This window comes from Pygocentrus nattereri, chromosome 9 (assembly GCF_015220715.1).
Source record: "Pygocentrus nattereri isolate fPygNat1 chromosome 9, fPygNat1.pri, whole genome shotgun sequence".
Lineage (NCBI taxonomy): Eukaryota > Metazoa > Chordata > Actinopteri > Characiformes > Serrasalmidae > Pygocentrus > Pygocentrus nattereri.
In genome coordinates this window covers 23,113,515-23,185,603 of record NC_051219.1, presented here as the reverse complement: position 1 = coordinate 23,185,603, position 72,089 = coordinate 23,113,515, and the positions used below count along the sequence as shown (strand labels likewise).

Genomic DNA, 72,089 nt, shown 5'->3' with positions numbered 1-72,089 from the left:
TAGCATTACTGCTCCTGAGTGCTGATTGGTTAGCAATTCTGCCAATGAGTGCTGATTGGTTAGCATTTCTGCTGCTGAGTGCTGATTGGCCAACATTTGCACTCACTTATGTACATAAGACACTGTTATACAGTCCTATATTTTAGTACAAAAACACTAAAAGTTGTGGGAGCAGTATTGAAATATTTTATACACTACATTGTTGTTTTGTACATAAAAATGATTAAGCATTTTCTATCCATCCATCCATCCATCCATCCATTATCTTCCACTTGTCCGGGGTTCGGGTTGCATGAGCAGCATCCTAAGCAATGAGGCCCAGACCTCCCTTTCCCCAGCCACTTCCACTAGCTCCCCGGGGGGATTCCGAGGAGCTCCCAGGCCAGCTGGGCAATATAGTCACACCAGCGTGTCCTGGGTCTTCCCCGGGGTCTCCTGCCAGGTGGATTTGTCTGTGACACCTCCCAAGGGAGGCGTCCAGGAGGCATCCTAACCAGATGCCCAACCACCTCAGCTGGCTCCTCTCGACGTGGAGAAGCAGCGGCTCTACTCCGAGTCCTTCACGGGTGACTGAACTTCTCACCCTATCTCTAAGGGAGAGTCCAGACATCCTGCGGAGGAAACTCATTTTGGCTGCTTGTATTCGCGATCTCATTCTTTTGGTCATTACCCAAAGTTCATGACCATAGGTGAAGGTGGGAATGTAGATCGACTGGTAAATCGTGAGCCTTGCCTTATGGCTCAGCTCTTTCTTTGCCACAACGGACCGGTAAAGAGCACACATCACTGCTGACCCAACACCAATACGCCTGTCAATCTGCCGCTCCCTTTTACCATCACTTGTGAACAAGACCCCGAGATACTTAAACCCCTCCGCTTGAGGCAAGAGCTTATCCCCAACCCAGAGAGGGCTCTCCACCCTTTTCCACCTGAGAACCATGGCCTCGGATTTAGAGGTACTGATTCTCATCCCAGCCGCTTTACACTCGGCTGCAAAACCAAGTTCACAGCCCAGTGGTCCCCAGTGGTCACAGGTCCCCAGGACCACATCATCTGCAAACAGCCGCAATGTGACCTTGAGGTCACCAAACCGGACTCCCTCCATCCCCTGACTGCGCCTAGAAATTCTATCCATGAAAAATATGAATAGAATCGGTGAGAAAGGGCAGCCCAGACGGAGTCCAACTGTCACTGGGAACGAGTCTGACTTACTGCTGGCCATGCAAACCAAACTCCTGCTTTGTTTGTACAGGGCCTGAATGGCTTGTAGCAAAGAGCCATGTACCATGTAGGCGGCACGGTGGTGTGGTGGGTAGCGCTGTCGCCTCACAGCAAGGAGGCCTGGGTTCGATTCCCCAGTCGGGCGACCGGGGTCCTCTCTGTGTGGAGTTTGCATGTTCTCCCCGTGTCTGCGTGGGTTTCCTCTGGGTTCTCCGGTTTCCTCCCACAGTCCAAAAGACATGCAGTTAGGCCATTTGTGTAAAATGATCAAATTGTAAGTCGCTCAGGATAAGAGCGTCAGCCAAATGCCTGTAATGTAATGTAATGTAATGTAATGTATGTACTCCTGAAGCACCTCCCACAGAATACCCTGGAGAACACAGTCGAATGCCTTCTCCAAATCCACAAAGCACATGTGGACTGGTTGGGCAAACCCCATGAACCCTCCAGAATCTTGGAGAGGATGAAGAGTTGGTCCAGTGTTCCATGACCAGGGCGGAACCCGCACTGCTCCTCCTGAATCTGAGGTTCGACAATAAGCCAGACTCTCTTCTCCAGTACCCCTACATACACCTTACCAGGGAGGCTGAGGAGTGTGATTCCCCTGTAGTTGGAACACACCCTCCGGTCCCCCTTTTCCAGTCTGCCATTCCAGTGGCACTGCCCCCAATGTCTACGCAATGTTGAAAAGGCGTGTCAGCCAAGACAGCCCTGAACTCTGACAGATCTCATCCACCCCTGGAGCCTTGCCACCAAGGAGCTTTTTATCTACCTTAGCGACTTTGGCCTCAGTAATGAACAAGCCTATTCCCGTGTCCCCAGACTCTGCCTCCTCACTGGAGAATGTGTCAGTGGGATTGAGAAGGTCCTCAAAGTATTCCTTCCACCACCCAATGACGTCTTCAGTCGAAGTCAACAGCACACTCCACTATATACAGTGCTAGTGGTACACTGCTTTCCCCTTCTGAGTCGCCTGATGGTTTGCAGGCACCAACTTCCTTGCGGCCACAGCTACAGTCAGCCACTTCAACAATGGAGGAGCGGAAGATGGTCCATTCTGAGTCAATGTACCTCACCTCCCCAGATATCTGGTCAAAGTTCTGACGGAGGTGTGAGTTGAAGATCAATCTGACAGGTTCTTCTGCCAGACGTTCCCAGCAAACCCTCACTATACGTTTGGGTTTGCCTGGTCTGACCGGCATCTTCCCCCACCACCTGATCCAACTCACCACCAGGTGGTGATCAGTTGACAGCTCAGCTCCTCTCTTTACCCGAGTGTCCAAAACACATGGCTGCAAGTCCGATGACACAACTACAAAGTCAATCATTGAACTGCGTCCTAGGGTATCCTGGTGATTAAGCATAGAGGGCACTCCTTAGTCCAGAATTAATGTGCTCCTAAGGGGCCTTTCTACAAAATCATAGTTTGAAAATTAGGAGCACATTAATTCTGGACTTACTAAAGAGTGCCCTCTAATGTTTGATAACTCAGAATACACTATTGAGTGGCAGTTCTCTTCACTGCAAATTACTAGGTAGTACCTACTTGGTCCAGCTAATGTTTTCCCTGTGACTGCAGCAGTGTTGTTTCTGAACTTTTATCTGAAACTTGACCCACTCACATTTCTCCACTGCTAACACCAGACTCCCTAACACCAGACTGCTGAGATTCAATCAGGCTCTGCTAATTCATTATGCTCTGCATGTTCTCAGTACTCTGAGATCCAGTCAGCCAAATCCTTTTCATGTTTTACAGAGCAGAAACAGCTCACTTTCTCATATCCAGCACAGGGGTATCATTCTTAAATTTTAACTCTAATAAATAATTTACAAAGTCCACTGCAACATGAATGAAAGCTTAATAGTGCAACAGAGTTAAAACATTAGTTTTCATGTTTTTATTATATGAAGGATGGTCTATAAGTGGATTGCATCTATACCATAAAAGGGAATTGCAAAGATTTTCTAAAATTCCTCCATTAGAGTGGAGGTGGAAGTGGAAGTGGAATGGTTCAGATTTCTTAACAATGGTGGTGATAGGAACCAGGGGTCACTATGAGTACACTATAAAGACATTTTATTTACCACCCAAAACCAACTGTGAACCTACACATGTGTTCTGAGTTTATATGGAAAGTTGATGATGGGAAAATAGTGGTAAATCTCAGGTTTTCTTTTGAATTGAATTGAATTGAAAAAAAAATTCAAAACCACAGTAGCCCTGATCTAGCTTCATGTGTACTTTCATAATTTTCACACTTTTGCAAACTGTTTACAAACATATAATTAAAACTTGGATTTTTATCTTTTTTTTTTTTTTATAAAAATGTTTAAGGTAATATGTAAACACTGTCTCTTTATGGTCTCTCCCCAATCTGTACAGTCCATGTATGTAAAATCAGGTTGTTTTTGGACTCGTCATGGCTGTGCTCTGATCACAAAACTTTGAACTTTTCACCAGTTTTGATATGACCTTGACTGTTTGTTTCATGTTTCAGGTTTGGCTATTTTCTGAATAAGGCAGCCAGTCAGAACATTGCTCATTTACATACCTCAGTCTTTAAGACACAATAACATAAACAGTCTGTTTAACTGTACTGGAGATAAAGAGAGGCTGGACGGTGGTCATGTATAAATGAATCACTAAAACAATCACTATTAGAGGATTTTATGTGGAAAAAATACCAGAAATGCCTTTAATGGCATAATATATCAGCTCCACAGTTGTATGTCAAACACTGTGCTATGTTATTCACAGTGGTGAGTTAGACTTCTCTACTTTAGTCCACTCTGCTCTTAGTTTCATTCAGCCAGCTTCTCTTCAGCTGGCCTTAAATGCATATTAGTGCTAGAGTGGACGCTGTGGTGTTGGAGTGACCATTAGCACTCCACAACACTCCAATCTGGAAAATTCCACTCAAGGTGCTTTTGTTTCTGACAGAGCTTTATTTAGGTTGTTTATAGACTAACATATCCTATTGTAGTGCATAGGAGTGTTTATTGAGGTCGTTTATGAACTAATATCTCCTATTCCAGCATATAGGAGTGTTTATTGAGGTCGTTTATGAACTAATATCTCCTATTCCAGCATATAGGAGTGTTTATTAAGGTTGTTTACAGACTACTATTTCCTATTCTAGTTTATAGGAGTGCTTTTTGAGGTTGGTTGTAGACTAATATATCCTATTCTAGTATATAGGAATGTTTGTTGAGGTCGTTTGTGGACTAATATCTCATATTCTAGTGTATAGAAGTGTTTATTGAGGTACTTTATGATTAATACCACTTTTTCTAGTATATAGGAATGTATTGAGGTTGTTTATGGACTAATACCTCTCATTTTAGCATATATGACCATTTATTTGGGTCGTTTGTGCACTGATATCTCCCATTCTCATGTATTGAAGCATTTATTAAGATTGCTTATGGACTAATATCGCCTATCCTAGTGTATAGGAGTGTTTATTGAGGTAGTTCATGAACTAATATTACCTATTTTAGCATATGGGGCATTAATTGAGGCCTTTTAGACAAATATTTAGCTTTTAGGACCATTTATTGAGGTCTTTTGTAGATTAATAGCTTCTATTCTACTGTATATGTTTTCTGAGGTTGTTTATAGACTAATATCTCCTACTGTACTTTTTAGGAGTGTTGATTAATGTCAGTTATGGACTAATGTCTCCTTTTATAGTGTCTAGGCCCATTTATCAAGGTTGTTTATGAAGTAATTTCTCCTATGTTAGCACAAAGGGGTATTAATTGAACTGATTTATGGTCTATAGTAGTATAGGTTGAAATAGACTAGCATTTTTTTACATTTGGCTGTTTAATCACTCAGGAAATCTCCGAAGAGTCTGATGTGCTCTGACTTTTCCAGAAAAGTCAGGCTGTGTTTCTATGTGCAGCGCTGTGTATTCATCCAGACACTCCACAGCCCTGCACACTCCAGCACTTCCCTGCCCCACTTTTCTACCAGTACTTACAGAACAGCAGCCACTAAGCACACAAAAACATGGCCCAGCAGGTTTAGGATGAACCAGGCCATCACAGCTGTTATTAACACTACACACTATTTACATTTTACACAGCATCCCAACGTTTCTGGAATTTCTGGTTGTATACTGTATGTCGTTCTATATAGCACCAAAAAGTTTTCTTCTATTGTTCTGTGAAGCTTGTAACAATAGAAGAAGCCTTTTGGGTGCTATGAAGAGCCCTTGTCAACAATGTTCTATGCAAACCCATATACAGCACATTCTCCATCAATCTGAAAAATTATTACAATTTAATTGAGCTTTTTATACACACACACACACACACACACACACACACACACACATATATATATATATATATATATATATATATATAGATAGATAGATAGATAGATAGATATAAAGCTCAATTAAATGTATTTAATATTTTAATATATGAGTGAAAGGCAGAAAGATGTTCCAGAAGATGTTGGTCTCTAACCCGCAGCCTCATCATTTATGATGTTTCTCCTGTAGATGTGAATGAAACGGCCCCAGAGGGTCCATCAGTCCCCGGGGAAATCACAAAGACTGACACTCAGGAGACAGAACAACAACAGTGAAAGAGCCTGAACAGCCAGGAAAGAAGGTCAAAGTCCAAATTAATCAAACCATAGCACTAACAACATGCCTATTCAAGCTACACACACCAGTGTGTTCTTTTGTAGCTGCTGTTGCAACTTATTCAATCAAACTATAGAACAGACTCAGTTTATATCACAATTCCTACATTTAGAGCCAGATATTAATTTGTTACATGTTATAATACATCCTTCTGCTCTGCTCGGACATTCTGTAAGTCACTCTGGATAAGGGCGCCTGCTGAATGAACACATGAATAAATGTAAATGTAAATGTGCTTCACTACTGTAAATTCACTCCGACTCTCAGGCTGCTCTCTTTGAGATACAATCTCTGGATCAATACCCATCAGCACCCAGAAACCACATCCACTCTGCACTATCAGCATCTGTCAACATTGGCTATTTCCCACAAACACACAGAACCTTCAGATTTTTTCAGTTAAAGCGATAGTTTGCTGAAGAATCTAATTACCCAGAATGCCAAATTCTCTCCCTCCATATGCTAAATGTAGCCAATTGTTTGGTGTCTGTAGTTTGATTCTTTAGTTTTAGCCCTGGAGCTATGGGGCAAATGTAGCTAACAAGTAATGGAAGCTTATACCCACCAATTAGCATCATCAAGTTAAGCCATCTTCACAGCACTTTTTACACTTGGCATTAACTTCCGATCACCATCATCCAATCACAATGATCGGATCCAATCAGGAGACAGGAGACAGCTTCTGCATCTGAATATTGATCGTATCCCACGCACAACATTTTACATATTTGAATCATAGTACAGCAGTGGGCAGAGTCTACTGCTTTGTTTAATGCTTCACAAAACATTTTATGACTGTGGCAACTGTGAGAAAATCTAAACAGCTGTTTTGATTCACAGTGGGAATTTCACTAGCAGCACAGTGGAAAACATAACATTTAAAATTCAATATTTTGGCCCATCAGAATGCTAATGTTCTCTCAACCTTCTTCAACATCTGCTTCATTTTCTCCTCCAATCACTTAGCTTAGCAACCACTAAGCTACCTGTTATTACTTTGATCAAGTTTTCAGGTTTTTAGCAGTAAGCTAATGTACTATGAATTTCAAGCTTCAGAGTGTCAGGAGGAGAATCTGTAAAAGCAGGATATTTGATAGTATGATAGTATTACAGAATAGAAGATGGCCATTACTAAAGCCTAATCAAAAATGTCATCCACCCAAGCAGCTAGCATTGTCTCTGTCAGTAGTGATCCGTAAACTGTCTCTTTCTGTGCATAAAGTCATCAGAGGAAAGGTATAAATAGAACAAAAAACATTTTCATGCCTGCTGTGGTGGTATGCTTTAGCTTAGGATGCTTGACGTTAATTCTTCATTGCTGTGAATGTTTTGCTTGTGAATTGCAAACACATGGTTTATACACTGTGTGCACAATTATTAGGCAAGTGAGTATTTTGACCATATTATCATTTTTAGGCATATTTTTTAACTCCAAGCTGGATAAACTTGAATGCTTAATGGATTTAAGCATAGCAGGTGATGTGTATCTGTGTAATGAGGGAGGGTGTGGCCTGAGAAGGTCAACACCCTATATCAAGGTGTGCATAATTATCAGGCAGCTTTTTTCTTTAGGCAAAATGGGCCAAAAAAGAGATTGAACTGAATCTGAAAAGTTAAAAATTACCAAAAGTCTCTCAGAGGGATGCAGAACTCTTGAAATTGCTAAGATATTGGGGCGTGATCACAGAACAATCAAACATTTTGTTGCAAATAGTCAACAGCCAACAACTTTTCGGGTTGAAGATGGGCTCAAAATCAACTCCCAAGCCTACTGCCAGTTTTTAGAAGACACTTTCTTTAAGCAGTGGTACAGGAAGAATCTGCATCTTTCAAAAAGACAATGATTTTTATGCAGGAAAATGCTCCATCACATGCATCCAAGTACTCCTCTGCATGGCTCGCGAGTAAAGGCATTAAAGATGAAAAACTTATGACATGGCCCCCTTCCTCACCTGACCTGAACCCAGTTGAGAACTTGTGGGCAATTCTTAAACGGGAGATTTACAGTGAAGGAAAACAGTACACCTCTCTGAACAGGGTCTGAGAGGCTGCGGTTGCTGCTGCACAAAAAGTTGATCGTCAACAGATCAAGAAACTGACAGACTCCATGAATGGAAGGCTTATCACTGTTACTGAAAAGAAGGGTGGCTATATTGGTCACAATTTTTTTTTTTATTTCTCAGAAATGTTCATTGGAAAGCTTTGAGTTGTTTGTTTATAATTCTCACTTGAACAGATGAAAATAAAAAAAGTGAGATGGGAAAATGTGTGTTTTTCATTTAGCTGCGTAATAATTCTGCACCATTATAGTTGCCCGTGCTCTCGTAAAAATACTCGCTTATAGCAGTAACCCAATGCTGTGGTTAGTGATGCTGCATAGCCCTCATGTAACCTGATGTGATATCAAAAACATTAATGCCCAGTGGCTGAAAACTTCATAATAAAGGCCTGGCCAGGAACAGTGAGCCTGATGTTATCTCGGGACATAATGTGCTTTGAAATTGATCCTATCAAGTTGGCCTGCATATTTTTTACAGGCCTGTCCAAAAATACATTTCAGCTTACACCAGTGCTTCACACACTGGGTTAAGCTTAACCCTCTGGGGTTGGCAAATGTGCTGGCAGGTCAATTCAAATTTCTCAGTGTTTCTGTCATTATAATCCAGTAAAAATGCAGTTCAAACATTTCCTGAATCTGTAGAGTTGCCCTTTCCATTCCATCTTATCATGAGATCATAGGAGACTCAGATCCAGAGTTATGAGGCTGTGAAGAGGGGCTGAGATACACCGTCATCTGCCTCTCACCGTGTGAAACTGATGCATTTGTGCGTCTGTCCACATTTTGTGTGAAACCAATGGACACTCAGGAAATCACTAAGGACTGACCCATCACACCGGAAACCCTTAATTTTTCATTCAGTTGAATCGGACACAGACATGAGTGGTGTGCAGTAGTTTGGGAAAATAGTGATGAGAGGAACATTTATATATTTATGCATATTTTATTCATACACTTCACTAATTTTGTGAACCTGAAACTTTGGTAAACACGTTTTAGGCTCCAGAACAAATCATCCATATAAGTAAAGTTGTGCTTTTATAAGAGACATTAAGAATTTAACAAAAAACAGATTTCCTATTATCTCTGTAGACAGTGTTCCAGATCAAGGACCTCATTACAGAGAGAGCTGAGATTGTTCTGAACATTTTGATATATGATATGTGGGTATCAGGTTGTATGCAAGAGCCTTTAAGATTAAGATTAAGTGATACTTTTTTGATCCCACAACCGGGCAAATGCCACCTCCGCATTTAACCCATCCGTGAAGTGAAACACCACATACACACTAGTGAATACACACACACTAGGGGGCAGTGAGCACACTTGCCCAGAGCGGTGGGCAGCCCTATCCACGACGCCTGGGGAGCAGTTGGGGGTTAGGTGTCTTGCTCAAGGACACCTCAGTCATGTACTGTCAGCCCTGGGATCGAACCGGCAACCTTCCGGTCACAGGGCCAGCTCCCTAACCTCCAGCCCACGACTGCCCTTATAGGCGCGTTTAAAAACATATGCAAAAATCAAGAAAATGTCAGAGGGTCATTCTACAGAAATGCCCTCGTTTTATCAATCCATAGGAGTCACTGGTGTTACTGATCATCATTGGGGTTACATATAAGAAAGGTAACACCAGAGACATTAACACCAGTGACTTTTTAAGGAAAATGCATTTTACAAAATCACTGCTGCAGAGCATCAAACCACGTTATGAATCATGGAATATCCACTAAAATATGTAATTTAATCCATTAGTATTCTAATTCAAAATATATACAATTTATACAAATAATATATTCTTTACTTTGATCTTTGCATTTGATCATCAGTCAGACGCAATTGGCACTACTTCTTAAACTGTGATTTGGTGCCTCAGACAGTGAATGTAGCTGCATTGGCTCAGTCATACAGATCACATCGCATCTCATGCTATCTTAGCATCAGGAAGACTAGACTAAACACATTCGAATCGCAATTGTGGTTACACTGGTCTTTTAAATACACATATGGACAGCATCCAGGCCTAAGTAAGCTTAAATAGACGTGATTATGTGGTTTCTGACAATGGTTTATAAGCATATGTAAAAACAGCATGACATATGACTTTCGTCTTTACTTCTTCAAAGGTTCTTTAAAAAATCTTCTAAATAGAACCATGACCATTCAAAAAACATTTTCATGCCTAAATGGTTTTTAGCATGGTGAAACTGTTCTTCAGATTGATAAAGCACCAAAAAGTGATTTGCAATTGTTACAAAGTCAAGCACATAACAATAAAAGAACCCTTTTTCTTGCTATTGAGAACCATATACAACATATTCTCCATCGATTTGAAGAACCATTTCATCATGCAGAGAACCAATTAAGCATGTAAAAGGTCTTGAAGAACCATCACATAATCCAGTCTATTAGAGATTACTTCATATGGTTTGAAGTCTGAATGTGATGGTTTAGGCCTGCAGTTAGCAGTATGCTAAGCAATGGGGCCTAATCTTACATTACTTGTTCGCTACATTAGCTTCATAGCTCCTGATATGAAACTACATTTGGGGTAAATGGGGGGAAAACTAGGTACATTTCATTGATCTCTTTAAAATCAGTGCACGTCTGCCTCTCCACAGTGACAGTGCATTTCGCTCTGCGGAGTCTCAGTCTTTAGCAGAGCTGAAGATGTTTTTGTTTTATTTTTAGACTGTAAATGTCTCTGTTATCCCACCGCCTGCAGTTATAAATAGACGCCTCAGCTTTTCTCACTACACAGCACACAGTGTTTTAGCCACTTCAGAGAAGAGTACACAGCGTCTGAACATCAAACTCTGTCTCTGTGCTGCTCTATGCAAATCTGCCCACAATACTGTCAGCAAAACAAGACTGCATTTGTGTCAGGAATGCAGGGAGAGGAGTGGGGGTCCAAGGGGGCTGCAGTATCTCCAGATTTCAGGACTTTTTAATTGTAATTTATCAAATAATCTGAGTGTAGACCTGTGTGTTCTTATTTTAGAGTGGGGTATTTTTATTCAGTTTTTTATTTAGATATTTTCCAACTCAGCAGTAGCTGCACTGTTTAAGTCACTGATGTATTTCCACTGAAATGAGTCAAATTGCTTTACTCACTCTAATTTGGGGGTGAATCGTTAAAACACATACAGGTTTAGGTGTCCAGATTAAAAGTGTAGGCTTTTAGGTCAGTTCTGAGTCCTGATGCAGCCTAAAAATTTTTAAGGTTGTACATTCACCATAATATAGCAGCAAACAATTATTTTCTATGTAAAGATACAGTGGAGTAATGGTGTCCTGAGCAGAGAATGTAGCCACGCCCCCTCTGTGTGCACTGCAACATGGTTCTCTGGTTTTGTTTTCAAGCCAAGATAGTTGCGCATGCATGTTAGGCCCGCCTTGTGAAAATGTCAGCCACCCCATGTTTTTGTTTTGCCCTACCCAAACAGTAACCTCCCACACAACATGGGGGCACAATTTAAGGTGGAAGAAGAAAATTCAGAAAATAACTTGGCAAAAAAAGAGGCTGACTTCGGCTTCATTGAGAGTTAAAATGAAAAGGGATAAAGGGATGAGGAAGTCGCTCCTGCTAGAGACTAACATAGGTAACATTAACTAATTTTTGCTATTTCACAGAACCAATAGGTCAGTACTGGTTTATCCTGCACGTGAGTGTTTATAATAGCAACTGATTAGCTGTAGCAACAGTTTGCTAACCCACTACTGAGCTGACGTTAGCTACACTGTGTCACTGTTCATTCTAATGTTATTCATGGTATTTGTGTATACAAGGTTTGCAAAGAGTTTTGTGGCCAAGTTATGCTGGGGCTGTATTACAGAACCTTCTGATTTTTATTCCTAAGTTAAGATCTGACAGGTCAAGATAAGATTCTTCACTAATTTGTATTACAGAAGCAAATCTCATCTTAATTTTATCTTATCTTACAGCATCTTGTCTCCAGTTAGGTCATGTCTGCAGTGTCTAAGATTTTTAAAATGCAGAGTTAGAAAAGAAAAATATCTCACAGTGAAAGCAGCATTTTACAGTATAAATAAATGTAGCTTCTTAAGCTATTAGTGAACTATGCTACCTAAAAACAACAGAAACAAATGCTTAAACAGAAGTTAGGACACTGTTAGGGTTTATCCTAAAGTTAGGACTGTATTTAGACAGTTTAGTCTAGTCAGGATGTTATAGTTAATAGTTTTCTCATTTGGAGTTAATGATGAGATTATGAAGTTAGAAACTGTTATTCTGAAAACGTTAAGAGTTAAGATGTTTCTGTAATACAACTACCAATGTTTAGGTTTGAACGACATTTCAGAACAACAATTGATGATGTATTTAATGGTTGCTGCACTAAGATATTAATTTATTAGTTTATTAATTGAATGCACTTGCAGCTTTACAAGAATAAGGAATATATTTCTCTGCAACGCTAATCTGGGTAGATTCAGTCCCATATTCTACATTTTATATTTGGCAGAATTGGCAGACATATACATGAAAAATACTAGCATACACTTTGTGCATCTCTAATCAAGTTTCTCTAGGGAACCGAGTGGTACTGCTCCAAAAAACACTTTCAGGACTTCTTACCCAACTGCAATGACCCTGTAAAGCAGATCAAAAAACAAAGCTGAAATTACTGAATTATACGAATCAAAAACAAATCAACAGACATAAACAGGAGAGCTGGTTACTCTTATGATGGTTTATATCATAGTCATTATTACCATAATCAGTATTGACACCATTATCATCGATATTACTCCTTATGGTTATAGTCATTTGGAAGGATAAGATGCATCTCAGGTGAAGTCTTTTTGTTTTTTTTAATGTTTTTTTCTTTTCTCTTGCCATAGATAAAGTCCAGTCTGTAAAGTCCAGTTCATCATCCAGTGGTCATTATAAAGTGCATGAGTTTATGACAGTTTCCAGAGAACGGATTGAGTCTTCCATTTCTTCATTCTCTTTTTTTCAGTTTTCTCTTTATCCTAGAAAAAAAGGCTTGATACATGAAATTAAAGATTCCCATCACCACAGTAACAGGACACACACACACATACACACTTCCACACAAAGTCCGAAATGTTGGCGATGTCAGACTAAACACCAAATAAAAAAACCCACATTTACGCTGCCTGTCAAAGTTTGGGGACACCTCATGCCCTACTGGGGTGACATTTTTTCACTGTTATTTTACTTTTACGAGAGAAAAAATCCCTGTAGAGGTTTAGTTTACCATAAAGCTGCTCTGTGGTTATGCTTTATTATATTGAAATTCATACCCCAAACTTAATACCATGACATCTGCCTTCACAAAACTGATACTGCGACTATGTAAACCAATCATGGAGTGTTCTACTGTGAGGCTTTGAAAAAATTCAGGCCAATCACAGGCCATCTGATGATTTGAGACAAACAAAAAGTCAAAACAAAATGGTTAAGATGTAAACAAAAAGATAAGAGTGATTTGCTCTGTTCTTAAGAAACATGGTGGTGATAGGAGCCAGATGTCCACCTCCAAAATCTCCCACATGAAAAGGTATTACATTAATATGCTGCCTGATGTCTGAGATTATTTTGAGGTTTTGGCCTAAAACATAAAAATATGCTCCAAATATTGAAACATGATGCACAAAGAGTTCTGAGTTTCCTTAGTAGCTGCTTTTGTAGTTACTAAGGTTACATTTGTTTGTTGCATTCAAACTATAATAGTTTAGCCCCGCCCATTCTGACTAGAGCAATATAGCCCTGCCATTTAGACTAGACCAGTTTGTTTTGGCCATCTTGCAGTTTCGCCCTAATCTCAGCCTAAAGATGTCAGCTCCTGAATTTTCTGCAGTTTAGCCCCAGCCATTCGGCCTACAGCAGTTTAGCCCCATTCATTTGTCCTACAGCAGATTAGCCCCACCCATTCATCCTATAGCAGTTTAGCTCCCCCCATTCAGCCTACAGCAGTTTGATATAATCAGGCTGAATTCAGTGTTATAAAACGAATATAGTGTTTCAGCCTGATCTGCTCTTTGACTGTGGCACAATACAGGACAGCCAATCAGAACAGAGCTCATTCACATATATCATATATCAGTCATAAAGGCACAGTAACGAAAACAGCCTGTTTGAATGTAAACGATTAAGAGGTCATATTCATGTTATAACCTCATAAATACAAAAATAATATAAAATAAGGTGGTAACCAGTCCTGTGTCATCACTCTAAAAATAAAGGAATCTGGCACATTACCTGATGTGACCCAAATTGTTATCTAAGACTGTAAACACAAATATTGATTTATCACTGTCCCCCTATCAATAGACCTCTTTATGCATTAATATGATCAATTTTTATAAAGAAAGGCTAGGTGTCCCCAAACTTCTGGCGTGCGGAGCAGATGTGCCATGGAGAGAGAAGAGGGTGAAGCCGGAGAGCGCTAAAGTCATTAAGCTGCATTTTTTTCTGCTTTAGATCAATAGCCTCTCTCTTCGTCTCCCTGCATTCATCTTCACACGACCCAGATACGAAACACTGCAGCGCAAACAGAAATAAACGCACCCAACATCAGCCTTCACCTACTCATCCACCTGCTCCTGTTCACTCTGTCCATCTCTCGGTCATTATTTCACGCACCCATGCATGCTTACTCATCATATGTCTGTTTTTTTTTTTTTCTTTCACTCTTAACAGTAAATGTGGACTAATCTATTTGTGTAAGAATTTTTTTTACTCTATGTTCTGCACAGTAGTGACATTCAGCAGGATATTAACTGGATTAGAAATAAAGGCTCCATCTGATCTGTACATTGCAGTAAGAGGCAAAGCTTCTATTATATCTTATAAATATTTCTTTTTTAAATATTATTTCCTCCAGTGTTTGTGCTTGGAGTACAGTATAATTATATTATTATATATGTCACAGTAAGACTACAATGCGTGTCGATTTGGATAAGCTTAAAATGATATAATTACAGTAACAATTTTCTGAAGAGGAGCGTTCATAAGGCTACGCAGGCCTTTCATGACATTTATGAAGGCTTATCTGGTAGTACTTCATGGGTGGGTAATAAAATGGTAATATAATGGTAAAAAACTGCGCTAACCTAAAAATCCAATGCTTGCTTTGTAAATGGTAATAAGTGATAAAATTATAAAATTATGGTAAATAAAATATACATTTTTCAGTTGATACAACATAATAAGTAGCTATTACAGTAAAAGTGAGTTATAATAAACAATCCGTCATCATTGTAGCCTTTTTTATATTTACAGTGTCCAGCTTGTATAGCATAATAGCTCAAAGGGGAATTCTGCCATTCTTTTAAAGATTTCTGAATAATTCAGTTCCATATTTCGAGGGCCTTGGTGCGATATGGTTCAGATTTCTTTACAGTGGTGGTGATAGGAACCAGGGGTCTACATAGAACCAAAATAGGTTCCTCTGTTGTAAGGGGATATCAAGCTTGAATGCAATAGAAGATCCCTTTTTGATGCTATATAGAACCATTTTCAAAAAGACTATGTAGAACCATAAACGCTCTTAATAAAGATGGTTCCTCAAAGGTTCTTTGGTGAAGACAATGGTTCTATATAGAACTATGAACACTCAAAAAAACCCTTTGTATGATTCAAGGGTTATTTTCAGATTCTTCAGATGGAGAAGGTGTTATATATGGTTCTATACATAACCATTTTCTTTACTATAGTTTCTAAGAAACCTTGAAGAACCATCTTTTTTAAGGGTGTACAACATAGTCTCCATCAGCCTGAAGAACAATTTCACCATACAGAGAACCATTTCATCATGCAAACTGTTCTTTGATTGTTCATGGTTCCATACAAAATCCTTTGCCTTTACTGAAGAACCCCTAAAGAACCATCTTTTTAAAAGGTGTATACAATAGAAGGATCCTTTCTGGTGCTATACAGAACCAAGAACTATTTTAACTATTTAAGCATGAAATGGGTTAAACTAGATCTCACAGTCCTAGACAGAACAATTACCTTTACTAAAGAACCATCTTTTTAAATAGTGTCTAATATTAGCATGTTATTTTTAGATAAGTACACTTTGTTACCATGACATCACCACATCATTACCCAATCATTCCTGATCTGTACAGTAAAGAGTACCAACTTTTTCCAATAAGTGAATCTGTTCTAATGTGGAACTGACAGAAACAGCCTTTATAAGGAATGATAAAAGCCTTTATAAATGTTCAAACAGGAGTCAAGAATGTTGGCCTTCAGTAGTGCTACTATTGCAACTGTGAATTCCTGTCTATTAAGGACGTGTAGCATAGCGAAGGCAATTTTAAGCTAAAGCTTGCATTTAAGACATGAATAAAAGCATTTGACAACACCGTCACATGGCTGTATATAGAAGTAGCTTATATGCACTGAAAAAAGTGATGCATTTTGCAAGTCCACATGAATAAAATACATCAACACAATTTAGTTAGTGTTTGGTAAGACCTGTGTTGATGCACTTTACATTATGCATGTAGACATGTCTGAATTAAAGCAATGTACTTTTTTACAGTGTGCTAAAATTCTTGGGTTTTGCAGGTGTCATATAGTAGGAATATACTCCAATATAGGGAGGCAGCTATGGAGATACTACATCTGAACAAGAGCTATGGTACTTGTTAAGTGATGTTATGGACTACATCTCTATAAACCTTGACCGGCGTCCTTTTCTCCAGCCTTGCTAGGCCGGACTCTGAGACTTTCAGTCCACTAAATAAATAAATAAATAAATAAAAATATTGCATGCAGTCACATACATACAGGCTGTTACCCTGAAGCTACATTCTGCAAACTCAGAGCGAGTGGAGTGTAATGGCACAGTGGAGGAATAGATGGAGTGGAACAAGAGTGAGCATGGAAAGAAAAGAAAAACTCTTAAACACTAGTTCTGAACTATCACAGTTCCCCTGGAAACCATAGGCTCCACTAGCTGATATCTCCTCAGTTTTCTATTTTCATTATTTATTTTATTTAAAAAAGGCTTGTTAGTGCTACAAAGCAACCTGGAATGAACATGTTTCACAAGAAGGTTGTCTTTTCACAACACAAAGTCCATGCAAGTCATCTACTAGTTTTGTGCGAGAGCAAGTCTGTTCTGGACTGCAAAATAAACTATGAAAAACAATGTGAAACACAAAGCTACATGACATTCAGCTGCAGAGAGTGGAGTTCAGGCAAACTGTCTGTGATAGAGGCCACTTTAAGCAAGACCACAGATCAGCTGAGTCTTCTGGATAACACTTTATTTGGATGGTACACTGTAGATGCTTAACTTGTCTTTAACTCACTTTCAGCATCTCAAACTTTGCCTACTGAAAATTCATGATGCTTGCCAACTAAAATTCTTTTACTGACATATAAAGCTCTAAACGGACTCACCCCTCAGTACCTGAGAGAACTTCTCTCATACTATGAACCATCACATCTACTTAGATCATGAGGTGCTGCTCACTATTAGTGCCTAGAATTAATAAAGTTACATCAGGGGCAGAGCCTTCTAATAAAGCCCCCCAGCTTTGGAATAATCCTCCAGTCAGTGTTCGGGACTCAGACACAGCCTCCATCTAGGCTGAAAACTTGTTTAGTCAAGCTTTTGGTAATTAGTTTTCCCTGTTAGATAAAAGGTGCAGATCTGGGGGTTCATGGACATACAGTATTATGGTAAACTGGGAGCATTGGTGCTGTAGTCCCGCTCCTCTCACACGTCCACTAAAGTTTGCTGATTTTGGAGTGGAGGAACGCTGACGTCTCAGGGAGCCTTCATGTCAGGCTGCCTTTCTGGTTTCTCCCTTTAAGAGTATTATCTAGACCTGCTGGAGTCTCTGCTGCTCTGTTAATACTGTAATCTGTGATCAGTCACTCTTTACAGAACTAACTCTCTGTGTGTTTCCTTTTCTTTGCTGAGTTTAACAGCTGCCCATCCTGTGGGTCTGATACTGTTGCTTTTTCTGCCTTGATTGGGTGCCGACCACTCGCCAGCCGTCTGGAACGATTTGACCACCACTGAGTTTCATGCTGTACTATGCTGTACAAACCTCACCCTCATGAAGTGACCCTCCTGATGATGCTGCTGCTGCATAAACCAAAACTAACCTAATTAACCATTTCTCTGCCTGTTTTCCCTATTTTGTGCTAACTGCTAATTGAAAATATTTAATGTTAGCCAACTCTGGTAACAGAGAAAAGCAAATGCCATCTTTGCTAACTGAAAACACCTAATGCTAGCAAACTAGCTAACTGAAAATAGCTAACTGTTGCTAAAAGCATACAGCACCACTCAGTGTACTGAAGTATCAACAGTTTACAGTTTAAATATTTGCCACTGATATGAGATTGAGGAATGCAATGTCAAAATGATTTTGGTGAAATGATTAAAACGTGAATTATCATTACTGTTGTTTCCCTTCAAGGCCTGTCCTAATCCTAACACTGTTGAGAACCAGCTGGGTGTGTTAACCATTTGAGCATCTGACCCTTCAGCTTAAGGGAACCATCCAAATAAAGCAGAAGTATCATTTGCTCCTCTGGCTGAGTCTTAGCCAGTGATTATCCTCAACCATTTCCACCACATTTGCTAGGAGGGTGTGATACCTCTGAGAGTGAATGGTGTTTGGACAGAGCACCGTGTTCTGGGATATGGCAGTAGAAGGGGAATCCAGAGCCAGCACTCCACACAACCGGAGGAATAAACCTCACATAGGCGAGTTTATAAGATTAGCGCTGTTCCACACATAAACAGTGGCAGGAAAATGTGCTGTCAGAGGCAGTGGCATTTTACAGCTGGGTTCAGTTGTGCTTCAGTGGTCTGCCACACAGGGGTTTGGCCCTCAGTGAATTTACAGAGATGTAAGCTTAGTCACTTAAGCATCACATGCTGGGTTTGTTTGGTATTCAACGTTTAAGCTTACGTTATGTTCAAATTAGGGGTATCAGCTTGGAAGCTTACTTCCATAGGCCCTGTCTTTGTATCCTTCAATGATATTTGACTTGCAAGGCTTGCAAATCTGTCCATTTTTTAAAAATACTTGGAACGGTAATGTACCTAAAATCAGCATCCCTAATATTAAGAGCCAGGGCACTTCTATAGCAAGTACTGCATCTTAACATTACAAAAGAATTTAGAATCATCCAGAATAAATAATTCTTGTTCCCAAAACAAATTTGGGTCCCTTGTTCAACGATTTGCCAAAATAGCCATCCTTATTGTGGACAAAACAAGAACTCCAGCATTTGAATTTAGACAAACTTATCAAAGGTGGTCAAAACGGGGAAAAATCACAACATGGGGAAAAATCACAACTGGCTTTCTCTATTCTTCTCCATATCCAGATGTGGTGCTTTGAACAGCTCGTTATAAAACCACATATATGTGCTGTTAAATCTAACAGAGAAACAGACAACCTTCCTGCAGTTAGACCCTGAAAGTGGACTGGTACACTAGTACTCCGAACTATGTGGTACCAACATAAAAATCCGTATGCAAAATCTCACAACTTTTTAAAAACAACACTGATTATTTATATATTGCACATACCGTTAATCTCACAGAGAAAAATATATATATATTAATAGAGATATGAATACTTATTACTAGATTTGTGAGTAAGTATTATTCTTACCTCATGCATGCTACAAGGAATGTTTACCATGCATGCACTACTACAGCAGTAGAATATTTCCTATCTCATATAAAAGCTGTCGTAAGGAAGCATGTTTTTTCTCCCCATACAGGTTTCACCAAAGTTCTCCAGCATCAGACTATGAGCAGAAATGCACCATGAAAATAGTCAGTTTGAAACATAAAATAATAATTTAGAAAATGCAAGTAATGTATAGTGGCAGTGAGTTGTCTCTTTGGTGACCTGTATCAGTGAGCTAGCTATTTGCACAGTAAAATATTAACCCCCACATCCCATCTAACTCACCCAAACCCAAAAAGACGACTAAAACACAGCAGCTGTGATATGTTGTACAAACATGGAATGCTATGAAGTTCTTAAGTGCTGGAAAGAGAGAACGACATGCTAGAATGGGATGGAAAATGGGGAGATCATGCATTAGCTTATGTAGGGGCGAAGATATTAATGAGGAAGGACAGCAAATGCAACTTTCTGCAGTTACCCCTGCTTGCTTCTTAGGTTTCTGAGCTTGGCACAAGCCAGACAGAGAGAGACAGAGAGGAGAAAAACAAGTTCCGTCATGCAAGCCAGGAGTGCACATTTTTACTGTACAACAACTGGAGGGGAGTCATCAAGTGAAGGAAACAAAGAAATAAAACACCAGCCATGAATAAGTAATGCACTGAGAGACATTCGCTCCACTTTCCCACCCTATTCTGACATTAAAGCAAGCGACGGATGGAGAGGCTTGGGTTGCTGAGTATGTGTACCTGCCCCTTCCCTTCTACTGAAATACATGGCCATGAAAGAGAAGGAAGGTTTTGTACAGAGCTAACAATCACTGTGGGCCAAACAGAGCAGGACTAAGGCCTTCTACCCAAAGGGTCCAGGAATGTAATATCCTTAAGTTTTCACATGTGGAAAGCTGGCAGGACTGGCAGTAAGCTTAAGCGTGTTCGCAGAGAAACTCCACTCTCCGATCTTGTTATTCCTTCACAAATCATCCCCACAGACACAAACTGACCAAAGGTGTCCTAATTCTTTGGACTCGTTTCCATTGGAGAGGAAAAGTCCTCTACTAGTTGGCAGTTGGAGGGAGTAGAGGGTACAGGAACGTTCTCTCTATGCTACTGTTTCTAGTGGTTTGGCTACGTTTTGGCTACCATTACAAGCAGAACAACTACTGCAACAGTCAACACAGATAAGACTAACTCCATGCAGACACTTAAAAACAGAGATGCAGGACACTACCCTCCAAACATGTTGGATGAGGTAGGGACAAGGTGGGGAAAGCAATGGAGACGTCCTTTCTATCAATCCTTCGCCTCCGATAGCTTCTACTCTGATCTCCTCTCCAGATATTCTGGCAGTTTAGGCTCCTAAAGCCTTTAAAGCAAGGGTGGTTAATCCCTTCCCAAAAGGTTTTCTACTCTCCCTCCCCTAGAAAGACAAATCCAGGCAGCTATACATCAGTGAGCATCTTGGTGATGTTTACATAGTTAGTGTTAGCAAGAGTACAGTTGCCAGTCTTGAGGTTCTCCTCACGGAAATCCTCATTGCTGTTGTTCACGGCTTCCTGGATCTCCATGTAGTCCGACTTGCTCATGGTCGAGCCACTGCGGCTCTTTTTCAAGTCTTCTGTAGAATCCATCTTGGGCACACTAGTCACATTGAGGTATTGCGCCTGCTCTTCTCCTTCCGTCTCCCTGTGGTAGAAGTAGTTGAAGTTGGACACAATAACGGGTACGGGCAGTGCAATGGTCAAAACTCCAGCAATGGCACACAAGGACCCTACAATCTTGCCTCCAATGGTTGTGGGTACCATGTCTCCATATCCGACAGTTGTCATGGAGACCACCGCCCACCAGAAGGCATCGGGGATGCTAACAAACTGCGAGTCTGCTTCATCTGCCTCGGCGAAATACACAGCACTGGAGAACAGGATGACTCCGATGAAGAGGAAGAAGATCAGCAGCCCAAGTTCCCTCATGCTAGCCTTGAGTGTCTGGCCCAGAATCTGCAAGCCTTTGGAGTGCCGAGACAGCTTGAAGATCCTGAAGACTCGCACCAGCCTGATGACACGCAGAATGGCAAGGGACATGGCTTGCTGACCCTGCTGGCCATCTTCTGGGCTCTCAGCTAGTTCAGTGCCCAGGGTAATAAAGTAAGGGATAATGGCCACAATATCAATGATGTTCATGATGTTCACAAAGAACCCTGCTTTGCTGGGACAGGCAAAGAAGCGGACCAGGAACTCAAAGGAGAACCAAATGATGCAGAGTGTCTCCAGGATGAAGAAGGGGTCAGTGAAGGAGGTGGATGTGTAGCTGCCCGTGGAGTTGGTATTGGCCGGATAGGCTTTGTGCACGTCTATGTCCTCATTGCGAAAAATGGGCAGTGTCTCTAGACAGAAACTGACGATGGATATGAGGATGACCATAACAGAGATGATGGCGATTATCCGGGCTGGACCTGAACTCTCTGGATACTCGAAAAGCAGCCACACCTGCCTCTGAAACTCGTTCTCTGGCAGGGGTTTCTCTTCTTCTTTGATGAAACCTTCATCCTCCCTAAATATCTCGATGGCTTCCTCCCCGAGTTCATAAAAGCGGATCTCCTCAGAGAAAATATCCAATGTTACGTTGACTGGCCGCCTCAACCGCCCCCCAGACTGATAGTAGTAGAGAATGGCATCAAAGCTGGGCCGGTTCCTGTCAAAGAAGTACTCGTTCCTAAGTGGGTCGAAGTAGCGCATTCTCTTTTTTGGATCCCCAAGCAAAGTGTCTGGGAACTGTGACAGAGTTTTGAGTTGCGTCTCGAACCGCAGACCCGAGATGTTGATGACCACCCTCTCGCAGCACTCATGGTCCGGTTCGGGGTCATAAACATCCTGTGGCTGACCAGGGTGAGCGGCCGCTTCATCTACAGGATCACCGGTCGCAACAGTCATGCTGCGTCTGAGACGATTGTAGAACAGGCAGGGGAAGGGAGAATATGCCTTCTCACTTTTTCTTGCACTTCAGGTAAGCATCCAGGCTTAACTACAAGAACCAAAAAGAAAGAAAATTAATGGTTATAAAAGGCTCTTTATACAAGCAAGCTTTCGTTCAACACTGCAAAGGCTCTTTGTGTTATGCCTGAATTTATTTTTAAAGCAGCATTTGCTTATTTATTTGTGAGCTTATTTAAAGATCTATTATCTGATTCTTTCTCAATGTTTTCCAAATTCATGCTGAAATGACTCCACAGCACTCCAAATGAGTACATGCATCTTATATTATCTATAAAAGATGAAGCAGTCGGATGTCTAATTGTGCTGGGATACCCTGTGTTTGCTTTTATCTGTCTGCAAGATCAATACTCTCCTTGGTAAAAATGTATCATTCCTTTCAGGGTTCAATTATGCACTGTAAAACCTAACCGTACTCTGAGTGCCCTACAATCGAATTGGACCAAAACACTCCCTGCATGCATTAGCACCGGAGGTTTGAATATCACTGATCACAGGCTTTTGCTATTCTGAGTAGAGGCAGGGAATATGATGAAGGACAGTATGTACTGCTAGGCTAGCTGGTGTTACTACTTGATTCAGCTCTAACACGGATCCACAATACTTTACAAATGCCTGTATTATTACTACCAACACATTATATACATTTATAATGTATATTGTATAATATATATATAGCTTTTATTCTTATATATATATATATATATATATATATATATATATATATACATTTTTCTGTATTAAAATTCTATTAGGGGGCTGTGCACCTAAGATTTTCACTCACTTTCCACCCATGTAAATGGGATGTGATAATAAACGTGATTTGATTTGATTTCTAAAGCACAAGAGGCATTCATAACATGCTACAGACATTTACTATGCATTATTTTAAAATATTTAAAAAGTCATAGCTTACTTTCACAGTCACTTACAACACACTATAATAGCACTATTGACATTCACAACACACTATGTTCACATTTTGGATATCTACATCACTATTTTTGTTACTGAGGATGCAAATATCATTTAACACCCTTAGCTTAAATATGCTCTTAAAACACTACATTCAAAACATGTTGCAGACATTTAGGACACACTATATTATCATGACTGGAATTCAAAACAAACTACAGACATTCACAGCACACTACATACATCCATAACAAACTATATTATCACTACTGGCACTGATAACACCCTACGTTATCACTACAGACATGGATAACAGACTATAGATACTATTTGTACATCTGTAATGCTAATTTTGTCATTAAAGATGCAAACGCTATATTATACCCCTAACAAAAATTGACAGGGTCTTAATACACTATGATTATATAATTTGCTATACAGTATATTATCACTACTGGCATTAATAAGACAATATACATCAATAACAGTCCATGTTATCACTTCTGCCATTCATAACACATTAAAAGTATGTATAGCACACTACAGACACTACAGGGAAAACACCAAAGGTGTCTATAATAGTATATCACTATTGACATTCAAAACACATTCTTAACATTCAGACACAAAAGAATAAACATTATGTTTTCACTATTGACATTCACTATTGACATTATATTAAAATCATAGGCCTTGTAAAACACCACAGACATCCACAACACACTATATTATCTATATTATCAGTGTTGGCAATCAGAAAGCACTATGGACATTAACAACTCCCTGTTTTATCACTACTAACATTCATAACACATTGTGGATACTGATAACTCAAAAGACACAAGACATTACACACACCCATATATCAGCACTATTGCCATTTATAACATACTATACACAGTTACAACACACTATAATACCACTAATGCCATTAATAACATATTATAGACACTGTATGTACATCTATAATACTGTTTTTGTCATCGAGGATGCAAAGGTTATTTGGTAACACTTTCTATGAATGTCATGTTTGGAAGCATCTATAAACACGTTCATAGTATGCTATAATGCATTCACAAGGCATCTTAAACATGGCTATTAATATTTATAATAATGCATTACATGTTATAGCCATGCTTATTGTGCATTATGAATTGTTAACATAATACATTATAAGTACTGTACAAATTATAAGAGCTTATAAGCTGTGTTTGTCTACTAGAAGTAAAGTGAAGCATACTGTACTGAAGCCTCCTCCAGTTTTAAGAGTGAGGCTTCAAGTTGAAGTATTTACTGAAACACTAAAACATACACAATAAAGCACATTACAGGCTTCAAATGTCAGAGTTTAAACTAGTGCTGCCATCAGTGTTTTACCCAATGTGGGAAAGGCAATGTACACTAGTGCATATCTGTACAGTAGTGTAGTGTTTCAGAGTCTCTCCATGCCTTCACTCTGCAATAACTCCACACTCAGTGTGATGTCAGAGGGGGTTCACGGGAGGGGCTGATGGGTACTGTGATGTAATGTAACATCTAAAGTGAATGCGCTTGTGACGACGCTACATGAGAAGCCTTTTTAATTTTGCTGCACATATCATAAGATCATAATTCTGTATTAGCCATTTGTTATACAGGGCACCTAACTAAAACTAAACTAAAAGAACTACACAGGCCCTTTAAGAGTGCTGCTGGCAAAAGGAGGAGTCATGGGTTACATGCTGTGTATGTAGGGGTTGTGTATGTGTGTGTGTGTGTGTGTGTGTGTGTGTGTGTGTGTGTGTGTGTATATATATATATATATATATATATATATATATCGCTGTTGTCAGAACAAAACCTCGTATCTCCAAAATGAGAACTTTACAGGAGAAGGAAAAAACTTACTCCACTTTTAAAGTAAGTAAACAGAACCAGACATCTTTCTAAGTCATTTTGGGTCATTGCTTTTGGTCCATTCATCATGAAATTCACACACAATATATAGTACAACAAGTTCTTTCAAATGATGTCAAAAAATGAAAAATGACAAAACTCGAGATACAAGATTTTATATATATATATAAATATATATAGATATATATATATATATATATATATATGTGTGTGTGTGTGTGTGTGTGTGTGTGTGTATGTGTGTTTGTGTGATTGTCCCAATATTGTAAAGCCTCAGACTTCAGTAAGTATTTTCTTTGTTAAGATTAACAAGGGGATTTCTAGGCTTAATAACTAGCGATGAGAAATAAAATACTGGAAATCTCAGGGCGTAAATAAATGTATTTGTCTTTACATTCTCCAAGCTGGGACTCACTTCTTTGGCACTGACAGCATAACATGTTATTAACACTACTTATAATGTATAATATTAACAATTCATAATGTATAATAAACATTGCTATAAAGTGTAATTCAGTGTAATTAATTTTTATAAATATTTATAACCATGTTTATAATGCCTCATGAATGCATTATAACATCTTATAAATGTGTTTATAGATGTTTGTAAACGTGATATCCATAGAAAGTGTTACCGTTTATGTAACATCTTCTAAAATATAGAAAATGTTATATAAATTTCTAAGTATTTTCTGAAGAATTTAATGAAACACTAAAACATACACAATAAAGCACATTACAGGCTTCAAATGTTTAAACTAGCACAACCATCAATGTTTTACCCAATGTGGGAAAGTTACAAACATGACATTCATAAAACGTGTTACCCACTATTTTTGAATTTCAGCAATAGCATGCATAACACACTCTACAGACAAAAGACACTACAGACAGCCATATATAATCACTACTGGTATTTATAACATACACCTTCAATTCCAAAAAAGTTGGGACATAGATTGCAATGATTTGCAAATCTCATAGACTCATATTTTATTCGCAATAGAACATAGAACACATATTAGATGTTGAAAGTGAAACATAGAATTTCATGAAAAACATTAACTCATTTAGAACTCGATGGCCGCAACGCATCACAAAAAAAGTTGGGACAGGGCCGTGTCTACCATTGTGTAGCATGCCCTCTTCTTTTAACTGCAGTTTGTAAATGTCTGGGAAGTGAGGAGACCAACTGCTGGAGTTTTGGGAGAGGAATTTTGCCCCATTTTTGCCTGATGTATGATGTCTGGTAAGTTGTACTAATAAAAAAAAACAGCTGAAGGAGCAATTTGCAACTAACTCACATGACTGGGCATAAAAAGAACATATTAGAATCTCTCAGAAGCAAAGATGGGCAGAGGTTCACCAATCTGCAAAAAAGTGTCTAAAAATTCTGGAACAATTTCAGGAAAATGTTCCTCAGCATAAAATTGTGAAGACTTTGGATACCTGACCATCTACAGTAAATACTATCATCAAAGTACTCAGAGAATCTGAAGAAATCCCTATATGCAAGGGTCAAAGTCGACAGTCAATATTGGATGCCCGGGATCTTCGGGCCCTCAGGTGGCACTGCATTAAAAACAGGCATGATTTTGTACTGGAAATCACTGTACGGGCTCAGGAACACCTCCAGAAATCATTGTCTGGGAACACAGATTGCCATGCAATCCAAAATGCAAGTGAGAGCTGTATCATACAAAGAAGAAGCCATGTGTCAATACAATCCAGAAACTCAGCCATCTTCTCTGGGCTGGAAGGAAAATTTCTTTTTGGAAACCACACCATGTCCTGTGGACTCCGGAGGACAGGGACCATCCAGCTTGTTATCAGTGCACAGTTCAAAAGCTTGCAACTCTGATGGTATGGGGTTGCATTAGTGCCTGGGGAGGGCAACTTACACAACCGGAAAGGCACTATCAATGCTTAACAGTATACAGAACACATGCTCCCATCCAGACAACATCTCTTTTGGGGAAGGTCTTGCATATTTTAGCAAGAAAATGCTAAACCACATACTGCATCCATCACAGTAGCATAGGCTTTGCAGAAGAAGAGTCCAGGTGCTGAACTGGCCAGCCTGCAGTCCAGACCTTTCACCAGTAGAAAACATTTGGCGCATTTTGAAACGAAAAATCCAGCAAAGAAGACCCAGGACAGTTGAGCAGCTAGAATCCTACATTAGACAACAATGGGGCAAGATTCTTCTCCCAAAACTCCGGCAATTGGTCTCCTCACTTCCCAGACCTTTACAGACTGCAGTTAAAAGTAGAGGGGGTGCTACACAATGGTAGACTCGGCCCTGTCCCAACTTTTTTGAGATGTGCTACTGCCATCAAGTTCTAAATGAGTTAATGTTTTTCATGAAATGGTAAAATGTCTCACTTTTAACATCTGATATGTGTTCTATGTTTTACTGTGAATAAAATATGGGTGTATGAGATTTGTGAATCATTACATTTATGTTCATTTATATTTTACACAGTGTCCCAACTTTTTTGGAATTGGGGTTGTACTACAGACACTGACAACACTGTGTTATCACAACTGCCATTAATAACACACTGCAGACACTATTTGTACATCTATAATGGTCTTTTTGTCACTGAGAATGCAAAAACTATTTTACAGCCCTACCAAAATGTGACATGGCCTTAATACACAATGTGCAACACACTATTTTATCAGTACTGGCCTTCATAACACCCTATAGATAGCAGATAGGCATAGCACATTAGAGACAAAGATGCAAAACACTAAAGATGAACATAACACATTATATTCTCACTACTGGCACCTGTAACATATTCTAAACATTCAAAATAACAACACTACAGACATTCATAAAACACGATAGACACTTTTTATGCATCTGTAATGCAATTTTGTCACTTAGGATGTAGAAACTATTTTACAACCCTAGCAAAAAAAACTGACATGTTCTTAATACACTACATTCACAACAGAGCATTCATAACACATTATAGGCATCAATAACAGCCTATGTTATCACTATTGGCATTCATAACACATTATGAAAAATAATATCACACTACAGACACTTACAAAACAATACAAACATTCCACTTTATAATTACTGTTGGCCTTCATTACACATTAAACATTTATAACACACTATAGTTATCAATAACAGCCTATGTTTTCACTGTTGGCTTTTATAACACACTGGATATTTATAGCACACTACAGACACACCAAACATACTCATAATACAGTATATTATCATGATTTTCATTCATAACACATTCTAGACATTCATTCTATACTGGAGACATTTATTCATATTACACTGTAAACACTTGCAAAACACTACAGACATCACACTACTGGCTTTCAGTATGCACTACAGACGTTCTATGTCATTACTACTAGCATTTATAGCACACTCTGCATATTCATAATAGACTACAGACACAGGACACCATATAACATCACTGTTGGCATTCATAATGTTCTATAGACACTGACAACACCCCCATATTATCACTACTGCCATTCATAACACACTATAGACACTGTTTTTATATCTATAAAACATTATGCTTGTCATTGAGGATGCAAAAGCCAATCAATGTCGCAAAAATTAGCTATGACTTTAGTGACTCTGTGATAAACACAGTGTGAGGAACATGCAGACTGAGCACTGCAGCAGAGCAGCTCCAGCGTTCGCCTGTAATGCATGAATCAGTCTCCAACAGAAACGCTGTTCCTGATCCAGACTCACCTCTGAACTGCAGCAGTGTCTGATCTCACGGAGCAAATCAACTCCCACCATCTGCACCTGCTGGGGCAGTCTGGGCTCTTTCCAGGGGTAAATATTCCTCTTCCCTTGCTCTGTCTCTGTCCTCTCTCTCTCTCTCTCTCTCTTTCTCTCTCTCTCGCGCGCGCTCTTCTGCTGCAGTGCTGCTGATCCGCCCAAACACTCCTGCTGCAGCATGCGCCGGCCCAGAGAAAACAGTACGGCCAGCTTTCACCTGTCCCCCCGCACCTGTCCGTCCGCACCTGCCCTTCTTCACTCTTTCGTCATGTCCATCACTTTTTATGGACAATACGTGCAGTGCCCTCCCTCACCGGACACCTGAATATGAAGAGTGGAGGGTAGAGTGAGCGGATATAGAGTAGAAGAGGTAAGAGAGAGATTATGATACACAAGGAAAAAAGAGAAAGAATAGGATAAAGAAGAAGAAGAGAAAGAGAACAGATATTCAAAGAGAAAAAGGGGAGAGAGAGGTAGGGGAGGGAGAAAGAAAACAGTAGAAGAGGTAAGAGAGATTATGGTAGAAAAGGAAAAAGAGTGAGAATAGGATAGAGAAGAAGAAGAGGGGTAAAGAGAGGAAGTGTAGAGAAGAAAGATGGAAAGAAAGTTGGAGCAAGACAGGGCGAGGTGGGTGAAATAGAGACAGGTAGACGAGACATAGAGAGAAAGAAAGATGTATAAGAGATGGAGAGAGACAGAGAGTGAGCGGAAGCACAGATATGCAGAGAGAAAAAGGAGTATGACATAAAGGTAAGATAGAGAAGAAAAGGGGGAGAGAATAAGACTGAGGAAAAAGAGAGGGAAAGAAAGAAAGAAAGAAAGAAAGAAAGAAAGAAAGAAAGAAAGAAAGAAAGAAAGAGATATCTGTAACAGTGCTGTGTGGGTGGGAGGATGCTGAGCTCAGCGCCTCCAGGATCCCTCCTCATCACACATATCTGCAAAGGAGGTATGAGGTGGAGGGGGGTTGGGGGGGGGCAAGGAGGGCAAGAAAGGGAGGAATGGGGATGTGGAGAGGAATGTAGGGGCAATCTTCTGCACTATTCTGCCCCAGGTAGGAGCCTAGCGGGGATTAAATGGCAAAAAAGGGGCAACACAGTGGAATCTGCTGATAGGTCCCACCTACAGAGCAGCCTGGGTGAAATGCGCAGTGCAGCAGGGCTCGGGGGGTGGGGGGCTACTCCAGTGGACTCGCGTGGATTTGCCCTCCGGCACTTTTAGGATGGGGCAAATCCACGACGAGTCTTGGTACCCTGCGCATTTCACCCCCGCGCGCTCTGGAGGGGGCAGATATGTAGATTTGGTGAAGAAAGACCACCAAAAGCACTACAGCAGAACAGCAAAGCATGCAAAAAACACATACACATCTCTCTCTCTCTCCTCTGTTTCTAAGTCTCTCTCTCGCTCTCTCTGTCTTTGCATGCTCTTTTCTCTTACTCGTTCTCCTCCTGCGTTCCTCTCGTTGCTCCTCATCGTTCTTTGCTGGTTCGGGCTGCAGTTGGGCGCTGCTCCCTTCCTGCCCCTCCCCACCGGCAGGGGGGGGGGCATTTAAAGGAGCCGCGCTGCTGTTTTTATTTAAAAAGCCCAAAATGTTCTTCTGTTTCTCTCCTATTTTCATTTTTCTTTTGATATTCTCTTTTCTTAACGGTGTATTTGTGCACAGTATAATATATAATATATTAGGTTTGTTTTTTGCATCGTATTGCTTTATTTGTGAGCATAAATGTAGTATTTTGACATTTACTACATTTCTTTGGCTTTAATGCATTGTATGCTGTATTTTTTTCATAAATTTGTTTATTACGTTCACATTTTGTAATTGTTACATTTCTTTTATATTTCTATATGTTTTCAGTTCTTTCTTGTTTCATTGTGTTTGTTGTATTTTGTGTACTGTACGGTACTGCAACAGTCAGTTGATGCAGGAAAATATCCTCACCAGATTTACAATACAAGGTCCTACAATAATTTGAACTGCTTTATACTAGATGATTTATATTTATTATTACAGTCACCGCCACTTTACTATATTCATAAGTACTTAAATCTTGTGTACTTATTGCAGTTTTTCTCTTTATCTTTGTTTTAAATTATTAAAGTGCTTATTCTTTTACATAAATGGTTGCAACTGTAACAACTGCAGTTTCCCTCTGGAATCAATAAAGGATTCTGATTTTGATTCTGATTTCTATTTCAGTTTGTAGTCTTGATCAACATTGTTGTTGGATCATTCAAAGATCCCATTCAAACTACTGCAGTCTAGCTCCACCCATTGAGCATACAGAAGTTTAGCCCTGCCCATTCAGCCTACAGCAGTTTAGCCCCACCCATTCAGCCTACAGCAGTTTAGCCCCACCCATTGAGCATACAGAAGTTTACCCCCACCCATTCAACCTGCAGCAGTTTAGACCCACCCATTCAGCCTACAGCAGTTTAGACCCACCCATTCAACCTGCAGCAGTTTAGACCCACCCATTCAGCCTGCAGCAGTTTAGACCCACCCATTCAATCTGCAGCAGTTTAGACCCACCCATCCAACCTGCAGCAGTTTAGACCCACCCATTCAGCTTGCAGCAGTTTAGACCCACCCATCCAACCTGCAGCAGTTTAGACTCACCTATTCAACCTGCAGTTGGTTAGACCCACTCATTCAGCCTACAGCAGTTTAGCCCCACCCATTCAACCTGCAGCAGTTTAGACCCACCCATTCAACCTGCAGCAGTTTAGACCCACCCATTCAATCTGCAGCAGTTTAGACCCACCCATCCAACCTGCAGCAGTTTAGACCCACCCATTCAGCTTGCAGCAGTTTAGACCCACCCATCCAACCTGCAGCAGTTTAGACTCACCTATTCAACCTGCAGTTGGTTAGACCCACTCATTCAGCCTACAGCAGTTTAGCCCCACCCATTCAACCTGCAGCAGTTTAGACCCACCCATTCAACCTGCAGCAGTTTAGACCCACCCATTCAACCTGCAGCAGTTTAGACCCACCCATCCAACCTGCAGCAGTTTAGACCCACCCATTCAACCTGCAGCAGTTTAGACCCACCCATTCAACCTGCAGCAGTTTAGACCCACCCATCCAACCTGCAGCAGTTTAGACTCACCTATTCAACCTGCAGTTGGTTAGACCCACTCATTCAGCCTACAGCAGTTTAGCTCCACCCATTTAAAACTACAGCAGTTTAGCCTTGCCCATTCATCTTATAGCACTTTTGCCCCACCCGTTCAGTCTACAGCAGTTTAGACCCACCAATTCAGCCTACAGCAGTGTAGTCCTGCCCAGTGTTTCAGCCTGTACATCTTTTTAAACAAGGGACAATATAATTAATTTTAAAAAATGCAAAAAAATGTTACCACACAATCATTTGTCCGTCCACCAGCATCTCAATCTCTTCACACATCTAACAAACAGGGTTTTTCTGAGGAGCTCTGCTTCTTATTTATGAGGTAAGCAGGTCATTATGATGAGTGCACACAGCTGCACTGCATTAGTCTGGCTTTATTACAGCTGCTGAAATCAGGACTTTCTCTGATCGTCCGGATAGTAACAGAATGACATCAGGAAACAGGAACTACACTGGAGGAAAACATTGGGACAGGGATACAGTCTCACTCCCAGCTCTAAAATGCAGGGGTGTGGATAAAATAAGCTCAACCCACAGACTAAAACTGGGTGTTTCAGTATTTTTTGTATAAAGCTTTTTATTTAAACACAAGTTAAACCAAAATATTAAACTTCACATTAAAAGACATAAAAGATCTTAGAAATTGAAAAAATGTAAATTTATGATGATTTATGGTTTGGGACAGACCCCTCCCAACAGCAAGTACCTTATAAATTATGATTTTTTAAAAATATACACTATATTTCCAAAAGTATTCGGTCATCTGCCTTCACATGCATATAAATTTGAGTGACATCCCATTCTTAATCCATAGGGTTAAATATGATGTCAGCCCACCCTTAGAAGCTATAACAGCTTCAACTCTTCTGGGAAGGCTTTCCACAAGGGTTAGGAGTGTGTTTATGGGAATTTTTGACCATTCTTCCAGAAGAGCATTTGTGAGGTCAGACACTGATGTTGGCTTACAGTCTATGCTCTGTTTCATCCCAAAGGTGTTCTGTTGGGTAGAGGTCAGGACTCTGTGCAGGCCAGTCAAGTTCTTCCACAACAAACTCAGTCATCCATGTCTTCATGTACCTTGCTTTGTGGGCTGGTGTGCAGTCATGTTGGAACAGGAAGGGGCCATCCCCAAACTGTTCCTACAAAGTTGAGAGCATGAAATTGTCCAAAATCTCTTGGTGCTGATGCATTAAGAGTTCCTTTCACTGGAACTAAGGGGCCGAGCCCAACTCCTGAAAAACAACCCCACACCATAACCCCCCCCTACACCAAACTTTACACTTGGCACAATGCAGTCAGACAAGTACCGTTCTCTTGGCAACCGCCAAACCCAGAGTCATCCATTGGATTGTCACACGGAGAAGTGTGATTCGTCACTCCAGAGAACCTGTCTCCACTGCTCTAGAGTCCAGTGGTGGCGCTTTACACCACTGCATTCAATTTGCACTGCGCTTGGTGATGTAAGGCTTGGCTACAGCTGCTCGGCCATGGAAACCAATTCCATGAAGCTCTCTTTGCACTGTTCTTGAGCTAATCTGAAGGCCACATGAAGTTTGGAGGTCTGTAGCGATTGACTCTGCAGAAAGTTAGTGACCTCTGTGCACTATGCACCTCAGCATCTGCTGACTCCGCTCTGTCATTTTACGTGGCCTTGATTCCCAATCACTTCTACTTTGTTATAATACCACTGTCAGTTGACTGTGGAATATTTAGCAGTGAGGAAATTTCATGACTGGACTTGTTACACAGGTGATGTCCTGTCATGGTACCATGGAAGTGATTGGAACAGCTGAATTTAATGACTTGGATGGATGAGCGAATACTATTACCTGTACTACACCTATTTCACAAACCACCTGAAAAAGCAGACTGCCTTCATCTCTAGTTTTAAAATTAATTAATAATACAATGTACTATAATAATGGCAATTATAATTTATAAGAGTAATACAATGGTAATTGTTTACAATTATAATTATTGCTAAATATTAATATGTATTGAATTAATTCATATTAAAATTAATTCATATTACAATTGTAAAATGCATGATGAATGAATGCAGTTATATTATATTTGATATTAGTGTTTTTAATAAATACAGCAATAACACATAACAAAAGGCATTCTTTTTGCTGAAGTATTATTTATTTCTTGTAGAAATTATGGGCACATTTGAACCATGTAAACTGTATGTCCAAGAACCAGCCAAGAACCATTTAGGAAACCTAATTTTTTTTGTATGTGCTCCAGGCTGTGTGTGCATGAGGTTATGTTCTGTATGCAGTCTGAATGGTCATTGATTTTGAATGAGATTTCAGCTCCTATTTTCTCCATCAGTGGAAAAATCCATAAAAGTCCAGATTAAGCTCCATCCCCACTGCTGCTGCTGTTTTTTTTGTTTTGTTTTTGGTAAGGATGAGTGACTTTGATAGTAACACTCCATCAAAGTTCTGCTCACATTGGAGTTACTGTAAAAAAGAAGATACTTTTCTGCATAATTTAATGATTAAGATGTAAAGAGAGTCATTCAGAGTGGTTTGGTGTGAGACACTGTTCTGGGGTCAGAATTGTTCACCTTGGTGGTGATAGGAACAAGACAGTAGTGCGTCCTGCTATGATGTATGGTTTGGAGACTGTGGCTCTGTCTAAAAGACAGGAGGCTGAGCTGGAGGTGGCGGAGATGAAGATGCTGAGATTTTCATTGGGAGTGACAAGGATGGACAAGATTAGAAATGAGCAGATCAGAGGGACAGTGAAGGTGGAGCAGTTTGGAGATAAAGCCAGAGAGGCCAGGTTGAGATGGTTTGGACATGTGTTGAGGAGGAATAGTGGATATATTGGGCAAAGAATGTTGGAGATGGAGCTGCCGGGTAAAAGGAGAAGAGGTAGACCTCAGAGAAGGTTTATGGATGTAGTGAAGGTGGACATGGAGATGGTTGGTGTAAAAGTACAGGAGGCAGTAGATAGGGCAAGATGGAGGCAGATGATCCACTGTGGCGACCCCTAAAGGGAGCAGCTGAAAGAAGAAGAAGAAAAAGAAGAAGAGGTGGTGATAGGAACCAGACATCCTCCTCAAAAAGCTCCCTCACAGAAAGTTACTACATGAAATGGTTGTGAATACACTGCCTGATGTCTGAGACATTGTTTTATGATAGTTTTGAGAAGATTTTAGCCTTAAACTCCATCATGGTAGAGGGACCATAATATCCAGGGTGTTATGAGACTAAAGAGTTCCCAAAGAAGATATTATTTCTGGTTTTCCACTATTTTCCAATCATCAACATTCCATATAAAACTCAGAAGTCATGGCGACTCCTGGTTCCCATCACTACCACCGTAAGGAAAACAACCATTTCACTCCAAACCGCTTTGAATCACTCTGCTTACATCTCACAGGCTAAGTTATAGAGAAATTCTGGAAAATTGAAATAATTCTTCCCTAAATATCAATCTGACACTAAAGGAATAGCATTTGAAGATTTGAGCTACAAGGCTAATGTAGCTAACAAGTAATAAACACTTTTAGACCACCAATTAGCATTGTGCTAACTGTAAGTGATGACTGACAGCATATGACATACTGCTATCTATGTGCTTCAGTCCATGTTTAAGATAACAGCCCAGACAGACCACTGTCAGTCCACTGATGGCAAAGCTGGCGGCCCACTGATGGTTTGCTTAGTATTTTCTATGCAACCCTCCTTTGGTTAAGCAGAGTATTACACAAAATGCCATGTCACTGCTGATTTTGTCCTCATAGTCCAATTTACACATTTTCCTTAATTTCTTTCTTTACCCATATGGACAAAAATATATTCCAAATTTATTTATCAAATATATTTTTGCAATGCATGATAATGGTCAAAAATAGTTAGAGATATAACTAAATATACATGAACCAAATGAGCCGCACTGACCTCTGTGATCTGCATTATACTTTACATTAATGTGTATGTAAGTAAGTATGCAGTAAGACACTCACAGACAATGTATTTCAAATCAAGATGTCAAATCATAACTGCATTTTCACAGTGTATCAATACCTACAGCACTCACATTTGTTATGTTAAAGGTTCGTTTATTAATATTTAAAATGAAGATACTGGAATACAAATTCTTTTCAAAAGAAATTTCAATCATTATCATTTATTTACCAAAATCAAAGGCTTTTTGAGGAGAACTAGTTAGACCTTGAATGCAGTACAATAATCTGGGTGGTCAGAGGGTGGACCGACATATACTCTGAGAGTGAGTCATATAGTATAAGACACCAATAATCAAGTCTATTAGAGATACTGAATGACTCCACATGTTGAGGACAGTATGTGATGATTTAAGAATGAAGCTAGCACTATGCTAACTGGTGCTGTATAAGCATCCATTGCTTGTTAGCTACAGGTCTTCCAGGTGGTTGATAGGACCCCAATTTTCTCTGTAGCTTTTATTTTTTGGAAATTCCTGTTTTTTTTATTTTGTCTTAACAAACATGTCCTGAGAAATCAATAACTTTGCCATTTTGGGTAATTAGGGTCATTAAGGGTGAGCTCTGACTTTTACACAGTACTATATACTGATCATGCATAACACTATGACCACTTACTATAAAGGTGCACTTTGTACTTCTACAATTACAGACTGTAGTCCATCTGTTTCTTTGATACTTTGTTAGCCCCCTTTTAATCTGTTCTTCAGTGGTCAGAACGACCATAAGACACAGAACAGGTATTATTTGGGTGGTGGATCATTCTCAGCACTGCAGTAACAATGACGAGGTGGTGGTGTGTTAGTGTGTGTTGTGCTGGTACACTGTGGGATTTTGTGGATGTGGATGGATGGATGGATGGATGGAAGTTTGTCAGTCTTTGAGGCACCTGGTGCTTGATATTTGCCTAAGAGGCCTCCCTTTTTCATTGTCTTCAGCCCGGGAGACCTATTTTAATAATCAGCAGCAGAGGTTTTTAAGATATGTTAAAAGTTGTGTAACTATATAATGTAGAGCAGGATTACCCAACTCTGATGTTGAAAAGCCAAAGTCTAACATAGTTTGCTAATTAATTTGTTCAAACACACCTAACTCAACTCATCAGTTAGCCTTCAATTGTCAGGTTTTATATGTCTGATAAGGCAGAAAATCAATTAAAAAGTTGGACAACTCAGTTTAGCAGTAACTAAAGCATAATTACCTTGTGAAAACTGTGTAAGCAAAACAAAAATTGACATTCAATTTATTGTTGAAGCTAGCCAATGTTAGCTGGCAAAATATACCTCAATGGCAAGCTAACTAGCTAAATACCAGCTGGGTATGCAAGTGTTATTTAAATATGACATACTTTCTTTACCAAAAAAATAAATAAATATCAAGATCTTTACTTTGTTATTTAGAGAGCTTCATAAATGACTGAATTGATTTAAACCTGACTACCGAGCTCAAAGATCCTCCACAGTAGTCGAGAGTGTTGTCAATAACGTAAATATTATGCTAATTAGCTGTTGTGCAAGGTTGGCTCAGAGCTAAATGGGATCGATTAATTTTGCTGCCTTGTGCGAAGTGCTGCCTTCCAGGCCTTGCTCAAGTAAAAAAGTCCCTTGTGCTGAGGTGTGCGAATAAAACAATTGTGGTCATGACTTAGCAAGGTGTGAGAACAAGATAACTAAGTCATAGCAACAACTTAAGGTGTGGGAATGAGATAATTAAGGTTGATATTTAGTAATGTATGGAAACAAGATGAAAGCAACATACTCAAGTCATAGCCACAAATTAGTAAGATGTGGGAATGAGATAAATACGTCATGGCCACAAATTGATAAGATGCGGGAATAAGTCACAGCCACAACTTAGTAAGGTGTGGGAACAAGATAATTAAGCTGTAGTTGAGACGAAACACTTAGGGCCACAACTTGGTAAGGTGTGGGAACCGGATAGTTAACTCATAGCCATGAATTAGTAAGATATGGAAATGAGATATTGACTTCATTGTCACAACAGAGTTAAGCATGAGAATGAGATAGTTAAGTTGTGGTCATGACTTAGCAAGGCATGAAAACAGGACAATTAAATCATAGGCACAAATTATTGTGGGAATGAGATTATGTTGTGGCCACAACTTAGCAAGGCATAGGAACAAGACTAGGCTTGGGAACAAAAAATACTTTACTGTTATTACTGTGCTTTAACTCTAGATATTACTTCTATTAGAAGACATTCTAGATGTTAATCTTATCAGAACTTCATTCTTGATGTTCTACAGCGTTCTCGGTCACTTTAGAATCTCTGTTTACCATTCTGGACACATTCTAACATTTCTATTTACAGCGTCACACTGATTATCTGAAACTTTTTCTTTTTCAGGACAAACGTGTTGATTTTTCTGTAATCAATATTGTTTTTATATGGTTGTAAACAGGTTACATTGTGGAGTTGTCAGTGGAAGTTTAGTTCAGGGTGCAGTGAAACATTAAGCTTTTTGAGAGCAGAAGTATTTTAACCCACAGAGAAACATCAACATACACACTGACGACTACCTTTAATATTTAATACTCAGAGGGAGAGAGAGACAGAGAGAGAGAGAGAAAGAGAGAGAGAGAGTAAGAGAGAAAGGGGCAGAGAAGGGAACAGAGGCGCTAGAAGGGGAGAGAGAAGAGAAAAAGGAATGAAAGAAGGGAGTGAGAGAGACAAAATGGAGAGAGAGAAGGGGAGAGAGGAAGAAAAATAAAAGATGAAGAGAGGAGAAAGAGAAGGGGTGGGGATAGAGAGCAAGGGAAAAACAGAGAAAGGGAGAGAAGAGAGAAGGAGAGAAATGAAGAGAAAGACAATGGAGAAAGATGAGAGGAGAGAGGAGAAACAGACAGAAGAGAAAAGGAATGGCGAGAGATAGAGAGAGAGGGAAAATCAGAGACAGAGAGAGAGCAAGAGGGGGGCTCCATCTGGTCACCCAGTATGATGTCACTTCCTGTCAATGCTCTTTCCCCAGTGGTGAGAAACGGTGGTTCAGGTCCATCTGCACCGCAACATGGTTGCCATGGAAACAGACGTCACGACCATCATCCGTCAGGGTCATAAAGAAGCTCTTCTGCTGCCTTTCATCCTCCACTGCGCACTCGCTAACGCTCAGAGCTCGGCCTGAGACCTGAACTCTAAAGAGATAATCTGAGTAAAAATCAATAGCCCCCCCACCCCCCACCCCAACCCAGACCCTCACCCCCACGCCTTTACTCCAATTGTAGTCAATCAGGACATGTTTGGTGTCTAAGGTTTGCTTCTTGAGCTTTAACACAGGAGCTATGAGGCTAATGTAGCTAACAAGTAATGGAAGCCTCAAGCTGTACCCTTAGAAAAGTGGTTCTTCAAGGGTTCTTTACTAAAGTCAAGGGTTCTATTGTAGAACCATAGCAACTGAAAAGAGCTCTTGAGTGTTTAAATAGTTGGTCTCCACACTCTTAAAAAAAGACAGTTCTTCAAAGGTTTTAATAAAGACAATGGTTCTCTATAGAATCATGAACTCTAAAGAGGGATTTGCATGCTTAAATGCTGGTTTGCATGGTGCCTTGGTTCTTATGACTGATGTGTTGTATATGGTTTTTATATTGAATCTTTTTAAAAAACAGCATATAGCAGCAAAAAGGGTTCTGCTATTGTTAGAATGTCAAGCTTAAAATGAAAGAAAAATTTCACCATTCAAGCCTACAAAAAGTTTTTGAATGTTCATGGTTTGCATTGGTTTGCATGGTTAGATGGTTCTTGTCTATGAGTGGGAATCTGTTCTATATAGTCCTAAATATTTATTTATAGCACCAGAAAGGTTCCACTCTTGTTGGAACAATAAATTACTGTTTGGTACTATAAAGAATCTTTTTATGCCCCATAGTGGGGTTTCATATGTGCCAGAACAAGCCAGACCCATCACCATGTTCACTTCCACATCCACATTCACATCTGTAGAGCTGCATCAAGAAAAAGCTCAATAATATTTTTATCAAACAACAACACACAACATGTACTGTGCAAAAGTCTGAGCCCATCATTACTGACCCTAATTGACCCTTAAAGGTCAAAATGGCAAAGTTATTAATTTTTCAGGACATGCTTGTTAAGTCAAAGTGGAAAAAACAGGAGTTTCCAAATTGGAGTAAATTTAGGCAAAAAAAAAAGCTGCAGAGAAAACTGGACTCCTAACAATCATCTGGAAGACCTGTAGCTATCAAGTAATGGGTGCTAATACCCCACCAATTAGCATGGTGCTAGCTGCGTGCCTAAATCATGACACACAATCAAAGCATGTAGAGATGTTTGTTTCTGGCGCTGTGTGACTCACTATTATCTATGAACATAGATAAAAGTATGTTAGCATAAAGCAAAAACAGTCTGAATTATTATATACTTTAGCCCCCACACAATTACGTAACTGACTGCTTTCTAATCCAAAAAATTGCAGACACACCTACAGAGTTCAGTCTTAGAAGCTGGTTGATCATTTTCTTAAGTAATCAAACACATTCAGTGATGCTGAAGTCTGGATACTGGGGTGGTCAGTCCATTGTTCAGCTTCTTTGTTTGATGTGTCCGTCTCCTTTTCTCAGTGAGGTTCTTTTTGACAGCAACACATCCTTTCAGACCCATAGTGCTGAGTCGTCTTCTCACAGTGGAAGGATTGACAGAAACACCTGTGGATGTTTTCAGATCTGAAGAAGCAGCTTGATTTTCTCTCCTCTCTAAGATGAAAGCTTGAAGTGCTGTTTATCTGATGGGGATGGTTTTGGGTTATTCCAGGTGGTTGTTAGGAGTCAGGTTTTGAACTTCTATATTTGAAACTCCTTTTTTTCCACTTTGACTTGTTCCATCATTATGCAAGTGTATTTTCATCTGTCTAATCTCCTCATTGATATCTCTTGAAAAATCACTAACTTGTACTTTACAGCCGTTTTGACCTTTAAGGGTTAATTATGGTTAATAATAGTGGACTCTGACTTTTACACTGCACTGTATGTTGCATGTAGGAAATGTTTATTGAGCTTTGTCTTAATGCAGCTCTACAGGTGTGAATGTGAATGTGGGTGTTACCGTAGTGCTGGATCTGGCTTGTTCTGGCACATAGTAAGCTCAGCTTTTTGTTTTTTAAAGTAACAAACAGTCGTGGAACTATTGCTTCAACAATAGTGAAACCTTTTTTGGTGCTATATAGAATTATTTAGGACCATGTAGAACAGATTTTTCATCCTTATACTCTTAAAAAAGATCCTGGGGTTTTTCAGTAAAAACAATCATCCTAAATAGAACCATGAACACTCACAAAACCATTTGCAGTGTTAAATGGTGAAATGATTCTTTAGATTGATGGCATATGTGTTGTATATGGTTTTATATTGCACCAAAAAGGGTTCTGGGTTTTCAAAAAGAGTCTATATAGAACCATATACTCCATCAATTTGAAGAACAATTTCACCATGTAAAGATCCATTTAAACAAATGATTCTTAGAGTGTTCTTAGAGGCTCTATAGAGAACCATTGTCTTTACTATAGAACCTTTGATGAATTGTCTTGTTTAAGATCATAGAGCAGAACTATTTAAACCCTCAAGGGGCTCTTTTGAGTTGTTAACTCTTGGCTTTAGTAGGAACCTTTGAAGAACTACTTTTTTTAAGGTGCAAGTATAAGCTTCCATTGCATGTTAGCTACATTAGCCTTGTAGCTCCAGCACTAAAGCTAAAGAAGCAAACTTTAGACACCAAACACGTCTCTGCTTATCTATGACTTTAAAGGTGTGTAAGTTCAGTTTTCTGCTGAACTCTTGGTTTACTGTCCTGAGTGTGTGTTCTTTGGTCTAAACACACCTGATTTTTCTGCTGGCGCCAGCAGTAATGATCAGTCACCATCGTGTTCCAGAGCAGCCCTGAGTGCAATGCTGGCACTTTGTTTTTGCATTTACATGAGAAATGCACACATGTAAGGTAAATTTTATCAGTTATAGCATCTTACTGTTGACCTCCAGAAAGCAAACCATACATACAGAAGACCATTCCTGCCAGACAGAGCAGATTAAAGCAAAAAAAATTTTTTGGGAGCAATATGTCAAACTAGTGACTTAGTATCTTAAAATAATGGCGTATTTTCACGAAATACTGGCATTTTTCATATTGGCATATTATCTGAAAATAGTGGCTACTTTTCTGAACATAGTGACATGTTATCTCAAAATTGTGACATTTTCTCAAAACATTGGCCTATTACACAAAAATAATAACATTTTCTCAAAATACAAAATTATCTCAAATAATGGCTTAATTAGTTAGAATATTGATTTAATTAAGTAATGACAATTTCTAAAAAAAACATAGCTTATGTTCTTAATATATTGACTTATTATCTCAAAATAATGGTTTATTTTCCTAAAATATTGATTTATTGATGTAATGACAGTTTCTCAAAAAACAGCTTATAGCCTTAAAATATTGACTTATGATCTCAAAATAATGACTTATTTTCCTAAAATACTTACTGGTTCTAAAAAGGGCTATATTTTATTTAGAGTTGGAATAAAGCTGGAAATTATTGACTCATTATCTGTAAATGATGACATTTTTTAAATATTCTTAAATACATTTTCTTAAATACATATTCTTAAAATATAGATTTTTAAAATATTGACAAAGTTATTAAATAAAAAAATGGTGTGAAGATTCATTATTATAAGACATTAAGTCATCATATTTACATGGAAAGAAATTATGATAACTTAGTCAATACTTTGAGAAATTAAGACAATAATTTGCCACATATACTGTATAAAACAAAGAAAAACACAAAAAACAACAGTGAACTTTTCTCCTCTACCTGGCAGTAATTGATTTCCACAGAAAGTGATATGATATTACGTGTTATTTTCTTCATGGTGCTGTTTCAGTGTATATTTTGAGCTGGACAGCAGCATTTATGCAGGACATTTATATCGATGACTCTGTGTTCCAGCCTGTGACTTTGAATTGACCGATTTTCATTAAAAAAAGAGAAATACAGAGTGAGCTGCAGCAAACGCTCTCTCTCTCTCTGTTCAGGCCTGTGCTTGGCTTTTCTCTCTCTTAAAGAGCACACTGCAGTCCACCTGAAGGTCAGCAGAAGCAGGTCACTGCAGATAAACCCAGCTCTGCTGTAACATTCGTCATTAAAAGCTTGCCGTACTTTGACTATTGTCAAAGCCTTTTTGGATCAAGTTGATCAAAGCTTAAAACCAGTTGTAGTCAAACAGTGTCCTGTTGACTTTCACACATAAAATAGTTCAGGTTAAAGGGAATTTGAAGCAAAAGTTTAGTGGAATAAAAAAAAACAATTTTGCACAGTCTATATAGAACGATAAACATTAAATATCAATTTCAATGCTTTGGTTTTTGAATAGTGAAATGTGATGTGAAGTGTGTTGCGTAGCACCAAAAGGGCTCTGTTTTGGGTTATTGTGGGAACCATTTTACCAAAGAACTCTTTATGCCTGTATATATATATATATATATTTGCTGGGAAAAGTGTTCATATTATAATAAACAAAATGCATGGAATATTAATTAATAATGATTATATATATATATATATATATATATATATATATATATATATATATATATATATATATATAATGTTAGTGTGTTTGTTTAACCATTTTCAAACCTCTCCTCAAGGAAGCCCAGTATTATATGTAGTTAAAAAGCAACTCCTGGTTTGATATATATATATATATATATATATATATATATATATATATATATATACAGTGCTGTGCGAAAGTCTTAGGCCCCCAAGTCACATTTTCAAAATGTATTTATTTGTGTAATATGTGTTTATTTGCTGAGAAAAGTGTTAATATATAAAGCACCGGTGTTAATATATATATCATTTTCTCATATAATATATGAGAAAAGTGTTAATATATATATATATATATATATATATATATATATATATATATATATAAAATAGTGATTTTCTGGATGTTAGTGTGTTTGTGTGTTTGTTTAACCATTTTCAAACCTCTCCTCAAGGAAGCCCAGTATTATATGTAGTTAAAAAGCAACTCCTGGTTTGACCAATCATGGCTTCATTAAATTGTGCTCATGATGTTTATTTGAATTATGAATATGACTTTAGCCCTGCGATGGGCTGGCGACCTGTCCAGGGTGTATCCTGCCTTCCACCCGATGACTGAAGGAGAAGTGGCTTGGAAAATGGATGGATGGATGGATGGATGGATGAATGGATGGATGGATGGATGGATGGATGGATGACTTTATTCTAGCGTATATTGTGATAAACTCACTGCTGAGGTAAATTGTTTAAAAATTTGCTTAGATGCCTAAAACTTTCACACAGTACTGTATACATTTACTGAAGAACCGCTAAAAACATCTTTTCTAAGAGTGTATTTCATCAGCCAAGATGTGTTGCCTGAAGTTTGGCCTTTAGTGCTGGAGCTACGAGGCTAATGTAGTGTACAAATAATAGAAGATTTTGCTAACAACAATTAGCATGGTGCTAACTGAATGTCTACAGCATCACAAATTTGACTAACTGTGTTGGGGTGTTAAGTGCTCTCTAAAAGACTTGTACAGCCAATGTACAATGTACAGGAAACGTACAGCCAAAATTCAGTTTGACAGTGTCTTTAGTGATGCTAATGTACTTTTGTGCAAAACTTGCACGTACATCTTGCTCATTTCTGTAGACATTCATAAATGTTTTGTCCATTTTTATAGCCAGCAGTACATGGTACGCTTAAAAAAGGGTTCTTTAGTAAGGAAAATGGTTTCATAAAGAACCATGAGCACTTTGTATTATGAAAGAGTTCTAAAGAATTTGCTGTAGATGATTCTATATTGAAACTTTTTGACAAGGATTCTGTATAGCACCAAAAAGCTTTCGTCTATTGGGATGATGTCAAGCTTGTAACAATAGAACAACCCTTTAGGGGGCTATGTAGAACCCTTTTGAAAAAGGAGAATAATGTACAGCACATTCTACCACCCCCAACACCACCCCCCCCAACAGACTCAAACACACAGGGATCAGACTGTGCTTATATCTATCAGTTTTATACAGCTACGTCAAAGACGACATCACATCCTGACAGCACATGAAAACTGATGGACCTAGCATAAACTAGCATTAGCCGCCGCTTCCTGTTTTCCAGCAGAGCAGAAAGGCGAGGGCACGAAGGAGCACTTCAGTGAGCTTCACACACTTATAGCAGCAGAAACAACACACAAACACGCACAGGTCCCTAACACACACTTTTCCAGTTATAAGGTGCTAGTGCTTGTGGAGCAGGTGGCCAGTCTTGAAGCATTCTCCTGGAAAAAGAACTAAACTGCCACAATGTTCATTTTTAGGGCTCTTGCTTTTCTCGTTGTAAATGTTACCTCAAGGACATTTCATTAATTAAAATACAGAGGAAGCTACTATATGAGCAAGTCAGCTATTTATCATCTCATACCAAACCTGAGAAACCTGAGTGTGGAGTAATATGAACTTGAACAGTAGCATGCTCTTTAAAAAGATGGTTCTTCAAGGGTCCTTTAGTGAAGACAATGGTTCTATCTAGAACAATGAATACTCAAAGAACTCTTTGCATGATTAAGAATCCTTTGCATTGTGAAAGCTTTCTTCAGATTGATGAAAAATGTGTTGTATATGGTCCAATATGGAACCTTTCTGAAAATGGGTCAAGCTTGTCCCACTAGAAGAACTCCTTTGGTGCCAAATAGAACCTTTTTCAAAAGTTCTATACAGGACCTTTACTAAACACCCTTTGAAGAATCATCTTTATTGTGTAACTTTATTTTCACATGAAAATGCCTCATAGTGAAGGAAAGTTAGCTTGTTTGTGTCAGTGTGTTTGTAGTAGTGTTAGCATTCTAAACAATCGTGTAATTCAGAGGAACTAGAGACATTTAGAGGAAATATGTATGCAGGGATGAACATAATATTTAAGGAACATTTTTGTTTATCAAAGGGTGAGACATGAAGATTTTCAGACATGTTAATCATTTTTCTATTAGAGAAAAACTGTTTATACCCAGTGTTCCTTATTTGGGCACATAACTGGAGATACTTAAAGCTGGCCTAAACGAAACAAAAATCATAAAAAAATAAGAAAAAAGCTAAAAAAGGACACAATGTCATTGATGCAAAGCATCAAAGCCCTTTTTTAGTGTTACCAGCACCCCCTTGTGGACAATCCTAAGCCTCCTAATTGTGAGTGAGTTACAGGCCAGGTCTACAAATGGATGATTCTTCAAGGGTTCTTTACTAAAAAAAATGTAAATTGGATCTATTTAGAATCAAAAACAATTAAAGAACCCTTTGCATGCTTAAAAGGTTTTTTTACATCATTAAACCATTCTTCAGACTAAGGGATAATTTGTTGTGGATGGCTCTATATAGAAACTTTTTGCAAAGGGTTTCATGTGGCACCACAAAGAGTTCTAATGTCAAGCTTATCACAGTAGAAGAACCATTTCTGGTGATTATGTAGAACGCTTTTCAAAATGGTTCTATGTAAAACCATCTAAAGCACATTCTATATCAATCTGAAGAAACATTTCACCATGCAAAGATTCTTTGAATCATGCAAAGAGTTCTTTAAGTGTTCATGATTATATATAGAACCGCTTTCTTCACAAATAAACCCTTAATGAACCATTTGAATCATGTGGGAAGTGCTTTACATATAAAAAGAGAGTCAGGAATGTGTAAAAATGGTACAGAATGGTGCAAATATAAAACTAGTCTGAATCCTGACATGTTGGGCTCTATGCTAAGCCATACTCACATCCAGCTAAGTTATGGTTTGGCTCTTGACTCAGTGGAAACACTGCTGCGTTTGAAAAAGATCTGATGACTCCAGAGCTCCAGCACCTTACAAGTGGAAAAGAGGTGAATGTCTGTGTAAATAGAGCGAGACGGTGTACGGGACGAAGAAAGGCAGGTGGTGCTTTAGAGCTGAGGCCGAGGCTGAGGCGGGGCGAGACTGGGGTGGGGAGTTGAAGGCACCTCCACCTCCAGCAGAGCTGAAGCAGAGAGAAAACAGTTCAGCAGAACCTCCATCAGGCCTTCATCTTTGTCATCCTCACTGTTGCTGTTCCTTACGACTGTAGAGAAAGACAGAACAGAGAAAGTCTTAGTAATCTTAAAACAAAAGTCTGAAAAACAAAATCAGATGTATATTCAGACAGCTAAGCTTCAGCCAGAGTCTGAAGCTTACATGTCACTAATTAGCATGATGCTAACTGTATGATTAAATCGTCACACAGCTGTGTTGAGTTGTTAAAGAAGAATGATTCAGAGTGGTTTGCTGTGAAATGGTTCAGTTTCTTTACAGTGATGGTGATAGGAACCAGGGGTCGCCATGACTACAACACAAACTTAGACATTTTATTCACTATCCAAAACCACCGGTGAACCTATGTGTGTCTTGTGAGTTTATATGGGATGTTGATGATGGGAAAATAGCAGAAAATCTGAAGTTATATGTATCCCTCCACCATGAAAGGAGTTTAAGGTCAAAATCTTCTGAAAATGATCATAAAACAATGTTTCAGACATCAGGCATTGTATTCATAACCATTTCATGTAATAACTTTCTGTGAGGGAGCTTTTAGAGGTGGATGTGTGGTTCCTGTCACTACCACTGTGAGCAATTCTGACTGTAGGTTTCTCTGTAATAGAGCATGTCACACCAAACCACTCTGAACGACTCTGTTTATATCTTAACCATTTGATTTTGTGGAAATTTCTAGAATAAACATGATTCTATCATTTCTGGTGTTGTATGATAAACTGTTACCAATAAACATGCACTAAAGTGCTGACAAAATTCAGGTCGCTACTGTTTTAGCAGTGCTAAAGCAGCAAAGAGGCAAACCAGACACCTATGAGAAATTAAATTTTATTACTATTGTTAACCGGTGCTGTTGATTCATAACATTGTTATAGTGCAGAATCAACTGATCTTCCTAGTAAGTAAATCAAATCTGAAGATACAGTATAATCTTGGAAAGATAAACATTGTGTTAGCATTGTAAGATATTAATACTGTTCCTTATACTGACTATACAAATCTTTGTTATCCACAAACCAAGCAGTTAAAATATTTTCCAGCTGCAACGAATGAGCTTAAAGCTAAAACTTTGTGTGCTGAAGGTCATCTTTACTGGCCTGGAAAAGCAGGGACTTTAAAATGACATGGTTGTGATGCACTAGAGGGATATCAGGGGTCGAATAATAAATAAAGTAACATAGGGAAGCATCTGAAAGTGTAGCTTAGCATGGAGGAGGGAAGATTTTACAGCAATTGCTCATTAAACAAACTAAAATATGCACATATCTCATCTCATCCTCTCATCCTTGACAGGTGGACTCAATCAGCTAAGACATACTTGCTTCTTCAGTTTTGAACTAAAGCTACAAGGCTAATGTAGTTAACAAGTAATTGAAGCATATTAGCATCAATTAGCACAAATTAGCCTGGTGCTAACTCCATGCTAAAGCATCACATATTTGTTATGCTTCTCTCAATCTGTGTCAAATTGTTGGGTAATTTTGATTAGAATTTCTGACACTGTATATCATACCTATGAACATGGACAACAATCCAGACTTCAAAGTGCTTCTATTAAAGCTACACTAAAGAAGCAAAGGACATATTTGATATTGAACTATCACTTTAACCATCTGGGGTTGATGAACCCGCTGACTTCACAAATGAGATATTTCTCAATGTTTCTATTAAAATCTTCGTGACTCATGTGCAGGGTTATGAAGCCATGAAGCGGTGCTATGATACACGCCATCTGCCTCTTACCATGTGGAATTTGTGTGTCTATCTATATTTGGCCTAAAAGTGACCAATGGGCACTCAGAAAATGACTAATGAAACCCTTGATTTTTCATTCAGTCACCTTGAACAAAGACCAATGCACTGGTGTGTAAATAGTTTACAGCTGCTTAAGATGGTGCAGCAGTTTTGGAAAATAGTGATGAAGAGGAACATTTATTATTTCCACTACTTTTGTGATCCTAAGACTTTGGTAAACCTATTTCAAGCACCAAACAAATCCTCCACATTAATTAAAGCTGTGTTTTCACAAGACATATTAAGAATAAAAAATTATTCCCAATTATCTCCATACACAGTGCTCCAGGTCAAAAGGTCCTTATTACATAGAGCTGAGATTGTTCTAAACATTTTGTTATATAATGTGTGAGTACCATGTTGCATGCAAGTGTTTTTAAATGCAAAAATCAAGTATGAATGTATGAAAAATGTATGAAAAAATCAAGGATTAAACATGTTGTGACTAGACTGGGTGATCTCAGAGCTAAGACTTTGCTGAAGATCATTGTAACTGGCCAGGAAAAGCAGAGACTGAAAAATGACCTGGTTGTGATGCAATGGAGAGAGATCAGGGGGTCGATGAGTAAATAAAGAAACATAGCAGGCAAAAAGACCTATATTGCATCTGAAAGTGCAGCCTAGCCATGGGGAGAGATGTTTATAAAGCCATAGTTTATAAAACAAACTAAAAAATACACAAATCTCACCCTTAGATGTAGCAAATCAGCCTGTGTCCTCAGTTTAACACTCAAGCCAATGTAGCTAACAACCAATGGAAGCTTATCAGTAAAAATGTGCATGATGGTAACTGTACGTCTAAATCACCACATTTGTCTCAGAGTATGTTGAGTGGTTAAGTAGCCTCTAATACACTTTAGAACACTACAAAATAGTGTTATCTATGAACATGAACAAAATATAGGCTTCAAGATGCTACCACTGTTTTTAGCAATGCACCATACATTTGTACTTTCATGCAAAACTAGGTAAGCAAAATAAACATACCTTTTGCTGATTTATTACAGCTGATTTAACGGGTAAAAAATAAACAAATCATATTTTTCACCATATTATTACATTAAATGTATCATTTCTGTCCAAACAAAAACAAGTATTTCCAAAATGATAACTTTACAGAAGAGGGCAAAACTGTTCTTAACATTTAGTGTAAGTTAAAGCAAATAAATTTTATTCCAAGCAAGTCTGTACATTTCTGCATTCTTATCCATTCTGTCCATTCATCATGGAACTTTGGAGGTTGTCTTTTGGACAGTGATGATATTATAGCTAAATTGAGTGAACTGAATGCTAAAATGTTAAAGAAAAATAACAATGTATACAAATCTCATACTTAGATGTCAGTTTAGCACTGAAGCTACAAGGCTAATGTAGACTTAGACAGACTTTGTCATTCAAACTTACACCGTACGGTGTGCATTAGAACGAAATTACATTGCATCGGCTCAGAGTAGATCGGGGAGAAAAGAAAGTAATACAGTGTAGTGCAAAGTACAATGTAGTGCAAAGTGTAGTGCATATGTAAACATATGTATATCAACAGATAAATTAATTTTAAATAAATATATATGCAAGAGAGTGTACTGCACTAGAGGTCCCAGGTATAGAGTAATCAAAAAAAGAATTGGAGCAGCATTTTATTGCGAGTTCAGCAGTCTTATGGCATGTGGGAAGTAACTGTTTTTGAACCTGGTTGTTCTGCTTCTAAGACTTTGGAACCTCTTTCCAAAGGCCAGCAGCGAGAACAGTCCATGGTGGGGGAGGTCTCTGTTTATGTTCTGAGCTCTGGTCAGCGCAATGTCCTGTATGGGAGGAAGTGAAGTCCCAATAATTCTCTCTGCTGTCCTTACCACCCTCTGCAGGGACTTCCAGTCAGAGGCACTGCAGGCAAGGTGGTGAGAATCAGAGGGGTGAGGTCTGCTCTTTTCATCCATCTCAAGAACTGCATGTGCTGCTGAGCTCTTTTGACCATAGCTTCAGTGTGAGTGGACTAGGTCAAAGTGTCCATTATCTGTACCCCCAGGAATTTAGTTTTGTTGAGCATCTCCACTGCTGTGTCGATTATGAAGAGCGGTGTGTGGTTGGGTTGGCTCCTGAAGTCGACGATGATCTCTGGTTTTCTTGACATTCAGGACCAGGCTGGTGGTTTTGCACAAGTCAACCAGATGGTTCACCACCTCTCTGTAGTGCAGGTCATTGTCATCCTGGAATAGGCCCACTACTGTCGTGTTGTCTGTGAACTTCATGATGTGGTTGGTAGTGGACCTGGCACAGCAGTCATGGGTCATCAGAGTGAACAGCATCATGCTCAGGATGCAGCCCTGAGGGGAGCCAGTGCTCAGAGAGATGACACTGGAGATGTTGATGCCCACCCACAGACTGAGGTCTATTTGTTAGAAAGTCCAGCAGCCATTACACAGGTGGGTGCAGAGGCCAAGGGGGGCCAGTTTTCTTATCAGATATTGTGGGATGGTCATGTTAAATGCTGAGCTGAAGTCTTTCCTTCCAGATGTTCTAAGCTCATGTGTAATGCAGAGGAGATGACATCCTCTGTCTAGTGATTTGGGCGGTAAGCAAACTGGTACAGGTCGAATGTGGGAGGGAGTTTGAAGGTAATGTGGTCCTTTACAAGCCTCTCAAAACACTTCATCATGATGGGGGTAAGTGCTATAGTGCGGTAATCAATGAGAGAGGAGACTGTAGGTTTTTTGTGGCAGTCTTTAGGCATGGCATGATAGTATGGCAGCCTGTTTCAGCAAGGTGTTGAAGATGTCTGTGAGAACCCCAGCCAGCTGATCAGCACATTCCTTAAGCACCCATCCTGGTATGTTGTTGGGGCCTGCCACTTTCCGAACTCCCCAGGGTTCTTCGGACATCTGCCATATCCAGGCAGAGTATCTGCTCATCAGGGCGAGGAGTAGATTTCACTGCAGGAGCAGTATTCAGCGCCTCAAACCTTCCAAAATATTTATTTATTTCATTGAAAAAAGTTGATGTTATTCTCACAGGGCTACCCTGTAGCTTTATAGTCTGTCATTGTCTGAATGCCTTGCAACATTCGTCTTGTGTTCGAGGGATCCTGGAAGAAATTCTGCATTTCTTGAACATGAGCATGCTTTGCGACTCTTATGGCCCGGTTCAGGTTTGCTCTCTCTGTTCTGAGTGCCACCACATTGCCAGATTTGAAAGTGGTGTTTCGTGCTTTCAGCCTCGCATGTACCTCACTGCTCATCCAAGGTTTCTCATTGGCCCATATGAAGATGATTTTAAATCACATTCACATCCTACATGCACTTCTGGATATTCAGACACAGGCTCAGTATACTTTTCCATTCATGTATGATGATTTTCAGTGGCTGCTACCTTGAACATGTCCCAGTCCATCCACTCAAAGCAGTCTTGTAGAGTTTCCATAGCTCCTGCAGGCTAGACCCTCACCTACTTCATGTTGGCTTTTTTCCTGATCAGCAGGGGCTTGTATGCGGGAATTGGCATCACAGAGATATGGTCTGAGGAGCCAAGGTGGGGGCAATGTGCTGCCCTGAATGCCTTTTTGATGTTGCTGTAATCTAGCGTGTTCTTTCCTCTGGTTGCAAATTTCACATACTGATGGAAGTGATTAAGCACAGTTTTCATATTGGCCTGATTAAAGTCCCCTGCCACAATGAAAACTCCCTCTGGATGTGTTGACTGCAGTTCACTGATGGAATGGTAGAGAACATTAAGGGCTTCTCTTGTGTTTGTGCTGGGAGGATATACAGTGAATTCTCTAGGCAGATAAAAAGGTTTTACAGTCATTTTACATTTTATAGACAGTAGCTCCACATCAGAAGAGCAGTGACTTGAAACTTTTACTGCGTTATTACACCAGTTGTTGTTGGTGAATATGCAAACACTGCCACCCCGGGTTTTACAAGTAAGAGCGCTGCTCCTCTCCTCTCCATGCTAACAGCGTCATCCGAAATGGACAGATTAAGCCATGTTTCTGTAAAAAGTATGGCACAGTAGTCTCTCACCTCCCGTTTTGTTGTTAAGTCTAGCCTCAGATAGCTGCATAGAAGGTCCAGAGTGGTTGCAACTATGAGTCCCATATTACTCGATCCTCTTAAATCCAGTATCTCTTGATGGTCGTATACTGATTTGAAATGCATGCATTGCAGATTCACTGTGAAACTGTACGAATTCTGTGAGTTATAAGCCATTAAATTAATAAGGTGCTGCCATCTACATATTTGGTCATGTAGGTGGGTAACAAGTAATGCATAAGTATTAATGTCAATTAACACCAATTAGCATGGAGCTAAGTTCATGCCTAAAGCCTTACATACTCGTCTCAGACCTTATCATCTTTAACAGACTTTGTGAAACTGTATATCATATGGTTTTCTATAAACATGGACAAAAATACAGGCTCCAAAATGCTACTACTGCTTTTTAGCTATGCAACATACTTTTTTACTTTTGTGCTAAACTAAAGAAGCAGATCAGCTGCATTTGTGATAAGATGTAAAAATGGGTTAGTTTGATTTTTTTCAACAAATTATCACTTTAAACATGTGCCGACTACAGCAAGTCAGCTAAAAGCTAAAACTTTGTTTGCTGAAGGTCATTCTTACTGGCCTGGAAAAGCAGGGACTGTAAAATGACCTGATTGGGATGCACTGGAGGGAGATTAGGAGGTCGATTAGTAAATAAAGTAGTGCTGAGAAGCATCTGAAAGTGCTGCCGTGCCTGTGGGGGGTTAAAGGAGTGCACTGCAGGGGTCAGCGTTAAAATGACTGATAAGAGTGCATTGTGTGCAGGTTAGACAAAGCGCTGTGTTACTGGATCCTCCGTTCTAATATTCAAGCCCACAGAGGACGCAGCGATGCAGAAATAGTCTCTAATGCTCCTGAAGAAACGCAGCATGGCCTAGATTCAGCACCGCGCGCCACTTCCACAACCAATCTATGTTTGTACAAATGTCTCCCTGCATTTGCACTGTGTGCATTTCACTGAACGCCCTCATTAATCACACCGCTCGTGCTCCACCACGCCACACAACACCACGCTCAACATAGCTTGTGGATAGATATTCAGTGTTAGGCTGGTTTTAAAGGGGAACCACAGTTCTAAAGAAACTTACTGACAGGTGATGATAGGAATCAGATATCCACTCACAGAAAGGTATTAACTGAAATGGTTTTGAATACACTGCCTCATGTCTGAGACATTGCTTTAAGTAAGCACTGTACAGAAATCTGAACCAATTCACACCAAACCACTCTGAGTTGAAATGTAAGTTGATATTATTTTTAACTAATAAAAATTATGACGCTCACCTTAGCAAATCAGCAATATATACTTAACATTTAACAGCTTTACTGACACACTGTAAAAAATGTCTCGTCAGATCTATCTAAAAACATTACTTCATATGGTAACAAGCAAATTTACTAGTTTTACTCAACCTAAATAAAGACATACAAATGCTTGTTACCACATTAAGTCATTTTAGGTTGATCTGACCAGCCATTTTTATAGTGCCGATTTAAACACAAATGGACTAAATTTATCACACCTGGTCAGCTAGTTAAAGTGTTTTGCTTGCTCAAAGTTCTCGGCGCCCTCTGATGGTCTAAGTGGCTGCAATAGTGAAGTGTAACAGCTAACGTTAACCTTGAGCCTGTGGTGCCCTCGTTAATTATGGCTGATAGATGCTCATGTTACCAAATGAAATGAAGGTAAATATAAACACGATTTATGTGCTGAAAGGATTGGAAGAAATCAGGAATACAAACAGCACCAAAATATCCATCTACAGGGCTGCTTGCTGAGGTGACAGCAGTAAATGTTTTTTTTTATCACATCTTCTTAGTGTTAAAGGAATAAAACATCTTGGATGCCCAGTTTCTGAATTATTTCTAGATAAAAATGCTCATCTGGAGAAAAGAGGAGCTTAACATGAGCATTGTAAGAAGTTCTGGAGGTAAATAGTCTCTTTCTTCACTGACAGATGCTGAAAGATTTCTGAGAGGTTTAAAGATTTTAAAAAGTGCTGAGCAGTCCTCTGTTATTTCTGTAATGCTCACTAACAGTGAGTAGCAAAACAGAAAGATTTTTATTATAGGAAACCTTTGAAATACAACATGCAGATGTGTAGCCTGCTGTGAAGTATAAACTTGTGGTTAAAACTAGATCACAGACAGACTTTCTACACTCTTAGAAATTCTTTAGTAAAGAAGACTTTAAGAACCTTTAGCATGATTAAATGGTTCTTTGAATGGTGAAATGGTTCTTCAGAATGATGGAGAATATATATATATATAAATAAACTTTTTGAAAAAGACTTTTAATAAACATCTCACAGAGCAGCTCTCTAACTCAGCGCTTTGGTGTTTATCTGTTTAATCTGTGTTATTGTCTTATATAGTTTCTTCTGCTGTTGTTAAGGTTTATCTGACAGTAAAGCACTCTGAGATTGAATAGTAAATGAGTTAACCATTCTTAATTTGGCTTCAGTCTTTCCTTATGATGGTATGTCCTCCCAAAAGACATGTGGCAGTGCGAGTATGTTTGAGTCATCTCTCAACTGGAAATGATGCAAATATAGAACGCTCTCACAAACAGACTCGGACAGTAAACAAAGCCAGGCACATCATCACCGCACCGTACACACAGCAAGACATCACGCTGATAAGTGTGCCACTCATTACAGTTGTAAATAACATTTTTTAATGCTCTGAAAGCTAATGGACAATACCTTTAAAGAAACTCCACCAAATTTACTCAATTCCTGCTAAATCGTTAAGATGCAAACAGAGTTACTTGTTACAAGCTTTACTTGGTAACTAGAGAAGAACCCCTTTTGGTGTTTTTTCAAAAAGGTTCTTAACAGAACCATGTACAGCACAATCTTTATCAGTCTGAAGAACTGTTTCATGATACAGCCTTTATTTAGGCAAAGGTTTCTTTATAGAATTTAGATTTTAGAACCATATTCTTTATTCCTTTAACCCTAGAAGAGTGTACAATCAAAACCCCATTTTAAGAGTGTACAATCAAACCATTTAACTCCAAATCACTCTCAATGACTCTGTTTACATCCTGCACACTGAATTATAGAAGATAATTTTTGAAATATTGCAGGACCTCACCTTTTTAAACTCTTTATCTTTTTGCTAGGTGCAATAACAGTACCAGCCACAAGGTGGTGCCACTGATTCAGTCATAACAATGCAAACTTTCAGAACAATGTCAGCTGAAGGTGAGAGAGGTGGAGTTGCACAGGAAAACAAAAGCAGCCACAGGTTTATTTACATTCAGCTCATGCATATGTGTAAGATGATTCTGGATCTGAATAATTATTTACATTTAAATCAGCTCTGTTTAGTTAAAAGGCTTAACCAGGTCAAAGGTCACACACTCACTAGCCTAAAAATAAAACCCCTACCTGCAGAGTGTCTGTGGGGGAAAGGATGAAATCATTAGCTGATACTATTGATCAGTGAGCTCACACAGGAAGGAGTCTCCTAGCTGATCAATAGTATCAGTTATGAAAGACTGTATTTGTTTTAACATCAGTAATTGGTCAATCGTATCATTATTTTTTCTATGATGTCAGCTACTGATCAGTAGTTTTGGTTATTGATCAGCAGCATCGGGTACTGATCAACAGTGGCAGTTATTGTCCACCTTTTCTGACTTGGTGTATTTTATTCTGAGCTTTGATGCTGCTGCTGAACTTTCCTCTACTTTCCCCCATCACAGGCCACATGTGCTGAATTATAAATGCTGCACAGAATTGTGGGTCAAAGCAAGAATCTGTACCCACCTCTGGTGTGGATGGAGCTGCCCCCATCTTCCCCATCATCATCCTCATCATCATCCTCGTAACAATCTTCATCATCATCATCAAAGGCATCATTAGCTCTACCCTGGGACTCCAATGCCATCTGGAGGGTTACTGTGGAAACTGCGCAAAGATGCCATGGCAACAATAGTGGGTTGCTGAGGAAACTAGTGTCGCTATGGTGACTGCATCACTCCAGGCACGACCCCCCCCCGCCCTCCCCTCAGTCTGAGTCTGAATATCCACACTGAGTCTGGTTTTTGTTGAGGGGTTTTGGGGGGGGGGCCCTTCGCACACACACACACACACACACACACGAACAAACACAGCAACAGAAACAATAATGCAAACACACAGAAAAATAAACTCATTGCCCCGCCCCCTTTTATTCACTAACCAGCGTCTCCATCCCGAAGCTTATCAGTGATGGCGATGATGGTGCGCTGCACTAATTGCTGAATAACGTCCTGCAAAATTCTATGCACACACGTGGACACACGTGCTGTTGCTACGGTGACGGCATGTGCCCACGTGTGCACATATGTACGTATCCTACACGTCCGTGAAGATTTTGTTGACGCAGTTGTGCTTGGCCTGCAGGGCCTCCTCCATCGCCACATATTCTGATCGGCTAATTGAAGAAGAACTTCGTGCTCCTCTTAGCTCGGGAGAAGCTGGCATGGGCTGGCAGCTGGCAATGTGAAGGTATTGCGCCTGCTCTTCGCCTTCTGTCTCCCGGTGGTAGAAGTAGTTGAAGTTGGACACTATAACGGGGACAGGAAGTGCTATGGTCAACACGCCGGCAATGGCACACAAGGAGCCTACGATTTTTCCGCCGATGGTAACTGGGTGCATGTCTCCATATCCGACAGTTGTCATGGTGACCACTGCCCACCAGAAGGCATCTGGGATGCTGTTAAATCCCGAATCGGGGTCATCAGCCTCGGCGAAATAAACGGCGCTGGAGAACAGGATGACACCAATGAAGAGGAAGAAGATCAGCAGCCCGAGTTCCCTCATGCTAGCCTTGAGCGTCTGGCCCAGAATCTGCAGGCCTTTGGAGTGACGCGAGAGCTTGAAGATCCTGAAGACACGCACCAGCCTGATAACTCGAAGGATGGCAAGGGACATGGCCTGTTGCCCACCGCCGTTTCCCTGCTGCCTTTCTGCCAGCTCAGTGCCCAGCGTGATGAAATAGGGAATGATGGCTACAATATCGATAATGTTCATGATGTTCTTGGAGAAGGTGGCTTTGCTAGGGCATGCAAAAAAACGCACAAGAAGCTCAAATGAGAACCATACAATGCACAGCGTCTCTACTACAAAAAAGGGATCAGAGAAGGGTGCGGTCACCAAGGAGAGCGAAAGTGTGCCTGTGGCATTAGCTTGGACGTTGTCAGGGTAGTGATGGAGCAAATGTAAAGGAGTTGTGCTAATCCTTGCATCCCTGGCATCGCTGTCATCATCGTCCCGGAACTCAGGCAAAGTCTCAAGGCAGAAGATCACAATGGACACTAGGATGACCAAAACAGAGACGATTGCTATGCCACGAGCCGGACCCGAGCTTTCTGGGTACTCGAAAAGGAGCCATACTTGGCGCTGGAAGTCTCCAGCCGGCAGCGCCCGCTCTTCTTCCTTAATGAAGCCCTCATCCTCGCGGAACTTCTCCATGGCTTCCTCGCCGAGCTCGTAAAACCTGATCTCCTCTGTAAATACATCAATGGGCACATTGACAGGCCGCCTCACACGCCCACCAGACTGGTAGTAGTACAGGATGGCATCAAAGCTGGGTCGGTTCCGGTCAAAAAAGTACTCGTTCCGGAGCGGGTCAAAGTAAGCCGTACGTTTCCTTGGGTCTCCCAGCAGGGTCTCTGGAAACTGTGCCAAGGTTTTGAGCTGGGTCTCAAAGCGCAGACCTGAGATATTGATGACCACCCTCTCACAGCACTCGTGCTCGGGCTCATAGCGTTCCGCCGCGTTGCTGTTCGGCTCCTCCGGTGCCCCATCGCAAGACACCACGGTCATCGCGGCCTCTGGCGGGTGCGTGAGTCCTGGAGCGTGTCCGAGGCTCAGCAGGTGGTTGTGCGTGTTGACGTTAATGCTGTTGGTGATGTTGATGGTGTTATTGGAGTGCAGGAGGTGCAGGTGTTCATCCATAAAGCCACACACCTCCTGCTCCTGCTTCTCTGTGAGCTACTGACACATACAACCCATACGCTCTCTTTCTCTTTCCCTCCCTCCCTCTTTCTCCCTCTTTCATATTATCTCTCTCATTCTCTCTGCCGCTCAGCTCTTTCCCTGCCCTTTCACTCTAACAGGCTGCCCTGCTTTGCTTTCTCTCTCACTTTCCCTTTCCCTTTCTTTCATATTATCTCTCTATCACTCTGTCCTGCTCTTTATCATGCTCCTTTCACTCTTACCCTCTCTCTTGTTTTCTTTCTCTCTGTCTGAGTCTGTCTTGCGTGCGTGTGCTGCTTCCCGTCCTTTCTGCCGTGCATGCGTCCGTCCCGCCCATGTGGGTGGTGTTACAATCCACTTGCCAATCGTTCTAGCTTACAGCGCGTTCTAGAATTTCCGAACAAGTATTCTTGTAGTACAAGACAGACCTGAATGTGAACAGTTTCATTACAGAATTGTTGTATTTTCATTTATGAAAAATAAAAGGTTTAAAAGAAAAACAGCTGACATTTAACTCACTGTCAAAAATGCAGGTTTATTTATCTAATAAAGGTGGCATTAATACAATAACAAAGTGATATATTGATAATAAACTGATAATATCAGTTTGAGAATTTCTTAGTATTTGGAGATGTGCCCCCCATTTGCTTTAATTACCTTTTTTGTGCCACACATGCTCCACATGCAGACATACACGCACATGTGTCACCCAATCAGAACACAGAGAGCTGTAAACAAACAGAGGGCACATTCTGTAAACAAGGAAAAATGTTTATAACAAACCGTCAGAATGATTGAAAATCACCTGCACCATTAAATACTTGTTACAGTCACCAGCTGTAAAGATCCAGTAAGAGTGGAGAGAGGGAGCGGTGGGGGGGGTACAGGGAGAGAGAGGCAGCGGGGAGACAAGGATGGGAGAGGAGAGAGCACATGAGAGAAGGGGGAAAGAGAGAGAAAGCAGGGAGAGAGACAGAGGGAAGAGAGAGAGAGAAAGAGAGACAGTAAAGAGAACATGGGAGAAGGGAGGAGAGAGCAAGAAAGTGAGAAGGCAGGACAGAAAGCAAGCATAAAGAAAGTGGGGAGAAATAGGGAAAGAGAAAGCGGGAGAAAGAAAAAGAGAGATTGGAGGGAGGAAAAGAGAGAAGGATAATGGGAGACAGAGAAAGAGAGAGAAATGAGAGAGAAGCAGAAAAAAGCACCTAAACTGGATCAGTCTACTTGCCCCATTCCTACATCTGCACCTGCCTGCCTGTACTGCCCCTCCACTTGTTCCTGTCTAATGGATCTTTATTTTTAATAACCTTTTAAATTCTAAAACACATATGCACAAACACACACACACACGCGTACACACACACACACACACATTATCTAAGCCGCTAATACTTCTGGATTGCGGGGGTGCTGGAGCCTATTCCAGAGCTCATTCAGCGGAAGGCAGGAAACACCCTGGACGGACGCACACACTCACAACTAGGGGCAATTTAGCATCATCATCTGGCCTGACTGCGTGTCTTACAACTGTGTGAGGAAACTAGAGCACTCAGAGGAAACCCACACAGACACAGGGAGAGCACCCAAAGTCCACACAGAAAGAACCCTGGTCATCGGTCCATGGAATCAAACCCAGGCCCTTCTTGCTCTGAGAATCTGGAGAAATCTCTGCAAGTAAGTTGCATGACAGAAAACCAACATTGATCGACCGTGACCTTCGATCCCTCAGGCGGCACTGGATTAAAAACCAACATCATTCTGTAACGGATATTACCACATGGGCTCAGGAACACTTCAGAAAACCATTGTCAGTGAACACAGTTTCACACTACAGAACACTACAAGTGCAAGTTAAAACTCTGCCATGCAAAGTGAAAGCCATATATCAACAACACCCAGAAACACCGCCAGCTTCTCTGGGCCTGAGCTCATCTGAGATGGACTGACACAAAGTGGAAAAGTGTCCTGTGGTCTGACGAGTCCACATTTTAAATTGCTTTTCAACATCATGGGCGTCGTGTCCTCCAGGCCGAAGAGGTAAAGGACTGTCTGGATTGTTATCAGCGAAAAGTTCAAAAGCCAGCATCTCTGATGGTATGGGGGTTTGTTAGTGCCCATGGCATGGGTAACTTGCACATCTGTGAAGGCTGAAGAACATATGCTGCCATCCAAGCAATGTCTTTTTCAGGGACGTCCTGCTTATTTCAGCAAGACAATGCCAAGCCACATTCTGCACAATTTACAACAATGTGGCTTCATAGTGTCACATATTCAGCAAAGGAGACGGATTTCATCTCCCAGAGTGCTAGGGGAGACCACGTGACCAATCACGTGCTATCTGACTCCATCATAGGAGAAGACTTCAAACTCCCAGGATTCTTAGACTGATTGCGTGGTTTCCCCTCGCACCTATCAGCGATCTCAGTCACCTGATTATTGAACCCTTACATCTACTACTGGGAAATTTAAGGGGGGACTCAGGTTCAGAACTTTGCAAGGTATTGTTTAGGCAATCACTGAGCGTTCTCTCATACCTATTGTTCTGTGTATTCTGTGTTTTGACCATTGGATTAGTCTACCTGTTTCTGATTTGCGTTTTGCCCCTTTGGTACTGTTGCCTTCTTGGATTGCTTTGTGTTTTGGATTTCTGGACTGGACTTTCACTGTGAACTGTGTTTTCCCCTTTGACCGTGTGGATCATTAAACCACCTCATCTTACCTGCAAGCATCTGCGATTCTGTCTGCATGTTACACATAGTAAAAGAATGTGGGTACTAGACTGGCCTGCCTGCAGTCCAGACCAGTCTCCCATTGAAAGTGTGTGGTGCATTATGAAGTGCAAAAAACGACAGCGGAGACCCCGGACTGTTGAACAACTGAAGTTGTACATCAAGCAAGAATGGGAAATAATTCCACCTACAAAGCTTCAACAATTAGTGTCCTCAGTTCCCAAATGCTTATTGGGTGTTGTTAAAAGGAAAGGTGATGCAACACAGTGGTAAACAAGCCCCTGTCCCAACTTCTTTGAAACGTGTTGCATGCATCAAATTCAAAATGAGCGAATATGTGCAAAAAACAATAAAGTTTATCCGTTTGAACATTAAATATCTTGTCTTTGTAGTGTATTCAATTGAATATAGGTTGAAAAGGAATTGCAATATAAAAGTGTATATATATATATATATATATATATATATATATATATATATATATATATATATATATATATATATACCCTTAACTCTACTCCATAAACCCACCCCAACTCTGCTTCCTAAAAACCCTTATATCCCAAATCTACTCCCTAAACTCTATTACCCTAACTCTACTACATAAATCCTTATACCCTAATTGTACACCCTTAACCATTACACCCTAACTTTACTTCCTAAACCCTTATACAGTAAACTCCACTCCCTTAACCCTTACACCCTAACTTTACTTCCTAAACCCTTATACAGCAAACTCCACTCCCTAAACCCTTACACATTACACAAATCCTTACACAAACATTTCACCTTAAACATTTATATCTTAATTCTAGTCTCTAATCTCTTTAAACCAAACTTTACGTCTTAATCCCTTATATACAAAACTCTACACCCTTACCTCATATACTGTAACTCTACTCCCTAAACCCTAAGGCCCTAACTGTACTCCCTAGGTCCTAATACCATAACTGTACTCCTTAAGCCATTACATCCTAATTCTACTCCTTATCCCTTACACCCTAACCCTACTCCTTAATCTTTTGTATCCTAACTTCTCTTATTAGCAATATACCCAACTCTACTTCTTAAACTTTTAAACCCAATCTCTACTTACTAACCCCTTATACCCTAACTCTACTTCCTATATGCTTATACCCTAGGTCTACTCCCTAAACCCAAAACCTTATACCCTAACTATAGTCCCTAAACCCTGAATACAGTAAACTCCACTCCCTAAACCTTTATATCTTAACTCTACTTGCTAACCCCTTATAGCCTAACTCTACTCCCTAAATCCTTATACCTTAATTCTACTACCTAATCTCTTATACCCTAACTCTTCTTCCTATTCACTTATACACTAACTCTACTCCTTAACCCCTAAACCCTAACATGTTTCCAGTTCAGAACTTCTATCAGTCTTGAGTCTGGTATTTCATATAAATTTAAAAGGCTTTTATTTTCTTTAAAAAAGGAATTTAATGCAATGTAACCTGTTTATATAATAAATACATTTCAAGCAGCGCTTTTCACAGCGGAGTTGGTTGTCTTTTTTAAAGGCTGTGTCTTGGACTGATCAAGGACATCACAGCATTCTTTACTGGTTGTTCATCACTGCATTCTAAAGCAAAGCAGAAAAGCAGAAAGCCCTTGATGCTGTGCTGTTAATTCCTGCACTCTGTTCAGACTGACGGAGTCCATGCTCAAAGATAACAGCACAAACACATCTGCAGTTTAAATGCTCACTCACATTTTCAGTTCGGGGGTAAAATTTCTCTGTGAAGTTTTTCTGTTATTCTGTTACACAACACAGTCTTATACTCGCATGTTAAAGTTTGTACTCAGAGAAAATAACAAAAAAAGTGTTGTGATTATTATTATTAGTAGTAGTATTAGTATTAGTAGTAGTAGTAGTAGTAGTAGTATTGTTACTACTATTATTATTATTATGGGCAGCTGTTTGCGGGAAGCTGCTCTCCTGCTGATGTGATTAGTCTGAGGAAGCTAGTGGTTTTATTGGGGATCAGCGGCCATGTGTGATTTTAAAGGGAGATGAGCTCAGACACAACAGAAACACACAGCGTTGATTAAAAGCCCTTCAGAGCAATTTCATTACTGTTTGTTTAATGTGGAGCAGGAAGAGCTTCTGTTCTGTCACTTTCTGTTATTTGATCATATTTGCAGGTTCTGCACATGGAACCTGAGGAAATGTTTATTACTTACCAAAAAGGAAAGATAATGATAAAGGAGATAAAGGTATAATGTAGACCCCAAAGACTCAAGACTCAACTTGAAGAGATTTGCGATGTGACTCACTTCTCGAAGACTTGACTCACACTTCCACCTCAGACATTTGACTCACAATCACACCTCAGAGACTTGGCTCACACTCATGCCTCAGAGACTCATGAATCAGCTCACACTCATGCCTCAAAGACTCAAAACTCGACTCACACCTCAGAGTCTAGAGACTTGACTCAGACACACCTCAGATACTGGAGACTTGACTCAGACTCATACCTCAGAGGCTAATCAGACTCACACCTCAGAGATTCAACTCAGACTCACAACTCAGAGACTTGAGATTCGACTCAGACACACAATAGAGACTCAAGACTTTGGTGAAGTCATCTTGGATGAACATCTTGTGTTGTGCATAAAATATATATTTCTGTGATCTTTCAAATATGTTCACCACATTTTGTATTACTTTATGTAATGTATAACAGTGTGTACTGACTGTGACCACCAGCCTCACTATAGGTTGGCTGTCACAAATGCACATCTATACATGTATATTAAACATATTTCTCAACATTTACGGACAACTTTCCTATAGTGTACCGGATAATTGCACTGATACAACCAACCCTATGTTGTCCTGACTGGCTGAACTGAGTTGTCTTCCATTCTTCCACTCATGTTATTTGCATATGCAAATAAACCAACCAAGTGAATGTAATTCAGCAGTGGCTTATTTTTTGCAGTTTTTGCTCTGAATCTTCAGCGTGTACAAAAACCAACACTAAACTAGTGCTACTGTACACTTTCCTTCCTCTGCATATTCAGGCCATGTAGCTATAAAAATGCCAATCGCGTCCTGCTGGGAGAGGAGCTGTGGGACGGCCACAGGGCTTTAAATGTGCTTTCTATTGGCTCCACTAAATATAGAGGAGTCCGAGGGCCCTTATTAACCTGCTAAATGAGGCTAGTTCGCACACAGTGCTGCTGCAGAGGCTAAAACCAGTTCACATCTGCAGGACGAATGAGAGAGCCTTCACTTAAAAAGCCATGCAGCACTGCCAACGGAATAATGCCTACAGCAACATTTTAACTTAATGCAGTAGTTTGGCCAGAAAGCAAATACTGTTCTTGAGCATATAATAGGTGGAACTAATTAATTAATTAAACTTTTATATTTCCATCTTACTTGCAAAATCTCAAAGTGCTTTAAATAGGAATACCACTTCAGTAATAACAGCACAATTACAAACAAAAGAAAATAGACCGTACTGGTTTAGGCTTAGACACTGCTGCAGCTTTCATTCCTAATATTCGCTGGAGATACAAGAGACCCCAAGTGTTTGCAGTGAGCAATACTGATACTATTGCTATTGATGCATAAATATATGCCACATACTGTATATAATATACGAAATTCTAAAATTCTACTAAATATAAAATGAGTTTACAGACGAAAAATCAAGTTTAATGATACTGACACATTGGTAACTCGTAAGACTTAGCAAAGCTTAAAATAATAAAGTAATAATGAATCATTTGTTTCCTTGATGTTTTTAATAAAGTTTCTAAAGCTAAAGGTATAAAGGAAACACAAGTTTAGGGTTACTTACACACATATACCACTGAGCACATTGTCAGGAACACTACACTAATACTGGGTAGGGTCTTCCTTTGCTCTCAAAACAGCCTCGGTTCTTCATGGCAAGGATTCTGCAAGATGTTGGAAACATTCCTTTGAGATTCTGGTCCAGGATGACATGATCGCATCATGCAGTTCCTTTTTCAGCTACATTTTCATGCTGTGACTCTTCCGCTCTACCATATCCCAAAGGTGTTCTACTGGATTCAGATCCAGTGAGTAGGAGAGTTACTGATAAACACTGGACATATCATCATGTTAATGAGCCCGTCTGACATCAGCAATCATGCCACACTCAAAATCACTGAGGTCACATTTTTCTCCATTCTGATGGTTGATGTTAACATTACCTGAAGCTGCTGCCTCAATCTGCATGAATATATAGGGTGCTGCCACATGATTGGTTAATTAGATAACCGCATGAATCAGTACACAAAAAAGATGATTCTTAAATTGTCATAAATTGTCACAAAGAAAATCGTTCTTTAAAACCATGAACATTCAAAGAATTATTTTCCTGCTTACATTTTTCTTTCCATGGTGAAATGGTTTTTCAGATTGATAGAGACTTGTTGTATGTGGTTCTATGAAGCACCAAAAAGGGTTCTTCTGTTATTACAAGCTTGACATCATAACAACAGCGACAACCTTTTTAGTGCTTTCCAGAACCATTTACAATACATCAATCTGAAGAACCATTTTCCATACAGAGAACTTTAAGCATGCAAACGGTTCACTGAGTATTCTAAGTTCTATATAGAACAACTGAACACCTGAAGAACATTTTTGTTTGAGAGTAGGCATCCAGCCCATCATAATGATGCTCTCCATGGACAATCCACACCATATCCATGTCTCAAACAGACTCACTCTGATTTTACTCATCTCATTTTTCTACCTCAGATTCACTCACCTTTGCACCTGAGTAAATGTGATGTGACAAAAAAACGTGATTTGATTTGATTTATATACCTGTTAGTATTGGGTGTGGCTGAAACACCTGAACTCAGTAACTAAGAGGGGTATCCACAACTGTGTATCATGAGCATAACTCTATGCTTTTCAATAATCAGACCCTGTGGCAACGCATATACAGAGACCCAAAATAAGCATGACAACTTTCACACTGTAAAAATGTAGCATCAGTACAGATTTTGTGGAACCTACAATAATAAACAATGTTTCAACCTCTCTCTCTCTCATTATTTCAGACCCCTCTTCTATAGCTGGCTGTAATTTCCTGCCCCACAGTCATGGCAACGCAGATGATTTTAATCAATTCTTTAACAAGTCTTTCCTGTTTCTCACTGAACAGAACACTGCCAACGTTTCCTGTTTTCAAAAGCTTTTTTAAGGAACATGCACATTCACCCTAATTAACATAAAACAATCAGGCTGTCTGCACCAGCTGGGAGAAGCACATTCATCTGCAGGCTTTTAAAAATCTGCTACTGAAGGAAGGAAAAAGGATGTGTATCCGTACACAGTAGACGTCAGGCTCTCATGCTTAGAACACACGGGGAGTTCTGGCAGCTGTCTCCAAAATCCACATGGATCACATCAAATATTAATAGTGCTGCTTCGTCAGTCACTCACAGCTGACATACTGAGAGTTAAAGGAATAGTTTGGTCAGATGAGCTATCGCTGCTAACAGTGAATTAAAGACAATGGCTACTAATTAGCAGGATGAAAACGACATAACATTAATTGGTTTCTACTACTGTCCATTAGCAATGTTGGTATCTTCACTGCTAATCTTGCTAACAATGAATCTAAGTGGATTTCTACTGATTTGCATAATGTAAATGATATCATACTAATTTGTTGCCCACTACCTTCCATTAATTGTGAGCTATGTTAGCATATTTGCTGCTAATGTTACTAATAATGAATGAAAGTGAATGGATATTAATTAGCACAACGCAAATTACACCATGCTAACTGGTGCCTGCCACCTTTGATTCATTGTTAGCCATATTAGCATGTTTGCTGCATGAAAGTAAAAGGCTACCAATATGCATAATGTAAATGGAATCTTGTTAATTGGTGCCAAGTTACCATGTCTGGCACTAATGTTACTAACAATGAATGACAGGGAATGGATGTAAATGGCTGCCAAATAAAATGCAAATTACATTTCATTAATCACATTAACTACCTATTCTTTGTTAGCCATGTTAGCATACCCAGTGCTAATGTTGCTAATTATAAATGAAAGTGAATGTCTACTAATCAACATTATATGAATGACACTATGCTAATAAGTCTATATTATCTTACATTAATTGTGAGTCATGGTAGCATGTTTTGTGCTAATTTTGATAATGATGAATGACAGTAAATGCCTCCTAATTAGCATGATGTGAATGACACCATGCTAATCTATGTCTACTACTTTACAGTCATTGTTAGCCAAGTTAGCATACCTGTTGCTAATGTTGCTAAAGATGAATGAAAATCAATAGCTGCTAATTAGCATGCTAATTAGTGCCTATACCTTCCATCCATTGTTAGCCATGTTGGTATGTTTGATGGATCTATTCCTTTAAACATGTTGGTTGGTCCTAAACACTGCTTAAGAGATGAGTAAGTTCCATATGCCAGCCTGAATTTTCTCAGCCTTATTTTTGAAGGCTGGAATACAGCGACTGTTCAGCACAGGCAGAAAAATCCTCAGGCTGAACATCTGTGTCTAATATTAAAAAGGCTTAGTGTTGTAACGCACTGAGGTAGGTGTGTGCTGGACTGGCACAAATCCTGCATACCATGTGGCTGTGCAGAAGGACTGCTGGAAAATGTACAGAAGTCTGTTTAAAGAGATAATTTGGAAAATCAAATTTTTCCAGCTTCCGGCCTTTCTCTAAATGTGCTCATTTAGCCAAGACATGTTTGAAGTTTGTTTCTTTAGTTTTAGCACTGGAGCTATGAGGCTAATGTAGCTAATGTGCAATGGAAGCTTATACCCCACCAATTAGCATGGTGCTAGCTGCATCACACACTTGCCTCATGGTTGCCAGATTGCTTCAGCAGTTTCCAGCCCAAGAAATGAGCAACAACAACAACATGTATGAAAAACTGCAGTTGAAGCTCAGCATTTCCACCACAATATGAAATAATACAGCAGTTAAATAACAGGGCATTTAAAATGGTGCACTTGTATATTTTGCTGCCATAAATTGCAAATGGCACAAATTCACCAATGATTATAGAGTATTGATATTGTTTAATTGATATTTGTTGTAAATAATAAGACCCATGATTCAATACACTATACATAATACAAATGTAACAGCCCTGCTAACATGAGGCCCAAATAATGTCTGCAATTCCTCGTATTTAAAACATGACTGACCATTTGAGTGGTTCTAATCACTCAGTTGAACTTTAAAATATAAAATATGAGTGGGAATATACAGTATAATGCTCAAAGTATGTGGACACCTGACCATCACACTTACATGATGTTGATGTGCTTGTCATTCCAAAGGTGTTCAGTGGGGTTGAGGTCAGGGCTCTGTGAAGATCACTGGAGTTCCTACGTACCATATATAAGGCTCAGCCATGATGGAGCAGGAAACAGTCTTCCCCAAACAGCTGACACAAAGCTGGAAGCATATTATTGTGTAAAATGTCTTTCTGTGCTGTAGCATTAATATCATCCTTCGCTAGAACTTCCACATCTCCACATTTTACATGCCAAGAGAAAGAAAGTTTTCTGGTTTAGCAGCAGCAGGGGCCCTTTCCATGGAGGAGTGGGTTGAAGAAGTTCAAAGCTGTATTAGATCTTGATATATGTCAGATTTAGATAAAGCTTTGTTTTTATATGACCATTTAGAGGGTGTGAATCCTGATGAAATTATCACTGTTTTAATAGAGGTGTATGGGTGCAGCAATGATTTTTTGATAGGAAGCAACGGGAGGGTGAGTCTTTATTTGAGTTTTCACATACGCTGATGGAACTCATGGACAGGGTAAGAGTGATTCCATTGCTAATTCTACTTTGGTTTTAAGGGACCAGTTCTTCGAGAATGTTAGGGACCACACTTTGCGTCAGGAGCTTAAGAGACTTGTGCGATTGTGTGAGCTGATGTGTCTCTTTTAGATGTACTATGTGAATGTAGAATTTGTGAAAAATGTGACCATTTATTCCTCTATTTCCTCTCCTTTTCTCTGCTTTCTCTATTTCTTTGTCTCTTTGTCCTCCTTTTCCTTCTCTTTTCTTTTGCTGTGTCCCTCTTTTCTTTCTTTTCTCCTCACTGTAATGTACAGTGTTGCTAAAACATCAGAACAGTAGCACAGAACAAGATAAAAAAAATCTAACACAAATCATAACCATATTATCACTATTACAGTATTATTATTATCACTGTAACTGTAATTGCACTAATTAATAAACTAACGTAATGTTTGTTGTCAGTGTGGTCAGTAAGGTCAGGGTATGGATGGTTTGTGTAAGTAGGGTAGGGTTATAAGGGGTTGCCCAGTTATATGCCTCTCTCTCTCTCTCTCTCTGGAGTAGTAGTAGGTGTCTCTCTCTCGGTCGGGGTGTTCCTCTGTCCTTGCTTTATGAAGTCTTTGGTTGGCCGTGTTTTGTATGTTTAGTAACTAGGTCAGGTTGTCTTTGCCAAAAGCATCCTGCTCCTGATGCCTCCCCCCAGATAACTCTCCATCTGGGCCTCACTCAGAGCCCAGAATGCTAGGCTAAATGGTAACACCTTTCTTTACTCCCAGAGGAAGGCACGTGGGGCTGATGGGAAAGAGCTGAGAGTGGAAGGACACCTGTAGACAGAGTTAAAGTGTATTAATGTTTTCAAGAACCTGCTACGTTAGCAGAACATCTTTACCATTGACATGGGGAGTTGGTGGGGGGAGGAGGGGGTTGCAGCATGACCTGATTTCAGGTCTGGTTAACCATAAATGTTGAAAATAAAATAAAAATATTAAAAGAAGTGAACTTTAATACACAGTGTTTTTATACCTGTTAAATTAAGAAAAATTTCAGTGCATGACTTTTTCCAACTTCTCTGGGGTGGGGTTCGGGAGGGGGTGGGGTGGTCTGTTGACTTGGTAATGTGAGGTAATATGACTTTGTGCATTTTAGAACCGGCTGAACTTCCTGTGGTTCTGACTGCAAATACAATGCATTAAAAACAAATATACATATGAGTAATTTGATTTATTAGACATACACATTAAATAAGACAGTTCTTCAAGAGTTCTTCAGTAAAAGCAATGGTTTAGAACCATGAATTCTATATAGAACTAGCTGCATGCTGAAATGGTTCTTTGCATGGTGAAACTGAATACAAGCTTGACATTGTAACAATAGCATCATTTCAATATATAAACATATGCAACACATTTTCATGATTCTTAATCAATCTGAAGATCAGATTGCTGCAATCATGCAAAGAACCCTGCACGCATGCAAATGTTCTATATAAAACCCAGGGTTCAAAAGAACCATTGCCTTTACTAAAGAACCCTTGATGAACCAACTTCATTTAGGGTAAAACTAAGAGCAAAATGAAAATCAGAACACAAAGTGCTTAAGAGGGAAAAGCTATAACAAACAAAAACAGCACATAAATTTAAATAAATGAAGTGCAACAGGTTACAGAAATAAGACAAATAATTAAAAGCAAGACCAGAAAAAGTTTGGGGCAACTCAAAGCGCTTTACAGACACGAAAATAAAATAAAATATAACATGAAAAAAAAGGCTCAATGCTCATTTTCAATATTCATAATTTTATAGATTTACACCTTCAGTGTTTCAAAAACATATTATTTTCCTCATACTGTTCATCTCTATTCACCCTCTGTCTGAAACACTTTGTTAGTGTCACGATTGGCCCCTCCCAGTCCTGTTCATGTGTTCGTGTTTTGGTTTAGTCCATGTGCGTTTGTTTTGGTATCTGTAGTCCTGCCCCTCGTTTTGTAACTCCGCCCCTGATTGTTTTCACCTGTCCCTCATTTTCCCTGTATACTTAAGCCCTGTGTTTGCCCCTTGTGTTTGCCGGTCTTTGTTTGATGTCTCGGTCTCTGTTTGATGTGTTGATTCTGGTTTTTGTCATGTCTGTCCCCCGATCTGTCCGTGTTGGCTATATTAACCTGGACTGTTTTGACCACGACCCTGGATTTGCCCCTAATAAATCTTGCTTATCTCAGCACATGCTTCCGCCTCCTCGCTCCCTGTTACAGTTAGAGCTCCTGTGTCGTTAAGCTCCGCCTCCCGATGAGCCCAGTGTGTTCTGATCAGTCAGTTTTCAGAGTTTCCTGCAG

At 39.6% G+C, this 72,089-nt stretch overlaps 2 protein-coding genes across 2 annotated transcripts; both read right to left on the bottom strand.

Moving 5' to 3' along the window:
• Nucleotides 1-15,776: 15,776 nt before the first annotated feature.
• On the bottom strand, nt 15,777-53,041 carry LOC108438074 (potassium voltage-gated channel subfamily A member 2). The gene is made up of 5 exons (XM_017715618.2): nt 53,030-53,041; nt 37,605-37,607; nt 30,618-30,657; nt 29,151-29,504; nt 15,777-22,625 (listed from the first exon to the last, which is right to left on the bottom strand). Exon 5 carries the CDS (start codon nt 22,532-22,534, stop codon nt 21,047-21,049), a length of 1,488 nt encoding a protein of 495 aa, XP_017571107.1. The 5' UTR covers nt 22,535-22,625; nt 29,151-29,504; nt 30,618-30,657; nt 37,605-37,607; nt 53,030-53,041; the 3' UTR covers nt 15,777-21,046.
• Nucleotides 45,357-59,660, bottom strand: LOC108438075 (potassium voltage-gated channel subfamily A member 2-like). The gene is made up of 2 exons (XM_017715619.2): nt 57,018-59,660; nt 45,357-47,441 (listed from the first exon to the last, which is right to left on the bottom strand). The coding sequence occupies exon 1, from the start codon at nt 59,190-59,192 to the stop codon at nt 57,588-57,590; it is 1,605 nt and encodes a 534-aa protein (XP_017571108.1). The 5' UTR covers nt 59,193-59,660; the 3' UTR covers nt 45,357-47,441; nt 57,018-57,587.
• Between the last annotated feature and the right edge of the window lie 12,429 nt (nt 59,661-72,089).

Coding starts and splice junctions, on each gene's coding strand:
- LOC108438075 (XM_017715619.2), bottom strand. CDS start 59,192: ATGGATGAACACCTGCACCTCCTGCACTCCAATAACACCATCAACATC.
- LOC108438074 (XM_017715618.2), bottom strand. CDS start 22,534: ATGACTGTTGCGACCGGTGATCCTGTAGATGAAGCGGCCGCTCACCCT.